At 35.6% G+C, this 72089-nt stretch overlaps 7 protein-coding genes across 8 annotated transcripts; 3 read left to right on the top strand and 4 right to left on the bottom strand.

Moving 5' to 3' along the window:
• Nucleotides 1–1376: 1376 nt before the first annotated feature.
• Nucleotides 1377–2465, top strand: LOC121216288 (uncharacterized PE-PGRS family protein PE_PGRS54-like). Its single transcript, XM_041091855.1, has 2 exons — nt 1377–1683; nt 1789–2465. Exons 1-2 carry the CDS (start codon nt 1377–1379, stop codon nt 2463–2465), a joined length of 984 nt encoding a protein of 327 aa, XP_040947789.1.
• Nucleotides 2462–4531, top strand: LOC107960481 (glycine-rich cell wall structural protein 1.8-like). The gene has a single exon (XM_041091850.1). The coding sequence runs from the start codon at nt 2462–2464 to the stop codon at nt 4529–4531; it is 2070 nt and encodes a 689-aa protein (XP_040947784.1).
• Nucleotides 4532–38037: 33506 nt separating this feature from the next.
• On the bottom strand, nt 38038–40803 carry LOC107960482 (glycine, alanine and asparagine-rich protein-like). Its single transcript, XM_016896823.2, has 2 exons — nt 40575–40803; nt 38038–40463 (listed from the first exon to the last, which is right to left on the bottom strand). Exons 1-2 carry the CDS (start codon nt 40801–40803, stop codon nt 38038–38040), a joined length of 2655 nt encoding a protein of 884 aa, XP_016752312.2.
• A 2604-nt stretch (nt 40804–43407) lies between these two features.
• Nucleotides 43408–46680, top strand: LOC107960483 (uncharacterized PE-PGRS family protein PE_PGRS54-like). Its single transcript, XM_016896824.2, has one exon. It carries the CDS (start codon nt 43408–43410, stop codon nt 46678–46680), a length of 3273 nt encoding a protein of 1090 aa, XP_016752313.2.
• A 3258-nt stretch (nt 46681–49938) lies between these two features.
• LOC107957088 (uncharacterized) lies at nt 49939–54134 on the bottom strand. 2 transcript variants are annotated; one of them, XR_001700364.2, is made up of 12 exons: nt 53843–53999; nt 53644–53727; nt 53321–53416; nt 53132–53207; nt 52934–53029; nt 52739–52812; nt 52531–52638; nt 52288–52425; nt 51764–51854; nt 51195–51403; nt 50325–50445; nt 49939–50221 (listed from the first exon to the last, which is right to left on the bottom strand). XR_001700364.2 is itself a non-coding variant. In XM_016892512.2 (11 exons), the coding sequence occupies exons 1-11, from the start codon at nt 53894–53896 to the stop codon at nt 50377–50379; spliced, it is 1095 nt and encodes a 364-aa protein (XP_016748001.1). In that variant the 5' UTR covers nt 53897–54134; the 3' UTR covers nt 49939–50376. The 2 variants fall into 2 exon arrangements, 1 of the variants encoding a protein (XP_016748001.1); XM_016892512.2 differs by having other exon boundaries at nt 49939–50445; nt 53843–54134.
• Nucleotides 54135–56093: 1959 nt separating this feature from the next.
• On the bottom strand, nt 56094–59022 carry LOC107961145 (leucine-rich repeat extensin-like protein 5). Its single transcript, XM_016897370.2, has 3 exons — nt 58486–59022; nt 56993–57685; nt 56094–56613 (listed from the first exon to the last, which is right to left on the bottom strand). The coding sequence occupies exons 1-3, from the start codon at nt 58550–58552 to the stop codon at nt 56579–56581; spliced, it is 795 nt and encodes a 264-aa protein (XP_016752859.1). The 5' UTR covers nt 58553–59022; the 3' UTR covers nt 56094–56578.
• Nucleotides 59023–67291: 8269 nt separating this feature from the next.
• LOC121216285 (uncharacterized) lies at nt 67292–68149 on the bottom strand. Its single transcript, XM_041091825.1, has one exon. It carries the CDS (start codon nt 68147–68149, stop codon nt 67292–67294), a length of 858 nt encoding a protein of 285 aa, XP_040947759.1.
• Nucleotides 68150–72089: the final 3940 nt, after the last annotated feature.

Below are 72089 nucleotides of genomic sequence, written 5' to 3'. Positions count from 1 at the left end.
GCAAGATATTGATAAAGCACAAATTATTATGATATTATACAGATATTCGATCAATAATATCAATGAAAGATATATGAATAAAGGAATAAGAAGAAGAGAATCATCATTAATATATCGATGGAAGTGCGGATCCAAAACAATCTCTACTCACAATTGTCTCAACTTTGGAATAGAAATCTCCGATTAAGTGAACATAAAATAAACCAAGTAAAACCTCAGACTAAAATAAAATCTGAATAATAATCTGTCTCCCCTAAATTTGTGTGTTTAATCTAGTTACAATGTCCTTTATATAGGCTAAATTCAAAGTATTAAAGTTCCTAAATTATCCTTGAAGTACTTAGAGTTCGACTAGGAAATGACCTATGATTGGCTGCCAAAAACGCAACTGATTTATCCAAGTTATTCATCACATCGTCGCGACATCCCTGTCCTCCACACCGCAATGTCGCCCTTACTTCGCACCTGATTTCTTTTGTCTTCCGTGTTACAAGACTAGTGGTCTTATGTCACAATATGGGCAACAGTTTCAGCCTGAGTTTACATCTTTAACTCCCAATTTGACCTACAAGACCATGTAACTTTAGTTAAGTATCTAAAGTATAATAAAAATGACTGAAAAGCATAAATTACGACTTCAAGTATGACAACATGAATATGTACTAAAATGACTTGATTTAACTATTAAACAAGCTAAAATTATGTGAAAAAGAGATGTAAATAATAGTGTGATTCATGGCAGATCAACTTCTCAAGTCACTACTCTGAAAACTTGCCTCAACACCATTAATAAAATAAAAATTAAATTCACAATTTAAATTTATTTTTTTCAAAATTGAACAAATAAATAAAAAAATATATTAATTAAATAAACAATGTAAATGTAATAAAATAAATATACAAAATATGTTTGGAAATATTATTGGGATGGAAGAGTAAATTAATTAAATAAAAAATATTAATGAAACATAAGCTAAATGTTGAATCCTTTAGCTATTATGGAATCCTCTAAACATACTTTTTGCTTATTTGCTTTTATATTTCTTGATAAAATCAAATTCAATATTAATGGAAAAGCATGTTACTATTTTTATATAGTTGGTTGAGGAAAACAATTAGAACAAATGTAGTTGAAAAGTTGAGTGGTTTACGATATGTTTAAAGTGAATGGTGCAACGATTTCTTACTACCTTACTTTCCGCTTGACCTTTTATTCATTTTCTATGTAGATTCAAGCTCGCACTATATATTCTTCATTTATTAATAAGGAAACCAACCAAAAACAAAGAAAATAAAAGAGTTTTAGATAGAAAATTTTCAAAATATTGAAATTATATTCACCTTAGAAATCAATTATTTTGAGTTAACTTTCAACTATGGCTTTAGATAAGATGGGTCATTTTACATATTTTGTTATAGTTATTATTTTGTGTGTTCTTTTTTTGAATGGTCCTGCAATTGCTAATGATCATGATGTTAATGAAAATGAACATCAGCATCCACATGTTTATAAAGAAAGGTTAAAAACTAAAGGGAATAGGAGGTCTTTAACACTTTTACCTATAGTAGTTGGAGGTGAGAAGGCTGCTACTGGTGCTGCTACAACTGATAAAACTATACATGGTGGTGGAGGAGCAAAGGCTGGAGTAGGAGGCGAATTCCAGAGTAGTGGAAACATTGTTGGTGCAGGAGGAGTAGGAAGAGGAGGAGGAGGAGGAGGAGGTGGTGGTGGTGGTAGTGGTGATGGTGGTGGTGGTGGGAGTGGTAGCAATGACAATGGAGGTACAGGTATAGGTGGCCATGCTGGTATGGCTGGTGGGGGTGGTTTTAAGTTTGGGTTTAGAGGCGGAATGAGAGCAGGACTTGGTGGAAGTGGCGCCGCTAGTGTTGGTGGAGAGGTAGGAGGCCGTGCCGGAGGTGTTAGTAACAGTGCAACTAGTACAAGTGCCAATCTTAACGGAGAAAAGAGTAGTGATGGAAAAGTTAGTAATACTAGTAAGATTGAGGGTAAAGCTGGTTTTGAAGGTAAAGTAGGAGGACAAGGAGAAGTTGGTGGAAATAGTGGTGGAAGTGGTAACACTAGTGATGCTAGTAAGGTGGGAGGGCATGGTGGAGGTGTTGGTAATGGTAATACTGATGCAAGTGGTACTTATAATGGTGAAAAAGGTCGTGATGGAAAAGCTAGTGCTACTAGTAAGGGTGAAACTAAAGTTGGTTTTGAAGGTAAAGTAGAAGGGAAAGGAGACAGTGGTGGAAAAAGTGGTGGAACTAGCAGCACTAATGTTGTTGGTGGAGATGTTGGAAGTGGTAGTACTGATGCAAGTAGAAGCATTGTTGGTGCAGGAGGAGAGGGAGGGGGAGGAGGTGATGGTGGTAGTGGTGGAAAGGGTGGAGGTGCAAGTGTAGGTGGACATGCTGGTATGGTTGGTGGGGTGGTTTTAAGTTTGGGTTTAGAGGTGGAATGAGAGTAGGATTTGGTGGAAGTGGTGGTGCTAGTGCTGGTGGAGGGGCAGGAGGCCATGCCAAAGGTGTTGGTAGTGGTGCAACTAGTACAAGTGGTAGTATTGGTGAAGCAAAGAGTAGTGATGCTAAAGCTAGTGGCAACTTTAGTGGTTCTAGTGGGGTAAAAGGACAAGGTGGAGGAGATGGTAGTGGTAATATAGATGCAAGTGGTAAAGATGAAACTAAAGCTAAAGTTGAAGGAAAATTTGGAGGACAGGGAAAGGTTGATAGAAATAGTGGTAGAAGTGATAGCTCTAGTTATTCTGGTAGGGTAAAAGGACAAGGTGGAGGAGATGGTAGTGGTAATACAGACGCCAGTGGTAAAGAAAAAGGACAAGGTAGAGGAGATGGTAGTGGTATTATAGATGCAAGTGATAGAGAAAAAGGACAAGGTAGAGGAGATGGTAGTGGTAATATAGATGCAAGTGGTAAAGATGAAGGAAAATTTGGAGGACAGAGAAAGGTCGATGGAAATAGTGGTGGAAGTGATAGCTCTAGTTATTCTGGTGAGGTAAAAGGACAAGGTGGAGGAGATGGTAGTGGTAATAAAGATGCCAGTGGTAGAGAAAAGAGACAAGGTGGAGGAGATGGTAGTGGTAATATAGATGCAATTGGTAAAGATGAAGCTAAAGCTAAAGCTGAAGCTGGAGTAAATTTTGGAGGACAGGGAAATGTCGATGGAAATATTGGTGGAAGTGACAGCTCTAGTGATTCTGGTGGGGTAAAAGGACAAGGTGGAGGAGATGGTAGTGGTAATACAGATGCAAGTGGTAAAGAAAAAGGACAAGGTGGAGGAGATGGTAATGGTAATACAAATGTAAGAGGTAAAGATGAAGCTAAAGATAAAGCTGAAGTTGAAGGAAAATTTGGAGGGCAGGGAAAGGTTGATGAAAATAATGGTGGAAATAACAGCTCTAATGATTCCGGTGGGGTAAAAGGACAAGGTGGAAGAGATGGTAGTGGTGATACAGATGCAAGTGGTAAAGAAAAAAGACAAGGTCGAGGAGATAGTAGTGGTAATACAAATGCAAGTGGTAAAGATGAAGCTAAAGATAAAGCTGAAGTTGAAGGAAAATTTGGGGGACAGGGAAAGGTTGATGGAAATAGTGGTGGAAGTGACGACTCTAATGATTCCGGTAGGGTAAAAGGACAAGGTGGAGGAGATGGTAGTGGTGATACAGATGTAAGTGGTAAAGAAAAAGGACAAGATGGAGGATATGGTAGTGGTAATACAAATGCAAGTGGTAAAGATGAAGCTAAAGATAAAGATGGAGTTGAAGGAAAATTTGGAGGACAGGGAAAGGTCGATGGAAATAGTGGTGGAACTGATAGCTCTAATGATTCCGGTGGGGTAAAAGGACAAGGTGGAGGAGATGGTAGTGGTAATACAAGTGCAAGTGGTAAAGATGAAGCTAAAGCTGAAGCTCAAGCTCAAGCTAAAGCTAAAAATGAAGTTAAAGCTGAAGATGAAGCTCAAGCTAAAGTTAAAGATGAAGCTAAAGCTGAATCTGAAGCTAAAGCTAAATCTAAAGAAGAAGCTAAAGTTGAAGCTAAAGCTAAAGCTGAAGCTAAAAGTGAAGCCGAAGATGAAGCTAAAGCTAAAGCTGAAGGAAAGGCTGAAGCTGAAGCTGAAACTGAAGCAAAAGCTGAAGCAAAGGCTGAAGCAAACACTGAAGCAAAAGCAAAAGCTGAAATAGGAGGACAAGGAAAAGTAGGTGGAAATGGTGGTGGTGGTGAAGCCGAAGCTGAAGCTAAAGCTAAAGCTGAAGGAAAGGCTAAAGCTGAAGCTGAAGCCAAAGCTGAAGCGGAAGCAAAAGCCGAAGCTGAAGCTGAAGCAAAAGCCGAAGCTGAAGCCGAAGCAAACACCGAAGCAAAAGCCAAAGCAAAGGCTGAAGCAAAGGCCGAAGCAAAAGCCGAAATAGGAGGAGAAGGAAAAGTAGGTGGAAATGGTGGTGGTGGTGATGGTGGTTTTAAATTTGGTCTTGGAGGAAAAGTAGAAAAAGGAGGAGGGTTTAGTGGAGGCCACTAAACCACAATCTAAATAGAGAAATTTTCTTTACATATTCTCACAAATAACATTATTCGGTTATTTGTGTTTCACTTTATTTTTTTATTTAGTTAAACCTTAAATAGAAGATCTTGTTAATCCTTGCATGCTATGTATAAGAAATTTTTACCATGTATCTTCTTAATATCAATGTCAAATTTTATTTTAGAGAATATATTTCTACTTTTCACTTATCCCTAAATTTATTACTATAAAAAGGAAATCCCAACGATTATTTCGTTATTATTTTCTTTGATATTTATTATTTTAATTATGTTTAAACATATTTTGTGTGCAAAGAAACTTTTACTATACTTTTATATAAGAATGAAGATGGAAAAATGGATGACAGAATTTAAACCCATTTAAGTGACTAACAAATGCTCTAATCATGGATCTATACAAGTCAAGGCTTGTTGCATCTATTATTATATTAGTTTAGAGAGATTATATTCTTTTGCCTTATTTACAATAGCCATGCATTATATATTCAATTAACCCATTATAGCTTTTTTGGAGGTAAAACTCTGATGTCCTTTGACCCTTTCCTCTTCTTTTGTTGATTATTTCAGCCCATCAACCCAATTCACTAAAAACAATCTTAACAAATTGGCATCCTCGGTGGGAACCTTAAGTAAAAGCTATATATGGATTCTTCGGCCAAGCAATTTAGCCAAACTATTACCGGTCCTCAAACCCTTGAACCAAGATTATCCTGTCAACCAACCATCTTCAGTTGTCCAATGTTTCTCGGGCTACAAATCCACCTCCCATACTCACAATTGTAGGAAATACTATAATCTACTTGTCTACCTATCTTGTGCCACAGTCCGTCTACTCAGAAATATCGTTAGCTTATTTCATTAGCTGGGTAAGACTTACCAAGGATACAGCATAACCATCAATCTACATCGCCAAGTCCATTCATCAGGTATCACCGTTGCTCAAACCTGCAGCAAGTAATCATCCTCAGCTGCAACCAATCTTGTAATCTTGAGAGCAGGCACTCTACTAGTCATATACAATCCTCCAGATGTTAGTCGTTTTTCATGGATATTCTAACAATCATTCATAGCTGGTACAATACCATCAGCTTCACAGCAACTCGATCCCACTTATAATATGCATCGCAGATCCTGCTCCTATCAAATGCATTCGAGGCGCAATAGAAATCACTAGATAAAATGCAAAAGAAATTAGAGCAACTCTTTCAAATCCACAAAAAGAAAAAAAAAAACAGAAAACCTCTACGCATCTCAAAAAACATGCTAGACCTAATGAAAGCTCGACTTCTACCATGGATCCTTCACATAGAAAACCCAGAGTGTATTACAACCATCATTCTAGCAAAGGACGAAATACTATTAGCTTAAAGTTGGTTATCTTGTAGAACAAGTTGCAGCCCTCAAGCAAGAGCTGAAGAACCTGAAACAACCAATGTGGAATGAGTCTAAAAGGTTAGATGCAGCGCATAATCTATTGTCACTTGTTATTTGACAAATACTAGTACCAACCAAAATAGAATTTTCATTAGATATTTGCAATAGCTCCTTTAATCCAATCAATGACCTGAATCACTTTCTAGCGATCCACAACCTTAGGAACGTTCCAGACTCCATTCAGCACCAAATATTCCCTACTGCACTTAAGGGACCAGCAAGTTAGTTACGGTACTCCGTAGCACTAGGGTCGAACATGAACTCTGATCAATTTAGCAGAAATTTCATGGTGCACTTCAGCAGTTGCAGAGTTGTCTCAGAGCATCAGCAAGATTGATGTGAGTTACAAAAAATAAGAGGAACGACTACGAGTATTGTCGAAACCGTTTTTTCGAAAGGTCGACTTTTTATTTTGAAAATGAAAATGGGAGTCGCCACCCATCCTTATGAGGTGTAATTGGATCACCTCGTAATTTGATGGTTTTAATAAAATGTTTTAATTTACTAAAATAACGATTTACTAAAACAGGTTCGGGAGTCGGTTACGTGCGAAGAAGGATTAGCACCCTCGTCACGCCCAAAATTGGTACCTAATTGATTAATTAATGTCTTAATGTCAAAAATTTGAAAACTTGAAAGAATTTACAGTACGATCTCTCTTTTTATTAATGTTAATTTAAAAAAAAATCGCTTGAATGAATTGAAAAGAATGTCAAAGACCCTCTCGTCTCGAGATAACAAATGTCACATCCCGTAAGTTAGGACATGGCATTTTGAACCCTCGAGAATAAGCTTGCCGTTAAATTTTTTATTTAAAACTTGTGTATTTTAATTTTAAAGGATATTCGACCATTTAGGCTCAACAAGAAAATCGAAACCCCGTAAGTTAGGGTACGACTTCTCGAAGCTCCAGACACGTAATATTGCCTTTATTTTCAAAATTTTCCTTTTTTACGAATTTTGGTAAAAATTAATGTAATATTTAAAACAATGTATGAATAAAAGGTTACGTTGATGAATGACAACAATATGAAAATACAAAGAAACAATTCATAGTACATATAATAATAATAATCACATAATACATATCACTTTAATACCAATATTAACAATCAATGAAAAAATGAAATATATAATAAAATATACAACAATGATAATAATAATAATGACAAACCGTGCACATAAAAGAAAATACCAATTTGAATATAATAAGGATGAAAAAAAACATAAATAAATACATAAAATAATATTGAGGGAAATAATTTATAAAATATTTAAAATAGTGGACCAAATTAAAATATAAATGAAATTTGGGGTGCAATTTGTAAGAAAGTACATAATAATAATAATAATAATAATAATAATAATAATAATAATAATAATAATAATAATGATAATAATAATAAATGAAATAAATGGAAAAATGACCGAAAAAAATAAAATAAAAAAACAAAATAAAAATATAAACAAAAATAAAGAAATAATAACAGCAACTAAATGAATAAATAAATAAATAAAATTAAATGAGGGACTAAATTGATGTTTAAACTAAACTACAAGTATAAAATATAATAAAATAAGTTAATCGGATGGCAAAACAATAAAAGGGACCAATTTGGCATGCGCAGAAAAGGCAAAGGATTAATAGGGAAACTATCCCAAATCCACCTAGTGCACCATTCCCTTCGGCTAATCGGGGGACTAAATTAAAAGCAAAATAAAATTAACAGGTCAAATCTTAAAAGAGGATAAATAAAAGAATTTGGATTGAATTGAAAATGACTTCAAAAGTGGAGGGATTAGGGACATAAATATCCCAAAAATTGAAAACACGCGGATCCTCCAGGAGCGAGTCGGGTCGCGGCGGGTCAAGGCTAAACGACGCTGTTTGGCATAACCTATATAAGTAAAAAAAAAGGGTAATCTACAAAAAATAGTCACTTTTGTTTGCCTCAGGTTACATTTTAGTCACTTATGTTTGAAATATTACGTTTTAGTCACTTATGTTATTATTTTGTTATGAAGTGATCACTCTACTGTTAAGTTTCGTCATCTCTCTAACGGTAATCCTACGTGGCAGTCCAACTAGATTTTAGGTGCCAACTTGGATTTCTAAATGGGATGAAAATAGATTTTTAATTAAAAAATTAATTAATTAAAATATTTAAACCTAAACCTTAACTAAAAAAACTGTTCATCTCCTCTTTTTAATTTTTCTTCCATCTCTTCTTTTGTTCAGTGGTTTTTTTTTCATTTGACTAGAAACTAATATTAAGATCAAAATAGTTGAAATCAAATTGACTGTTTCATAAAGATGGATTCAATTGAGGATTCAGGTATGTCTTCTTTGCATTCCTCTATCTCTTTTATTTAATACTGAAAAACAAAAGATTAAATTTTTTATTGTTTAATGAAAACCCTAAATTAAAATTCTTGATATTTTCTTCTACTTTTTGAAATTGTTTGTGAACATGTATTTTATGAACTTACGGAAACGATTTAATGATATGAAATATCGACTCGACCATGATGGATTTCCTTGGGATGAGAAGCGACAGATGATAATTGCTTATGACCATCTCCGGGCCATTTATCTGAAGGTGCTGCTTGACCAAATTTTCTTCCACACAAAATTTGCAATGCCACTAATCTTAGCTTACATTTGTCTTCTGCAGGAACATCGTGATGCTCGATTATATCGGACCAGAAGACATACCTAAACCATCCATTGAATCCATATTTATGAAGTAGTCAATTTGATTTCAACTATTTTGATCTTAATAATCGTTTTTCTAGTCAAATGAAAAAAAAACCTACTGAACCAAAGAAGAGACGAAAAAAAATTAAAAAGAGGAGATGAACAGTTTTTTTAGTTAAGGTTTAGATTTAAAAATTTTAATTAATTAATTAAAAGTCTATTTTTATCCCGTTTAGAAATCCAAGTTTGCACCTAAAATCTTGTTGGACTGCTACGTAGGATTATCGTTAGAGAGATAACGGAACTTAACGGTAGAGTGATCACTTTGTAACAAAATAATAACATAAGTGACTAAAACGTAACATTTCAAACATAAGTAACTAAAATGTAACCTGAAGCAAACAAAAGTGACTATTTTTGTATACCCTCCACCCTCCACCCTCTACCCTCTCCTTGGGCTGATTTCGACGCCGGAGGAGGAGCTTCCAACGAAGAGAACGTGGAATCACTCCGGCGAGTTTTCCTTTCCTTTTTTATGTTTTCGTATGTAAAATAAATAAGAAAAAAGAAGAAGAAAAAATTAAAAGTAAAATAACATAAAATAAAAATTAAAGAAATCACCTTTAGAAAATGTTTATATTTGATCTTTTTTGTATTCAATATACAAATTTTTTGATTACTTGTTTGTTCGAAAAAATACAAAGAAACTGTTTGTGGCCTTTATAAGCAGATTCCAAACTGTTAGTTTCTATTTTTCTGTCCGTTTCTATGTTGTTTCTTTTGCTTGGTGCATTTTGCTGTTGCGTGTTCATCTTTCCTTGCAGGTGGTGGTGGTAGGGGTGTCAGACACGTGCGAGGCGGTGGCTGGCGTACAGCGACGACTAGGGTTTCTTCCTTTCTTTTTTTGGCTGAAAATTAGTTTAGTTTTGGGCCATTTTGGGCTGCTAGGGTTTTAATTTATTTAGGCTATAATTAGGTTTGCAATTTTGGGCCTATAATTTTGTTGTAAATAGACTGAGACTTTATTTATTTGGTTTAAATTTGTTTTATTTTTATAGTCTGGGCCAGGGCCAAAATTGGCTTATTACAAGTAAATCAAGTGATTTTATGCAGCCACGCTAGATTTAAAGTATTTAAATAATGAAAGCATTTATTTTGAGAGTTAGGCAGGGGCCCTTTGTCTTTGCCCTTATGGAGACACAACCAACTGGGCTCTATCATATGAAAATGGTATATGCTAATCTCAAGATGAGGAAGTTGAGCTTGCCAAATGAAGAAGTAAGAATGTAGACTAAAGCCAAAAGAAAGATAATACCATTCAATTTTGAGTCATGGGGTAATATTCTTCCCTAGTTTCTCCATATTTGCTCAATGAATAGCCAAAACAACTCGTTCCTTCTCAGCTTCTCTTACCAAATTGTTAAAAAAACCCTATAAGACAACAGGTGCATTAAAGATCCCTACACCAACATAAGGCAGGTACTACTGCAAATGCTTAGTTCTTGATCAATAATGTGTGCCAAAATATAAATATACACTTACTTTCTTAACGAACTTCGTGGGCGATCTAGGAGTAACCCTTCAAATCTAACTTAAACAATAGTTGCAAACTTGGAAAGGATTAATTTCACAAGAATGGGAGTGATCAAGAAAGTAAGTGACTTGATGTGTTTCCTCACCAGAAAAAAGCAACTTCACATTGCATTTTTTATTCCAGCATGTACTAACACCCCACTCCACACGAGAAGACTTTTTAATAGAGAAATTTACGAACTTGTCCATTCAATAATAGTCTTTCAGACCTACAAACATACCTAGCTAGACTTCATATTATAAGAAATTAAATGGGAGATTAACCTAATGGAAGGATTCCACCCCATCTTGCAACAACAAATAAAGTAGATCAGTAGTATGTCTTAACCCTTCGGCAAAAGTTTTTTTCGATTCGTACTATACAAGTTCGGTGCATCATATTAGAATGGGTGAGGTGGAAAATGGAACCCCTTCGAAAATATGTAGAAAAAAAAAAGAGATTATTGTCTCTCTTAAAAATCCTTCTGCAGTTTCCACCCTCAGCAATAAAGTCCCCAACAAGGTTTGGATCATGTCCCAAGTTCTTTAAATAAAACCTAACAGATTCCAAGTTTATGGAACAAGGAATAACATCGACGACCATGGAAGGAGACATGTCCTGATAAGCTTCAAAATATGAAGTAGGGAAAAAAAGAAATAGAGAGAGAGAGAGAGAGGATACGAGAAAGAAAGAGACAAATTTCATATTTTTCATATTTTGCTTTGCTGTTTACTAACACTTGTTTAGAAGGACAAAGGAAGAAAACAAAGAAATAAACAAAAAAATGGTTCCAAAGTTGGTTATTACATAAGCTGACTCGACTAAACGCTCCGTTTCAATAAGTTCCAAAACTCTCCGTTTAAACTAGAACTCCAATGCGCCCCGTTTCACTTATAGCCAAAACACACCATTTCTACTATTTAACTTTTAAGCTCATAACAATTACTTCCCCTCTGAAACAATCATTGTCCTCAAGGATCAAAATTTGGAAACTTACCTTTGATATGCACGAGAGATAAACAGGTGGTATCATCAGGAAATGTATTGACCCATTCTACCAAAACATCAATAGCTGCTTGATGCCCCTTTCGTACCATATGACGGTCCTGTTGCGGAAGCGACGATAATATTAATAACAATATTATCAGAAATATTTAGATAATTATTATGCCAACAATTATACTAAGAAAATTCTCAGTTAAATTGGAGGGGTCACAATGGTCCCGCTTAAAACCCAACAACTAGACAGAACTCACTTAGATATTTATAGCAATAATAACTAAATAAATATAACCAACATAAAGCTATTAAATAAAAGCAAACAAATAAGAAATAAAATACCAGAGTTTTAACGAGGTTCGGCCAATTTAGCTTACGTCCTCGGACACTACCAAATTAATATTTCCTCTAGAAATATTACAAAGGAGAAGATTTTGGGATGATACAACCAAAGGGGGAGGGGTTCTATATATAACAAACCAAACCCCCTCCCTTTCTATCTTTTCCTAATGTGGGATATTGCCAATATTCAACAAATCTCCACCTTGGCGATATTCCACATCTTCGAACATCTTCTCATAACACTAACTTCAATAGTGTCTTCAAATTTGCAACCAATCGCCTTCTTCCCTTTTGGTAGTTGTGCCAGCTTCCACGTCTTGTTTTTCTCTAGAGATTGCATTTCCTCTTCCATTGCACCTAACCATCTATTATTCTCTAAACTCTGAATGGCTTTGGTGTAAGTGGATGGAATATTATCAACAACTGGAAGTGCATAAGCTACCATGTCAGTGAAACGAGCTGGTTTCTGAATTTCTCGTCTCTGCCTTCTGACTGCAATTGGCTCTGATTGCTGTTGAGGTTCTTGGGTAGAAACCTCTTCCTCATCTGACTCTGCATCTGCCAATGAAGAATCACTAGTGGTACCTTCTGCTGGAATTACCACACTCTGCTCAAACTCCACCTGCTGCGGAGTACACTCCACCTGCTGCGAAGTACTACTCACTCCTTCTGGATTTACCTTATTCAACATGGCAGATTCATGAAAGGTAACATCCCTACTGATTATCGTCTTCTTTGCCTCTAGACACCACAAACGATATCCCTTAACACCAGCATTGAAGCCCATGAATAGAGCCTTCTTTGCTCTTGGATCTAACTTTGATTCTTTCACATGATAATATGCAATAGAACCAAAAATGCGCAAGGTGTCATAATCAGTAGCAGGTTTTCCATACCATTTCTCCAAAGGAGTCTTGCCATTTATAGCAGATGATGGCAAATGATTGATGAGATGTTGAGCGTACGTCACAGCCTCAGTCCAAAACTTTCTATCTAATCCAGCATTAGATAACATACATCGAACTTTCTCCACAAGCGTTCGATTCATACGCTCTGCCACCCCATTCTGTTGCGGTGTTCCACCTACGGTGAAGTGCCTTACTATGCCACAATCTTGGCATATATTTAGGAATGGATCGCTTTTATATTCTCCACCGTTGTCTGATCGGAGAACCTTAATCTTCCTTCCTGTCTGATTTTCAACTTTAGTTTTCCACTTAAGGAAAACTTCAAGCACCTCATCTTTGTTCTTCATAGGAAACACCCAAACTCGTCTGGAAAAATCATCAATAAAGGTGACAAAATAACGTCTTCCTCCAAGTGATGGAGTCTTGGACGGTCCCCATACATCAGAATGCACATAATCCAGAATACCTTTAGTATTGTGAATCCCAGTGCCAAATTTCACCCTTCGTTGTTTTCCCAGAACACAATGCTCGCAAAATTCAAGTTTGCAAGTCTTTGTACCTTTCAATAATCCTTGCTTGGCTAGAGTTTGCAAGGATTTTTCACCAGCATGGCCCAAACGCATATGCCACAGCTGTGTTGCCTCAGCGTCCTTCTTGGTACTCGTAATTGCTGCTGCTGTTGTCCCGACCACTGTACTACCTTGGTAGTAATACAGATTGTTCTTTCTTATGCCTTTCAACATCACCAATGCTCCTGAAGTTGCTTTAAGAACTCCATCTCGTATTGTCACAACTAGGCCTTTAGATTCTAACGACCCCAAAGAGATGAGATTCTTCTTCAACTTTGGGACATATCGTACATCCCGCAAAATTCTAGTAGATCCATCATGACTCCTCAGTTTAATTGAACCTATCCCGGCTATTTTACACGTGTTATCATTACCCATGTAAACAACCCCTTCATCTAGTTTTTGAAATTCAAAGAACCATTCCCAAATGGGACACATATGATAGGAACAACCAGAATCCATGATCCACTCATCTGCATGTAATGTTGAAGATGTCATACTAAGAGAAAAGTCTGACTCTGCTTCACTATTGCATTCTGCAACATTTGCATCTTGCGGAGTCTTCCCTTTTTTCTTCAATTTTGGACAATCTTTCTTCCAATGTCCTTTTTCTTTGCGAAAGGAACATTCATCTTTGGCAACAACTCGACCTTTGGACTTTCTTCTCTTCCCCTTAGACTGACTTTTCTGACGATCTCTTGTTACCAATGCTTCCACTGCTGCTTCACTTGAACCTTTCAACTTATCCTTTCGGCGTAGTTCATAGCTATACAATGCAGCAGTTACTTCATTGAAAGTTACTTCCGACTTTCCATGAAGTAAAGTAGTTTCAAGGTACTCAAACTCCTCTGGAAGCGATCCCAACAACATTAACGCCAAGTCTTCGTCTTCAAAAGTCACATCCAAATTGAACAAATCAGCCACCAGCTGATTAAAATTGGTAATGTGCTCGTTCATTGTGGTACCAGGAACATAACTGAAACGAAACAGTCTTTTCTTTATATGCAACTTATTTTGACTGTTCTTCTTCAGGAATTTCTCCTCCAATGCTTTCCACAATTTACTTGCAGAAGTCTCTTTACTGAATATATACTTCTGCTCTCTGGAAAGACATGATCGAATTGTACCACATGCCAATCGGTTGATGGTCTTCCATTCTTTATCATCAACCCCTTCTGGTTTTTCTTCCTCAATGGCAATATCTAGACCCTGTTGAAATAGGGCATCTAGAAGCTCACTTTGCCACATGCCGAAATGACCTGTTCCATCAAAAATTTCCACTACAAATCTCGTATTTGCAGTTCCAATCCTCGGCAAAATGTACGAAGTGGAAGTTGTTGATATGGATGGTTTTTCTTCTGTCATTTTTGCCATAGCTTCTACTTAATAGCCACCAAATGCAGAATACCCACAAGCTTTAGGAAATGTTTCTGATGTGTAAGATCAGACTAAGCTGCAAACACAGAGCATACTACAAAACCTTGGCTCGGATACCAATTGTTGCGGAAGCGACGATAATATTAATAACAATATTATCAGAAATATTTAGATAATTATTATGCCAACAATTATACTAAGAAAATTCTCAGTTAAATTGGAGGGGTCACAATGGTCCCGCTTAAAACCCAACAACTAGACAGAACTCACTTAGATATTTATAGCAATAATAACTAAATAAATATAACCAACATAAAGCTATTAAATAAAAGCAAACAAATAAGAAATAAAATACCAGAGTTTTAACGAGGTTCGGCCAATTTAGCTTACGTCCTCGGACACTACCAAATTAATATTTCCTCTAGAAATATTACAAAGGAGAAGATTTTGGGATGATACAACCAAAGGGGGAGGGGTTCTATATATAACAAACCAAACCCCCTCCCTTTCTATCTTTTCCTAATGTGGGATATTGCCAATATTCAACAGGTCCAAGATCCGAGCTAGTTCTTTAATTCATGCACCACTAGCATCCACAACAGGCAACACATTTTGCACAGGAGTTGTTCCTATATGCTTTTTAAGTTGGGAGACATGAAAGGTGGGATGCAATTTAGAACCAGGAGGAAGCTGTAGCTTGTAAGCAACTTTTTCCACCCGAGCTATTACTGGAAAAGGTCCAAAATACTTGGGAGATAGCTTCTAGTTCCATCTTCTTTTAACCGAGTGTTGCCTATATGGTTGTAGTCTTAGGTAGACAAAATCACATTCCTCAAATTGTCTTTCAGTTTTATGTTTATCTCCCTATTGTTTCATTCGATCCTGGGCTCTCTTTAAATGGAATTACACCATTTTCCAACCAGCTCCCTTTGTTGCAAAGTCCTGTCCACATAATTACAGGAGAAACTCCTGCCAAATAGGGTACTGCCAAATAGGGTATATAATTTGGAGGAGGTTGACCATAGAGTGCTTCATATGGGGTGGTATGAATGGCCAAATGATGAGTGGAGTTGTACCACCATTCTGCTAAAGGAAGCCAACAGAGCCAATCACCAAGACTCTCTCCAGTCATACATCTCAAATATCCCTACAAGCATTTGTTTAGCACTTCTGTTTGCCCATCAGTTTCAGGGTGATATACAGTAGAGAGATGCAAGTTCCCACCCTCTTAAAAAGGTCCCGCCAAAAATTGCTGACAAATATTCTATATCTGTCTAAGATTATGGAGTCAAGAAGGCTATACAACTTGAAGATGTGATTCAAGTATTTCTGAGCCACAGTCATGGCTATATAGTGATGAGCTAAGGCTAAGAAGTGTTCGAATTTAGTAAGGCGATCAATTACAATCAAAATCATAGATTTCCTTTTGGTGTTTGGGAGTCCCTCGATGAAATCCATGCTAATAGAAGACTAGGCCATGTTTGGTATTGGTAGTGGCTATAGCAATCTTGGTTCGGCTAGAGTCTTATATTTTCATTTTGGCATGTGGAGCATTATTTAATCCATGCCTTAACATCTTTAGACATCTCCTTCTAGTACAGTAGAGAAGCCATTCGATTTCTGGAAGCAACAACACCAGAATAACGTCCAATAGCACTAGCATAAAAATGTTGGAAGATGGCCCTCCTAATTTCCTCATTATTGCCTACCATTACTGTAATGACTTATATTTCACGGGCACCAAAAAAGTGAATTTAGGGCCTTCGGCTTAGGAAAACGAGTCCGTAAATATTTATTAAAAATATTTACAAAGTTAATTATGGGTTGAATTAGATTTTAATTAGGTGAATTTATTTTTAATTAGAAGTAATTAGTAGACATGACTACATTGAGTAGAGCATAAAAGCTTAATCATAGAATAGAGAAAGGGATAAAGGATTAAATTAGTAATTAAACCAAATTAGTGACATGTGTATGCTAGAGAATGAGTACATGTGTATTCAAATTATTAGTACAAATGTATGTTATATATATATTTACTTATTTATTAAGTAAAAGATATTTACTTATTATTATTATTATTATTATTATCATCTATTAATTGAGATAATGATAAATGTATGGTGTGTACATGTGTGTATCAATACACATGTAATATTTTTATTTGTATTAATTAGATATTTTATTAATTATTAATTAAGTAAATAAGGTAAGAAAATAAAGAATGAATAAAAGAAATAAAAACAAGAAAAAGTTATAGGGAACCAAACGAAATAGAAAGAAAGAAAAGAAAAAGGAGAAATTAGGATTTGAAACCTTGAAAGTTAAATTGGTAAGTCAATTAAGTCCCTTTCTTTGTGATTTTGATGTTTTTGGCGTCTTAGAGTAAAGTACTCTTGAATTTGTGTGGGAATATTGAAAGTTGATAGACTTTTGATTAGGGTTTATGTTGAATAAATGATGAAATTAGGGATCAAATTGATAGAATTGTTGATTACAATTGATTAGAGGACTAAATTGTAAACTAGGCTATAAGTTTTGAGTTTATGGGCTAAATTGAAAGAAGTTTGAAATTATGGTAAAATAATGAAAATTTGATGGTTATATTGAAGTTTTGATGGAAATTGAATAAGAAAATGATGTGAATTGTAAAAAGGAAGAAGATGAAAATGGTTAGGATAAATTTGGCATTTAGGTAAAAGTTGCATGAAAAGTTATTATTTTATATAAAATATGTGTGTTATTAATTAATTGTACTTATGCTACTTTTCGTAGCAAACAAGGAAACGGAGATGTCGAACACGAAGGGAAAAGAAAAAGTGATCGAGGAATAGCTCGAGAAAAAAATATCGGTTTGTATTATTATAATTCAAGTTATTTCTTATTAAATGTTTAATTTTAGTATATGTGTATGGAATTTGAATGTGAGGTAAATATTGATATTTAAGTTGAATGTGAATTATATTTATTTGATGAATAAATATATGTATGTGAAATTGAATTGTATGATTGAATTGAGTAATGTTGGTATGCATATGAATTTGAATTGAGAAATATGTGAAAAAATGTGGTTAAAGTGAAATTGATGTGAATTGATTGAAATAGAGAAAGTAATCTGATACCCCATTAACTAGTTAGGCTTAGTGGATATAGTTGGCATGTCATAGGATTGGAAAGGTTCAGGGATACTTCGACTTCGATTCGATAAGACACTTGGTGTGTCATTATTGCTTCGGATAGATTCGATGAGGCGTTGGTCGCCACTTTACTTTGGCTTAGCCGATGAGATGTTGGTCGTCACTTATTTGCTTCAAACTATCCGATGAGGCGTTGGTCACTATTCTGGTGTGTTTGGTTGGATCTATGTATCCGCCAAAGTCCAAGTCATGTTAATAGGGGAAAATAAGTGAAATAATAAAATCAAATGAATTTGATTAATTTAGCTATTGAATGAAATGACAATGTGATATTGTAAGATGGAATGTGAGATGAAATTTGTAAAGAGATTGAAGGCATGAACCAAAGGTTTATGAAGTGTTTATATTTGAAATGTGAATTGAATAATTATATGTGGTTGAGAGATGAATCAAAGGTTCAGGAGTTATTTGAAATCTCATTGATGATTTATTGGATCTATCATTGGAAATGATATAATGGAAATATGATAGTTTGGTATGAATTTATATATATGATTTGTATGTATGATTTGCTAATTATCTATGTATGTTATGATATTTTATTGTTGTTATAATTTGAATTATGATAATACCACTGAGTATTTCCAATACTCAGTGTACGGTTGTTTCCCGTGCACAGGTTAGGTAAAATTGAAATTCAGTTAAGCATTCGAGTCAATCTCGACCTCAGCTCAATTTTGGTGATGCATCTATCTTTTAGAAATGTGGCATGTATTAGGTTTGGTGTTTATCACTTGTAAATGTTTTGTATTTTGAATGTAAATGTGGTGCATAATCCTTAAGAGGTAATGAAATGAATGAATGAAATTTTGCTAAGTTTGAAAGGTTTGATGAATGTTATTTGATCAAGATTTATAAGTAAATGTTTTGGGCATGAATTAGGTGTGTTTAGTATGTGAAAATAGCTTTAAAATGGTGAAAAATCATGTTTTCACACGGCCAAGTCACATGGGCGTGTGCCCAGGCCGTGTGGCAAAGTCAGATTTGCCCACAGGTTAGTCCCGCGGTCGTGTGAGTAAGTCAGATCTGCCCGCAGGCAGGCCACACGGGCATGTTCCAGGCCACACGGGCTTGTGCCCCTATTCTCAAGGAAAAGTTTCCAAAGTTTCCAGTTTAATCCCAAAACACTTCCTAATTATATTTTGGGCCTCGTAGGTCCATATTAGGGTCTTAAAGATGGGATTTAAGAAATTTTAAATTGAAATAAAGATTTTGTAACACCCCGTACCCAAGACCGTCGCCGGAGTCGAACACGAGGTGTTAACAGACTTAATTCATTACTTAAACAGCTCAAACAATTTATTTTTAAAATTTCCAGTCAAGCTAGCAATCTGCATCACAGTAGCTTAAAAATTCATATCTCGAGTTCCAAAACTCAAAATCCAATTCCGTAAATTTTTCCTGAAACTAGACTCATATATCTATTTACTAATTTTTTTCTAGAATTTTTTGTCAAGCCAATTAGTACATTTTATTAGTTAAATTCTCCCCTGTTTCAGGGTTCGACTGCTCTGACCTCTGTATATTACGAATCAGATATCTCTTTGTACAGAATTTCAATGACTATGAAGTTTGTTTCTCTTAAAACTAGACTCAATATTGAATCTGGACATATAAAGCATGACTTCTAATTATTTTTTTAAAATTTATTATTAATTTTTAAATTCAGAATAGGGGATCCAGAAATCACTCTGGCCCTGTTTCACAAAAATTCAAATATCTCATAAAATATAATTTATATACCTTTTTTGTTTAATCCATATGAAAATAGACTAATCAAGCTTCAATTTCAAAACTTACTCATCATTTAATTCCATTTCTACTATTTTTAGTGATTTTTCAAATTTACATCACTGCTGCTGTCAGATTCTATTTTATGGCAAATTTCACTTTACTAAGGATTTTCATGGACTAAATAGCATTTTAAACATACATAACATCAAATATGACTTAGATTGGTCATTCCAATGGCTAATCATTTACAAACCCTTTTCTTACCAAACCATAGCCATATCATAAGATCAATTACACAAAGTGAGTGTTTTGCCATACATGCCACATTCAAAATACACAAGCCATTTTACCAATTTAAGTCTTCGGATAGTGTGAACGAGTCTTCGACCTATCCCAATTCTCAAGCCGGCTTGTCAAAACTACAATGAAAGAAAAGGAGGGAGTAAGCACAAATGCTTAGTAAGTTCACATGCAAATAGCAAGTAACATAATCACACAATCTCACATAAAACATCATTTGCATAAACAACACCAAGACATTCATGTTTCATTTACATTTAATATCTTTCTACGATTTCATCATACCAAGTTTTCAACCCGATGGTTTAAGCACATACCTGTCAAATTCTCTCATTTACCACACTTACCAACATGTCACCTTCGTTTTAGGCCTTCTTCTTATTCACTTAAGATTCACCCGTTGAACACATCGGAATATAATTTGAATACGCGGATCTCATGAACATAAGAGCCATACCCGCAGCTAGACAAACTCAATAGCCTGCGGAACTTATGTAGCCAAGCTACCATGTAACCCACCCATAAGTGAACTCGGACTCAACTCAACGAGCTCGGGCGTTCGCATCCATAAGTGAACTCGCACTCAACTCAACGAGCTCGGATGCCTAGTTACATCTCACGAACTCGGACTCAACTCAACGAGTTCGGAACTCAACCATCCTAGTGACATGTCACTTGTATTCTAATCTATTCCCAAGGTTCAAACGGGCTTTTTCCTCGATTACACATCTTTTCCGTCTTCCACGGAATATCGAAATCGATACTTCGGTGATAGTTCATACTTATCAAGTAATTCACATAATTACATATTATTCAACAATAACCACAAAACATAACATTTCATGATAATAATAAGCATCATATCATATAAACAACATTAAATTGCTTAAAAATACAATTATGTTACTACATTTACACATGAACTTACCTCGGTACAAAATTATTAGCAATCGAGCCTATTCTTCGTAAATTTTGTTTTTCCCTCGATCGCGACTTGAATCTCGTTTCTCTTGATCTATAATGCCAAATTAATCTTATTTAATACATACATTCATCAAAACAGCATTTAAAACGAACTTTGGAAAAATTACATTTTTGCCCCTAAACTTTTGCATAATTACACTTTTGCCCCTAGGCTCGAGAATTAAACTTCATCCCTTATTCTTATGTTTTATAACATGCTGATCATTTTTCCCTTCTATGGCAACATCAAATTCACACTCTAACATGTACTTATGACTATTAGGTATTTTTACCGATTAAGCCCTTTTACTCGTTTTCGCTTAAAACCGAGAAGTACAAGTTGTCTAACATAATTTAAAACCTCATATTCTATAATAAAACACCAAAATACACAAATTTTACCTATGGGTATTTTTCCAAATATGAACCCTAGGTTGAATTATTGCTAGCATAAGCTTAATCGAGCTACTGGATTTCAAAAACGTAAAGAACATTAAAAACGAGGCTTGGAATCACTTACTATGGAGCTTGAAAGGTTGAAACAAACCCTAACCATGGAGAACCCTTGAAATTTTTGCCTAATGAAGAAGATGGACAAAAATTGGCTTTTAATTTTGTTTTTAATTCATTTTAATAACTAAATGACCAAAATGCCCTTACTACTAAACTTTCCAAAAATTCCATCCATGTCCAATTTTTGTCCATAGACTTAGAAATTGGTCAAATTTCTATTTAAGACCTCCTCATTAATATTCCAAAACAATTTCATACTAAAAACTCCTAGAATGCAAGTTTTGCAAATTATTCGATTTAGTCCCTAATTTCAATTTAAGCACTTTAGGCATAGGATTTCATCACGAAATTTTCACACAATCATGCAATCATATCATAAAAATCAAAATAATTATAAAATAATTATTTCTATCTCGGATTTGTGGTCACAAAACCACTATTATGATTAGGCCCTAATTCGGGATATTACAAATTTATGACTCAGTGTTGTTCGTTATTAATGTTTAATTTTGGTAATGCCTCGTAACCTTGTTTCGGTGACGGGTTGGGGTTAAGGGGTGTTACAATTATCTTCTATTTTCTTCTTAAGAACTTCCCATCTCATACATACTTGGGGTATGGTGATGACTGATTCTGGACTTCTGCACACAATTTATGTAGTTTAGGATCAGAAAGATAGAGGGCTTGTACCTTGCTTAGTAGCTCAGAAACCATAGCAACTCCTGTCAATTGCCACAGTTGACCAATAGTGATAGAATTTACTATGGAGAGTACATCAATTGCAGCATTGTTTGACCCTTTTCTGTAAACAATTTCGTAATCGTATCCCAACATTTTTGCCACCCATCTTTGTTGAAAAGGGGTGATGGCTTGTTGGTCTTAAAAAAACCTCAAGCTTTGATGACTATTTTGATTTTGAAGTGTCTCCCTACCAAGTAGGCATGTCATTTCCTGACTGCCAACAACACAACCAACATTTCCTTCTTATAAATTGATAAATATTAGTGCCTTACCTCCAACCTTTTGCTGAAAAAGGTTATGGGTTTGCGCTGTTGTTGAAGCACAACTCCTACCCTTAGACTTGAAGCATCTGTATTGATAATTCGTAATTTATACATATTTTATCCCATGCTTAAGCACATTTTTGAATGAATTATCATTAGATTTATGGAATTTGATTAATTTCATGTTTTATACTTAAGCGAGCATAGGAGAGTAAAAAGAGCGAGAAACGGGCCAAAAATAGAGAAAATAGGCCAACGTGGGAAATCAACACGGCCTGGACTTCCTCACACGGGTATACCACACGCCCATACCTACTTAACAGACTTTAACACGGTTTGAAGCACTGACACACGGGCGTGGCACACGGCCGTGTCCCTGTTGAGTCCAAGTTTAGTTCTATTCAGAAAAGGGCACTTCAGAGGGTTTTTAGGCATTCTAAAGCCTATATAAACACCCGACAGGAGGATTAAAGGGACACACGGAGTAGAAGGTAAGGAATTACTTGAAGAAAGCCGATTGATCCATCTGAGAAGCTGGATTCTCCTTCAAAACTTAAGATCTCCCTTCAATTTTCTTTAGGGGTTTTTAGGTTTTATTTATGTTTTGTTATCATTATTCTTCTGAGATGTTTTCTTTTACATATATGAACTAAATCCCCTAAATACCTAAGGGGGATGAAACCTAAGTCGGATCTTGTTATTATTTTCTGAATTATATGATAAATACTTGATTTGTTCTTAATTATGTGTTCTTAATTCTAGATTTAATATTCTAGGATATTGATTCAAGTATTGATGTGCTTATTCAGAGGAGCAAAAGTCCCTGTCTAAAAGTAGATCTAGCATAATTAAGCGGAGTTGATTGCACCCCTAGACATAGGGTGACATAAATTTGCCAGATTAGGGTCAAACCTAATAAGGGAATCCATAGATCGAGTTAATGTAACACTAAGGGTTTTAATTAGAAAGATATTTCAATTAATCAACCTAGGGTTAGACGTTGTTAGTCTCGAGAGAGATAATAATATAAATTAGGGATTTCTACAGATCAAGTTAAGTGAATAAATCGTTTAGTTCAGTGTCAAATAACAAGTGAAGTCTAGGTGGATTCTTCCTTGGTATTGTCTAAATCAATCAGTTTTCCTAAAAGTATTTCCCCAATTTACTTCCTGTGTATTCTTAGTTTAGTTAATTAGTTTAGATAAAACAAATCCCCTTACTTTTAGGCTAAATAATAAAAAGAAGGTTAATACTAGTACTTTTAGTTTCTGTGGGTTCGACATTCCGGTCTTGCAATAAACTATACTACTGTTCGATAGGTGCGCTTGCCTTTATCGTGATAATAGTTAGTTTTCAAGTACGATCAATCATAAATATAAAACTTATCACGCACATCATGTATCCATTAAGATTTCCATTTGAAAATTGGGAAAAGTAAGTACAAGGGTTGGAAAGCTAAGGTGGTTTGCTCATCCCACTTCCATGCATTCTTTTTGAGAAGATTTATGAGTGGCCTAGCTAGGAGACCATAATTCCTAATAAAACACCTATAATAGCTTGTAAGACCTAAGAAACTCCTTAAGCCCTTGATACAAGTAGTGCTGGCTAGTTTGTTACATATTCTACCTTGTCTTTGTCCATAGCCATAGTTCCATTAGCTATTACATGCCCTAAATACTCCACTTGCTCGGTGCCAAAACAAAACTTGCTTTTCTTGACATAGAGTTGATGTTGTCTTAGTATATTAAAAACTGCTCTAAAATGCTCTAAATGATCATTCAAATTTTTAGAGAACACTAAAATATCATCAAAGAAAACCAACACTATTTTTTACAAGAGCTGCTTGAAAATAGTATTCATGAGTGCTTGGGAAGTTGAGGGAGCATTAGTGAGGCCAAAGGGCATTATTAGAACCTCATACTGCCCTTCATGAGTTTTGAAGGCAGTTTTGTGGATATCAACTTCATGTATTCTTACTTGGTGATATCCTAATTGAAGATTCAATTTTGACAAAATTTGAGCACGGTTTAACTCATCCAATAGTTCTTTCATGATGGGAATGGGGAACCTATTTTTAATAGTCAGCTAATTTAGCAACCTATAATCCATGCAAAGCCTCCAGCTTCCACCTTTTTTCTTCACCATCACTATTGGAGAAGCAAAAGAACTTGTGCTGTCCCTAATCACCCGAGTGTGCAACATCTCATGGAAGATCTTTTCTATCTCTGACTTTTGTACGGTAAGATATATGTAGGGTTTAATTTTAACCAATGCACTCTCATCCTACAAAATAATTCTATGATTTTGGGTCCTTGGTGGTGGTAAGCCAGTAAGAGTGCTAAAAATATCAACAAATTCTTTTAGAATCTTTTGTAAATCTCAATGTATAGGTGGAAATGTGGTTATGTAAGTTGAATTGTGGAAACCATGAGTTTAGTGTAACGGCATAAAAGCTGATTAGCCATAAGAAGATCCTTATTAGATTGACTTGCTGACATTATTTGTATACTGTTAGGTAGAATTCCCTTTAGAATGCACAAAAGAATTCCCTTTAGAATACACAAACCTTCACCTTGACCAAAATGCATTGTCAAAAAGCCAAAATTCCAAATGATGGATCCTAAAGAGAGTAACCATTGTTTCCTTAGTACCATATCGCAACCTTTAAGTTGCAACAACATGAAGTCTATGACAAACTTGAACCCTTGAGATTTAAATTGAATATTCCTACAAGTTTTCCTGGTCATTAAGCTCCTTCCGTCGGCCACTATCACTTTGAACTACTCCTGCTGACAGATAGGTAATGATAACTTACTCACCAACTTGAAATCCATAAAATTATGAGTACTGCCAGAATCCACCAAAACAATGGCCTTAGCAATTCATACTAGAGCTTTAAACCTCATAGTGTGTAGTCCTTGGGATCCCTTTATGGCATGAAAGGATATCACCAAGTATTGAGGTTGTTCATCAAGGGGAGGATCATCCAAATATCTAGTGAATTCTTGGAATTCTTTATAATCTCTATCAGATTGTGTGTCAATCAATACTTGATATAGCTACTGTTTTACTCACTTGTGGCAAATTTGACACTTGGCACCACACCAAAAACACAACCCCTTTTGTTTCCTCTCATTCATCAAGGCAGGATTGATCCCTTTGGAGGACCCCTTTGTGGCACTAAGGCCATTGGCAGAAACAATATTATTAGGCATTGAAACGGGTTTGCTATGAGTGATTGTTGTGGTGGTTGGTGAAACATACCAAGAAATAGAGTTTGGACTAGCAAGGAAACCCTGTTTAGAGAAAGTATGCAGTATGCATTCAACTTACCTAGCTAAATGGAAGACCTCAACCAAGGTCAAGTCTAAGCAACTCCATGTACTAATTTATATCTTATTTTAAGTTACTGGTAAAAATGCATGAAGCAAAAAACTCAAGTAAGCTCAGTTGATTCAAGAGACTTACAAGTGTATCACGGTATTGCTCCACTAAGCCTTGCTGTTTGAGAGTGACCAACTCTAATATGGGTTTTGCAAACATACTTGAACCAAACAGTTCTCTCAAGCTAATGGCATATTCTGGCCACTTAAGCATTTGTAGGCTTTTATGCTTCTGAGTATGAAAATAATGCCAATCTAGAGCTCTTCCTTCCATGTTAAGCATTATTGTTCAAACCTTGTCATTATTAGAAATTCCCTCGACTTCAAAAAATTGTTCAAGTTTAGACCACCAAGCTCGGAAATCAGACCCATCAAATCATGTGCAGCCCCATCTGACACTTTTTTCTTGATTTTCTGAATTAAAGAGACTCACAACTACAAGTGATTTGGGAAATTCAAAGGGGCGGTCTGTTTCCCATTACTCTTTTTTCTCGGTCCTGTGCAGCAATGCTTGATAAGCCATAAAAGTAACATGTTTTTAATCTCATTCTTGATGTATTTTTGGATGATTTATTATATGAATTAGTGAATTTGATGCTCCTAATCTTTTAAATTCATGTTTCTATACTTAGGTGAGCATAGGGGAGCGAAAGGAGCGAAAAACGAGCCAAAATCAAGTAAAAAGAGTTGTTTTCAGGACCCACACGGCCTGGGCATTTCCACACGGCTGGCCATACGCCCATGTGCCAGCCTGTGTTAATTTTGCACCCTGCTTCCCTGTTACGCGAAAAAACCCAATTTTTAGGGTTTCTAAGCATTCTAAAGTCTATAAATACACACTAGAAGAGGACCTAAGAGGGGCACGCAGAGTAAAATGCAGAAATTACTTGAAGAACGCTGACAGACTCAACTCAGAAGCAGGATCTCCTTCAAGACTGAAGATCTCCATTCAATTTCTTTAGAAGCTTTTGCGTATCTTTATATTTTGTTGTTTTCCTATTTTTGAGATGTTTTTCTTTCCAAGTATGAACTAAATTCCCTAAATACCTAGAGAAAATGAAACCAATGACAAATCTTATTTTTTGATTTTTCTGAATTACATGATAAATATTTGTTCTTGATCTCAATTATGTTTACTTACCTTCATGTTTAATGTTTTCTAGATATTAATTCGTGATTGATGTGCTTATTCAGTGGAGCAAAAGTCCTTGTTTAAGAGTAGATCTAACATAATTGAGTGGAGTTACATGCAATCCTAGAAATAGATGACATAAATTTACTGGATTAGAGTCAAATCTAATAGGGGAATTCATAGATCGAGTTAATGCGACGATAGAGATTTTAATTAGAAAGAGATTTTTAATTAATTAACCTAGAGTCAGTTATTTTTACTCTTGAAAGAGTATTAATATAATTTAGGGATTTTTACGGATCAAGTCAAGTGAATAAAACGTTTACTTCAGATTTAGAATAATAAGTGAAGTCTAGATGGATTCTTTCCTGGGTATTGTCTGTCTCATCGGTTTTCTTCAATATTTTCCTACTTTATTCTATGTTTCGTCTTAGTAATTAGGTTAGTTAATATTAGGTAAAATTAAATTCCTTCAATTTATTCGGCTAAATAATAAAAAGATAGTAACTATTAGTACTTTTAGTCCTCGTGGATACGATATTCCAGACTCACGATAACTATACTACCGTTTGATAAGTGCGCTTGCCTTTGTTGTATTTTAGTTAGTTTGTGACGTCATCAATGCTACTAGAGAAAATTGGGCTACCAAAATACTGCTCAAATAATCCATGAAGTTTAGATCTGAGAGTATTGAGTTCAGATCTGATTTCTCCCTTAAAGTCATCTTTAAAACCTTGCAAACGAGCCTTTAACCTTATGTTGATTTTCACATGTAACTGCAAGAACTCTCCTTGCATTTTCTGAAACTCTTGCTGCAAAATAGTGACATCCTTTTTTAACCTTGTCTTAACACCATCTCCAGCCATAGGAACGGAATCTCTGATACCTTTGATAAGTTTTAAAATATAAAGTAGGGAAAAGAATAAATAGAGAGAAAGATTAGATAAGACGAGAGAGAGGGTGTATGTGTGTATGACAAATTTCATAATTTTCATATTCTGCTTCGCTGTTTACAGACATTGGTTTAAAAGGACAAAAGAAGAAAACATGGAAACAAACAAACAAAATAATGGTTCCAAAGTTGGTTATTACATAAGCTGACTCAGACTAAGCGCTCCATTTGATTAAGTCCCAAAACGCTCCTTTTAAACTAAAACTCTAATGCGTCCCTTTTCACTTATAGCCAAAACGCACCATTTCTGTTGTTTAGCTTTTAAGCTCATAACATGTCCCTAATGGTACCTCTCCTTGCTGTGCTCGACATTCTTAACTTAAGAAAGAATAAATTGCGAAAAAGAAGAAATAATATGGAATAAAACAAAGAAAAGTGAAAAGTAGAAAAAATAAATAAAGAAAGTACGGCAAAAGAAAATTAATGGAACTTTAAACTAATGTTTCAAACAAGACGATTTTACTCTAGCTCTGATGACCGCTCGATCATCTTGGTTTTCTAGTATTCCTCAATCCTTGTCAATGATTCTTTTGAGACTGTTGGTATCCTTAAATGAAGACCCCAATTGGCTTTCATAAAGTCTTAGCCGAAACTGGTGGCTTCTTTCTCTCCAGGCTTCTTTTTTCTTCCTTAGCTACTAAATTTGGTTATTTTATTCTTCTCTTCCTTTGCTACAGGTTTGGGTTCCAAGGGTTTTGTACGTTATACGAGTCTCGATTGTAAATGCTTTCTGTTGTTGGTCTGGGTGATTTAGTGACTCAAGGTAGAGTGGTGTTATTGATGTCGATGAATGGTGATTGAGCTCTAGTGATGATGGTTGTGTGTGTAATGGAGATGATAATAAAGGCTACGGGTAAGGGAATTAAGGGTTCACTAGTGAGTATTTCATGAGTTGAATGCTTGTGGATTCAGGTAATAATGAGGGGTTAAAGGTGAAGGGTTTGGTCACAAGATGAGCTTAGAGATCGTGGTGTATAGATGATAAGGGTTATTGAGGGGATTTTAGGGTGTAGCGGTGATGGCTATGCGAATACTGAAAGGTTGATATTGATGAGGGTGAAAGTGACAATGGATACAGATGATTGTTCTAAGCAGTGGAAGAGTTAGAAAATTTGAGATCAAAATTAAATTGTATATTTTTACGATAATAAAAATATAATTTCATCATTTTAATATTCGATATTTTTATAATTTTTAAAAAATTAAATAAATTTTTAAAGCAGTAATTAAAGTGTAATTTTATTATTACTAATTTAAAATTTTATAAATTATAAAGAGCCTAAATAAAAAAATTTTCATTTTAGGGGAAGTTAGTCCACCTGCTAGTGTCACGGACTTAAGATTCTTGCCTCACAATCCGTGCGGCCTTAGGCAGTTTCTTACTCCAAAAACGCCTAAGTCAGCCTAACTTCCACAAAAGAAGGATTCAATAGAATTCTTCCCAAAACACAACTCAAGCGAAAGCAACTCAAAGCCAACAAGATGAAAGAAGAATGAGACAAGAGCAAGCCAGGGAAAATAAGAACACAAGAGAGAAAAGTTTGAGTGAATGCTCTCAAAGATTCTTATTACTCAAAACTCAAGTGCCTTACAATGAGGGGAGAGGCCTCTATTTATAGTTAAGCCTCTCCAAATCCAACTGTACAAAATCAAGTACATTAACGGCTATGATTAAAGGGTATCTACAATCAAATCTCTAAGAATATAAAATCATATCTTCTAAGATTACATATCTTATCTGAGATATGTAATCTTATAAAATAATATCTTATAAGATTACATATCATATCTAAGATCTCTAAGATTATAAAATCATATCTTTTAAGATCATGTTTCCATATTTGTCTAACTTGTAGATGGGCCTTCAATCTCTTCAAGCAATGGGCCAGTCCGATTGGGCCAAATGACCTCCTTCCTTATTGATGGATCGCACAGATGTGTCATGGTTGCGGGCTCCCATGCGCAACCCATGACATTCTCCCCCACCAAATCTAGCGACGCCCTCGTCGCGTCCTCTACATGGTATCGATCTATCTTGTCTTGGAATTGCCACAAGGCTTCAGCAGGTTCCCAACTCATCTCACTATCCGGGAATCCCTTCCATCGGACCAAGTATTCACGCCGCGGTTTGTAGTACTTACGTCTGACCACACGATCCGCTTCAATGTTCTCGACCTCTCGATCATAGGCGACTTTTACTCCCATTGGTGCTCGTTCAGACTTCTCCGATTTGGGTCTCCTCTATCTTCATGGAATGGCTTAAGCATACTCACATGGAATACTGGATGAACTTTGAGCTTCTCAGGCAACTCAAGCTTGTAGGCCACCTTGCCTACCTTCTTCACAATTCGAAATGGCCCGTCATACCGCCGAACGAGTCCTTTGTGTAACCCATCATGTCGCAAAATCCGGTGTAGTTTGGCAAGAACTGGGTCACCAACCTGAAATTGCACGTCTCTTCGATTTTGATCCGCCCACTTCTTGTTGCGCTTACTTGCCTTATGTAGACAAGCTCTAGCTAGATCGTTTTGCTCTTGCCAATCCCTCGCAAATCGATAAGCTGCTGGATTCGATCCCTCATAACGAGTTGCAACCACATTGGGTGTAAGCGGCTGTTGCCCGGTCACTATCTCAAACAGACTCTGATTCGTTGCCCCACTTCGTTGTAAGTTGTACGAAAATTGGGCCACGTCCAACAACTTTGGCCAATCCTTTTGTGTCGCACTTACATAGTGCCGAAGATACGTCTCCAATAATGCATTCACTCGTTCGGTTTGCCCATCAGTTTGGGGATGCATGCTAGTGGAAAAGTTTAAGTCTGAGCCCATTAACTTGAACAACTCTGTCCAAAACCGACCCGTAAATCGCTTATCTCGATCACTGATGATAGACTGTGGTACTCCTCAATACTTCACCACATGTTTAAGGAATAAACGAGCTGCCTCCTCAGCGGGACACTCCTTGGTTGCGGGGATGAAAGTTGCATACTTCGAAAACCTGTCCACCACAACAAAAATACTTGCAAATCCATCAGATTTAGGCAAGCCTGTGATAAAGTCCATGGACAAGCTCTCCCATGGGCGCTCCGGAATGGGCAACGGTTGTAACAAACCAGCAGGGGCTTTCAACTCAACCTTATCTTGTTGGCATATTAAACAAGTTTTCACATAGGTCTCCACATCATCACCCATGTAAGGCCAATAAAATCGATCCTCCAATAGAGCCAAGGTACGGTGTATTCTTGGATGGCCAGCCCATTTTGAATCATGACATTCCTTCATGATTTCCCTTCGTAAATTCCCATGTTGAGGCACATATAGACGTTGCCCATGAGTGTATAGCAATTCTCCCTCGAGCCAAAATCGCCTCGTCTTTCCATCTCTAGCAAGCTCCATCAGATTTTTGGTCGTGGGATCATGGGACAGTCCTTCTTGAATGCGCTCTAATAAGGGACTCTCAAGTTGGCTTATCGTTGTGAATTCTATTTTTCGGCTAAGTGCATCGGCCACAATGTTGGCACTCCCCGGCTTGTATTCCATGCTAAAATCAAACTCTGCTAGGAAAACCTGCCAACGAGCCTGCTTGGGGGACAACTTTTTTTGGGTTAAGAAATAGCTATTTGCAACATTATCAGTGAATACCACAAACCTGGAAACCAGCAAATAGCGTCTCCATGTGTGCATACAATGCACCACTACCGTCATCTCTTTTTCTTGGACCGTGTATCTCCGTTCCGTCTCATTAAGCTTTCGACTCTCGAAAGTAATCGGATGCCCATCTTGCATCAACACCCCTCCAATCGCATACTCTGAAGCATCTGTGCGTACCTTATACGCCTTTGAAAAATTTGGCAATGCGAGTACAGGCTCGCTCGTCATCGCTTGCTTCACTTGGTTGAAGGCTTTCTCACACTGAAGGTCCCAATCCCACACTTTACCCTTTTTCAACAGGTCCGTCAAGGGTGTAGTGATCTTGGAATAGCCTTCAATGAAGCGACGGTAGTAATTTGCTTATCCAAGGAAAGATCGCAACTCCATCACCTTAGTTGGTGATTCCCAATCGGCAATTGCTCAAACTTTACTTTCATCCATTCGAATCGTGCCACCTCCCACAATATGGCCTAGAAATGGCACTTCTCGTTGGGCAAAGGAGCATTTCTCCTTTTTGACATATAGTTCATTTTCTCGTAGAGTTTGGAACACCTCCCCCAAGTGTCCCACATGCTCTTCGAGCGTCTTACTATACACCACAATATCGTCAAGATAAACAACCACAAAACGATCCAAGAAAGGTTGTAATACCTTATTCATTAGGGTACAAAATGTGGCCGGAGCATTTGTCAACCCGAATGGCATCACCAAGAACTTAAAGGACCCATACCTAGTTACACAGGCTATCTTGGGTTCATCCCTTTTGGCTATTCTCACTTGGTGGTACCCCAATCGCAAATCCAACTTAGTAAACCATCTCGCGCTACCAAGTTGATCGAACAAATCTGCAATAAGAGGAATGGGATACCTGTTTTTTATAGTGATTTTGTTTAAGGCCCTGTAGTCGATGCACATTCTCAAAGTTCCATCATGCTTCTTTTGAAATAACACAGGTGCGCCGAACGGGGCTTTAGATGGTCTAATGAACCCGGTATCTAAAAGCTCTATCAACTGCTTCCGCAATTCCTCTAGTTCCGGTGGAGCCATCCGATATGGTGCCCTTGCTGGTGGTTCAGCATTGGGCAACAGCTCAATCTTGTGGTCCACCACCCTCTTAGGTGGCAATCTTTTGGGCAACTCTATGGACATTACATCTTGAAATGACTTTAGCAACCGTTCCATTTCCTTTTGAATTTTCACCTCGAATTTATCATCCATATTGTCTCTCAAGGTAGCTAGGTAGGAGACTTCATTTTGACGGACTCCTTTGGCAAATTGAATTGCCGACAAGGTTTTTCCCTCCATGCTTCCTTTCCTTTTCATTCTCACCATATATCGTTAATTTGCATCGGAGATTGTCATGTAATTCTCGGAAGGGTGAATATCCGCATTAAGCCTGTCAAATAAACTTAATCCAACTACAAAATCGTAATCATCAAATGGGATTACCTTAATGGTCGCTTTGCCCGTCCACTCGCCAAGTTTGAGTTCCACCCCTTTTGCCACACCCATTATGGGAATGCTTTCTGAATTCACCGTTTTAATTCGTCCCGAATCTTCCTCGATTCTAAGGCCAAGTTCCTTTGCCATTTCTTTAGATATGAATAAATCAGATGCACCAGTATCAACAAGTGCATTCAATCTTCTGCCAGCTACGATGATGTCCACAAACATCAACCCATTGCTTGACTTCTCTTCGACACCTCCTAAAATCGAATTGAGGCTTTTGGTGTCATCTTCGGCTTCCTCGCGTGCCTCTATGGCATGAAAAGCGGCTTTCTTTGGACAGACACTCATTCTATGTGGGCTTTGGCAAAGAAAGCACTTCATTGGTCATTTTCTATCCCAAAGCTTACCTTGACTAGACTTTGGGCCTTCGTCATTCTTTTCCCTTTGATCCTTGTTTCCCCCACCATTGTCTTTGGGTCTCGACTTGGGTTTGAAAGAATCATTATTATCAAACTTTCTTCCCCCAACATCATAGAAATTTTTTGCCTTGGCCATAGCTTCGGTCAATTCGGTGATATCTAGGCGACGTAACTCTTGCTTGGCCCACATTTTTAAACCATCCTCGAACCAATAGAATGCTTCTTTCTCATTCAAGTCTGAGATCTGAAGCATCAACTCGCTGAATTCCCGAACATAATCCCGAACAGTGCCTTATTGCGTAAGCCGACGCAACTTAGCACGAGCCTCCTTTTCGGCATGTTGTGGATAAAACTGCTTCTTCAACTCTCTTTGGAACTCCTCCCAAGTTCCAATAGTCGTTCCTCCATGTTTCTCATCCGTGGACCTACGTCTCCACCACAAGAGAGCAACATCAGAAAAGTAAATTGAAGCGGTGTTTACCTTGGTGGCATCATCCTCAATGCCAATTGCTCGAAAGTATTGCTCTAATTCCCACAGGAAGTTGTCCACTTCTCTTGCGGACCTGATCCCCTTGAACTTTTCGGGTTTTGGAACATCCACATGGCGTTGCTTCGGTCCCGAAGCCAACATCCCACTTCCCAGGGCAGCCTTACAGATTCTGAGCTCCCCCTTAAGCTCAGCAATATCTTCCTTCATGGCAGTCAGCAGGGCCTCAAGAGCTTCGTCCCTCCCTGTCAGTTTGTCCGAAGTGGATCTGAGGGAGTCCAACACAAACTCCTTGCTATCTTCCCTCAGTTCCTCCATACGGGTTAAGACCACTTCGAGTGTCTCCTTCATGTCACCAATGGACTCCTCGAGATTAACCACTCGAATTTCCAAGCTCGACAGCATATCCCTCGATTGACTAGCCTTTCTAGCCCTCCCACGGGTCTCCATTGGCTCATTCTGATCAACAACTTCTTTCGACATATCTCAAAAGTGCTTTCGAACTGGCTCTAGTACCAACTGTCACGGACTTAAGATTCTTGCCTCACAATCCGTGCGGCCTTAGGCAGTTTCTTACTCCAAAAACGCCTAAGTCAGCCTAACTTCCACAAAAGAAGGATTCAACAGAATTCTTCCCAAAACACAACTCAAGCGAAAGCAACTCAAAGCCAACAAGATGAAAGAAGAATGAGACAAGAACAAGCCAGGGAAAATAAGAACACAAGAGAGAAAAGTTTGAGTGAATGCTCTCAAAGATTCTTATTACTCAAAACTCAAGTGCCTTACAATGAGGGGAGAGGCCTCTATTTATAGTTGAGTCTCTCCAAATCCAACGGTACAAAATCAAGTACATTAACGGCTATGATTAAAGGGTATCTACAATCAAATCTCTAAGAATATAAAATCATATCTTCTAAGATTACATATCTTATCTAAGATATGTAATCTTATAAAATAATATCTTATAAGATTACATATCATATCTAAGATCTCTAAGATTATAAAATCATATCTTTTAAGATCATGTTTCCATATTTGTCTAACTTGTAGATGGACCTTCAATCTCTTCAAGTAATAGGCCAGTCCGATTGGGCCAAATGACCTCCTTCCTTCTTGATGGACCGCACAGATGTGTCATGGTTGCGGGCTCCCATGCGCAACCCATGACACTAGCGCCTGGTTCTGCCACTGGTTATAAGTATCTCACCTATTTAGGTTTTGCTACCTTTAGTTGTTCATGACAAGATTTCGTCGCCCGCGACCTCGCCAAGAGCAACGCTTCATCAAGGTTGGGCCTCATGGACATACGTATTTTTAACATTTGGAGCTATAGCACCTCAAATTTCCAGTACAGTAAATGGTACTGTTTTGAAACTTAATGTAGTGAAATTATGAGGGAATATGAAACTAAGTGCAGTAAATGAAGTCTTAATGAATTAATTTGATTTCTGAAAAAGAAAATTTATGAGAATAATTGTGAATATGAAATTTTGATTTAAGAGATCTAATTGTAAGATTTGAAAAGTATGGAGACTAAAATGTAATTTGACTAAATTGAGTAAATAGGAGTTAATAATTATTCTTGGTCGTGAGAATGACTTTATACTAGGAAATAGGAGTTAATAATTATTCTTGGTCGTGAGAATGACATTATACTATGTATTAATATGATGAATATCACTTTTAAAACTAAACTAGAAAAGATGGGAAAGTTTAGCGATTGAAAAGTAGTTTTTCAATTTTATTGAGAAATATCATAAATGCAAAATTTTGCATGAATAATTAGCGGTTATGGGTGATAAGTGTAAATTATGGAAAGCTTGATGTATTAAGTGCTATGAACGAAATAAAAATTGTAGGAAGTGGAAAAGGGACTAAAGCGCAATTTATCCGTACAAAAGGGTATTTTGATCCTTTCACATGTAATTTATGTTAGAATTATTATTTGATGAGGTGTTGACGTGTTGTATTTTTACATCGATTTTGAGTCATTGGATTTGATGTGGTCTTTGACTAGGTAAAATGTTTTAAAATAGATTAAAATAGGTTTTTTTTTCTCGTGCCATATACGAATTATTCTAATATTATATAAAATTGTTATTATTTAAATAACAATTGAATAAAAAAATTACAATGTATATTATAAACAATAAGATATAATTTAGTAGAAAAAATATATATAATTGTTACAAAATGTAAATTAAAATAATTATTTATTTATAATGTTCATTATAAACACTAAATAAAATTTAACAAACGTTTTAACAATATTGTAATTTTAAATATTTTATTAGTTTAAAAAACATATAATGTAAAAAGTATTAATTTCCATGAATATTAAACTATATATACATCAAATCATAAAATAAAATATATATGATAACAAACATAAACAATATTGATATTCTTAAGTTAACCGTAGTTAATGTATATGCATTTAAATTAATTTTATATCTAAATAAAAAATGTTAAATATAAAATTTTAATTTAGTTAAACTTGAAGATTAAAAAAAAAAAGAAAAACTTTGACGTACCTTAAATGATTGAAACATGTGCAATGTACGTCAGAAGAGTTGGCATTGTGATGAGATGACCACGACGTCTCGATGACACGAAAAACGGTGTATCGACGAGGAACATGCAACGTTGTAACGTGGTGACGTGTTTCTCCATTCAATCGAGTTTTTTCTCCTAGGTAAATTCTACTATTGTTTCTCAGTTATTCTCTAGTTAGTCTAGGTCATTTTAGTCATATTTAATATATGAATTTAGCCTATAAAAGGGGTTGTTTTAACCTAGAATAATACTAATCATTATCTTTGAGATTGAGAGAGTTTTGTGAGTTTTGAGGAATTTCGGGTTCTAGCCAGAGTAATTTGTTCTTTTGGGATTTGGGGTTGTTTGTTGAGATTATCTCCATCTTGTACTCTTTCAAGTTTTTTCTCATTTAGTGAAGTCTTTTTTGCCTGTGGTTTTTTTTTCCTCTTTTTTCGAAGGAATTTTTTCATGTAAATATTTATGTGTTTAATCTTCTCTACTTTTACTTTTATTTTCTCGTTGCATATATGGGTCGATCCCTAACAGATTGGTAACAAAGTTTGGTTTAGCTTTTGTAGATCGACACGTTCAAAGATGACAATGAGGTTTGATATCGAAAGGTTCAATGACTACACAAATTTTAGTTTATGGTAAGTTCAGGTGACGACAATTGTAGTTTAGAACGGCCTAAAAAATTAAATTTTGTCCGTAAATCCAACTTCTTTGCATCATTATCTAGTACATGTTTAGGACATCCGTATATCCTAAAATGGTTTAGGTTGAGCTTCTTGTTGTGCCACATGTTGTATGGAGTTTTAGGTGCTGACTTGGTTGGCACATCATTTAGAATATAGCAATTAAGTTGTTTGTAGATTATATCCCCAAAAGGATACTGACAGTTATGAATAACTTAACACTGAACGAACAATGTCAAGTAATGTTTTGCTCCTTCTCTTTATCATTCCATTCAATTGTGGAGTTCTAGATGTAGTCAACGGGATTAGAGGTGTGCATGGGTCGGGCCGGGTCCATAAAAAAATTTCGGCCCGTTTTCAAGGCCCAGGCCCGGCCTGGCCCGAAATATGGGCCTAAAATTTTGTCCAAGCCCGGCCCGAGAAAAAAATGATAGGCCCAAGCCCGGCCCGGCCCGGCCCGGCCATATCAATTAGATCTAAGTGTCTTAATTGATAAACCAAATTGTTTCTCCACTTCTGCAGAAAACTCTTTAATTTTTCAAAAGTTCCACTTTTTGCGGTGCAATAGGTAAACATATCCAAATCTGGAATAATTATCTATGAAAGTTATGTAACAATGATAAACTCGTTGCGCACTATGTTTTGTATATTTAAAAATATAAAAAGAACATGTGAAATAAAACAAAGGTTTATAAATTTTAAAAATACATTTTTACATGTTTTAAATATATATTTCGCTGTATTTAAAAAAATATTATGCTTTTAATTAAAGAATTATATATTTCAAAATATTAGAAAAAAAATGCAATAATAAGTTAATTGAATATATAATCTCTCTGAGTTAATATAATAGAAATGTAATGGAAAATTCTGTGGACATAAAATATGTATAGACATAATTAAAACAAAAAACATGAAACAAAGTAACAATGAAAAGAATGAGGTTTTTTTATAATATATAATAAGTTTAGGACTAAGTGAAAAGTACAAAATATATTCTATGTAATAAATATTGACTTTGATATTAGGAAGATATGTATTACAAATTTTTCACACATGATGTAGGATTAAAATTCTTTTTTACTGAAAAAAAAATAACAAATAACCAATCCTCTTTTTTTATAAGGATATATTTAGTAATTAAAATTTCTTTGTTTGGATTGGGGATTAGTGGCTTCCACCTAACCCTCCTCGCCCTTCTACTTTTCCTCCAAAACCAAATTTAAAACCGCCGCCACTAGCAAAATGCATATGACCACCACCACCGCCTCCACCATGCCCTTTAGCCCCACCATCAACAGTATTGCTACCACTTCCACCACCACCACCAGCAAAATGCATGTGACCACCACCACCACCACCAAACTGCATGTGACCACCACCACTTCCTCCACCATGCCTTTTAGCCCCACCATCAACACTACTGCTACCACTTCCACCACCACCACTAGCAAAACGCATGTGACCACCACCACCGCCACCAAAATGCATGTGACCACCACCACCACCTCCACTATACCCTTCAGCCCCACCATCAACACTATTGCTACCACTTACACCACCATTTCCACTAGCCTTTCCTTGCCCTTCTATTTTACTTTTAGCTTGAGCATTAACTTCAGCTTTGGCTTCAGCCTCACTAGAAGCACTAACTTTGCCGTTAACATTGTTGCTACTGCTTTCACCACTATTTCCACTTGCCTTTCCATGTCCTCCTATTCCAGCTTTAGCTTCAGCTTCAGCATTAGCTTTTGCTTTAGCTTCAGCTTTTCCTTCGGCTTCAGCTTTAGCTTTAGCTTTAGCTTCAGCACCAGCTTTTGCTTCGGCTTCAGCTTTAGCTTTAGCTTCGGCTTCAGCTTTAGCTTTATCTTCGGCTTCAGCTTTAGCTTCAGCTTCGGCTTTAGCTTCAGTTTCAGCCTCAGCTTTAGCTTCAGCCTTAGCTTTAGCTTCAGCTTCAGCATGAGATTTAGCTTCGGCTTCAGCCTTAGATTTAGCTTCAGCTTTAGCTTTAGCTTCAGCTTCAACTTTAGCTTCGGCTTCAGCCTTAGCTTTAGCTTCGGCTTCAGCCTTAGCTTTAGCTTCGGCTTCAGCCTTAGCTTTAGCTTCGGCTTCAGCTTTAACTTCATCTTTACTATTAGCACTAGCTTTGTCATCATTAATTTTTGTGCTACTATGAGCACCATTTGCATATGCATTAACACTAGCATCCCCTCTACCTTTTCCTTCTACCCCAGCAAAAGCACTAGAGTTGCCACTTCCACCACTATTTCCATCGACCTTTCCTTTTCCTCCAAAATTTCCTTCAAAAGTAGCTTTGTGTTCACTCTGATGAGATGATTTATTTTCATTATTTTGAGACGTACTAAATTTGCCACTATGACTAAATCTTCTACTTGCATCAGTAATACCACTTCCATCACCTCCACTAGTAACACTAGTGCTACCACTTCCACCACTCCCACCAACTATACCACCACCACCACCTGCACCTCCTTGTCCTTCTATGTTACCTTTAGACCCATCTTTAGCTTCACCCTTACTAGTAGCACTAGCTTCTTCATCACTACCTTTTTCACTGTTATAAGTACCACTTGCATCAGTACTACCACTGCCAACACCTTCACCTTGCTCTCCTACTTTGCCAGCAACACTAGTGCTACCACTTCCACCACTCTTTCCACCCACCTCTCCTTGTCCTCCTACTTTACCTTCAAAACCTGTTTTGGCCTCACTCTTACTAGTATCACTAGCTTTGTCATCACTACTCTTTGCTCCATTAATACTACCACTTGTACTAGTTGCACCACTACCAACACCTTCGGCATGGCTTGCAGCCCCTCCACCAACATTAGTGCCACCACTTCCACCACTATTTCCACCAAAGCCTGCTCTCATTCCGCCTCTAAACCCAAACTTAAAACCACCCCCACCAGCTACACCACCGCTACCACCACCTCCTTGCCCTCCTACTTTAGCTTCATCCTTACTAGTAGCACTAGTTTTTCCATCATTATCTTTTTCACTGCTATGAGTACCACTTGTATCAATACTACCACTGCCAACACCTCCACCTTGCCCTCCTACCTTACCAGCAACACTAGTGCTACCACTTCCACCACTATTTCCACCAACCTCTCCTTGTCCTCCTACTATACCTTTAGCAGCCATACCACCACCGCCACTTGCACTTGCTCCTCCACCACCTCTACCATCACCGCCACCACCACTACCACCTCCTCTTCCTCTTCCTCTTCCTCCTCCTCCTCTTCTTCCTCCACCTCTTACGCCAGCAATGTTTTCATTACCTTGAAATCCGCCCCCTACTCCTGTGTTTGCACCTATTTTACCTTCAAAACCAGCTTTAGCCTCACTCTTACTAGTATCACTAGCTTTTCCATCACTACTCCTTGCTCCACCAAGACTACCACTTGTACTAGTTGCATCACTACCAACACCTTCGACATGGCCTCCTGCCCCTCCACCAACATTCGTGCCACCACTTTCACCCCTGTTTCCCCCAAATCCTGCTCTTATTCCACCTCTAAACCCAAAATTAAAACCACCCCCAGCAGCCATACCACCACCACCGCCACCTACACCGTTATGTCCATTACCACCACCACCACCACCTCCTCCACCACCACCTCCTCCTCCTCCTCCTTCTTCTCCTCCTCCTCTTCCTCCGCCAACAATGTTTCCACTACTCTGAAATCCACCTCCTACTCCTGCTTTTTCTCCTCCACCACTATGCCAATCTTTACCAGCACCACTAGAGGCCTTCGCACGTCGATGTAAAGCATGTGCACCAATTATTAAAGGTAAAAGTGTTAGAGACCTCCTATTTCCTTTAGCTTTTAGCCTTTCTTCGAAAACATGCAGATGATTGTCATTTTCATTAACATCATGATTATCAGCAATTGCAAGACCATTCATAAAATAAATGCACAAAACAATAACCATAACAAAATATGTAAAATGACCCGTCTTATCTAAAGGCATAGCCGAAAGTTAACTAACAAAGATCTTACTTCTAATGTGAATATAGTGTCAATATTTTGGAAAATTTTAATCTAAAACTATTTTTCTTCTATTCTCTGGGTTGGTTTCCTTATTAAGAAATGAAGTTTATATAGAGAGAGGTTTAATCTACATAGAAAACGAATAAAAGGTCGAGCTTAAAGCAAGGGTGTAAGAAATTATCAACTACATTTGTTCCCATTGTTTTGCTCAACCAATAATCGAATTTGATTTTATCAAAAAGAAAAAAAAAGGAAAAAAAAAGAAGTATATTAGGTGGATTGAAGCACCTTATCTTTTATATACACTATTACCTTGGTCTTATGTAATAATCTATCTAACGATTTATATTAATCTATAATAATTTATAAAAAAAATACTCTTAACTTTTTGTATTATTAAATCAATATTAAAAATAATTTATTAATATATCGCTAATTATTATGTGAAAACTGTATAAAATGTTTATTATGCAACAATAACAAAAATAATATTAATTAATTATTAATTAAAATACTAATATATTAATGAGATGTTAATTTAGTTGTACCTTTTAAAAGTTCTAAAAAACAACATCATCAAATTATGTTTATATATATATATATATTATTGGCTTTATCTTTTAGAATTATTATTGGTTTTTATTTTAGTCTATATAATTGATAAAAATTAAGAATAGGTAAACTCGGTCCAATTGTGATGCTCCATATCCAAATCTGGCGGACGGGTCAAGTTAGGGGTGTTACACTATCTATCTTACGGCATGTCAATTATATCTAACTCTACTTGAACAATTAATAATGTAACAACCGTTCAATTTTACAATTTATCATATTCAATCTATCAACCAAATAGTCATTCCATATATATAATTGCGTGAATCAATACAATTCAAAATCAATTTCGTATTTCCATCAATTTACACTATCTTTAATTTTATTCAATTTAGACCCTTATCTCAAAAATAGAACATTTTCATGCCAACTCAATTAAAATAACCGATAAACTTACCTCAATATCTTACCATGCTATGTAATGCAATTTAATAAAATCAATAATAATAAACACATGCTTATGCCGTCCACTATATAATAAGAAATCATGGTCTAATTGCTAGTTTAGATCTTTGGTTAATTTCAATTTAAGTCCTTGATCCTTTTACTAAATAAAAACCTATAACAATTGAACTTTATAATTTAGTCCTTAAACTTTAATTAATCACTAATTCTGTAAAATTAACAATCCAAAATTCAATTAACCTATACAATAACTCTATAAATATTTTATTAAAATAATTACAAGCTTGATTTATGGAAATGAGGTCCAAAATCGTGTTTTTCGAAACAACTGACTTTCGAGGTCGTTACAAATCCTGACCAAATCTTCACAAAACAAGGGTTGTCTTGATTCATTCGAACGCAATCCAATCTTCACTAGCCACAGATTGGTTCTCATGGACGAGCTATAGTATCTTCATAGTATCAACACAATAAGTAGTCCAAATATTTTGTTTCATTAAGCTGTCAACTTAAATATGAGAAGTATCTTCACTACCTCAGTAGCAGTTTGCAGTGGGCACTGCCAAAATCACACAACTTGCCTCAACATCAAGTATAATTCAATATTGGTCCAAAGTCTAATTAGTTGACAATAACCTATAATACTAATAATGAAAAAAATATTTATAAAATAAATATATTAAATTTTATTTTATTTTTTATAAAAAAATTATTAATAAAATATATTTTTTAATTTTTATTTTTATTTTAGATTAAGAAAATTTTATCATATTTAAGATTTGAATCTCATTTATGTAAGGGTCTTTATTCTTTTTCATTTACTCAATGGTTTTATAGACTTAAAAGTTTCATTAATTAACGGTATATATATATATGAAATGATGATATTTTTTTGGTAGAACTTTTTAAAGATAGGATTAAGTTAATTAATTAATTTCACATTTATATATTATTATGTTAAGTAATTTTTAATTATTATTTTTTTGTTATTATCGTAATTATAATAAATTATTTTTATAATGTGAAATTACTTTTATTTTTCCTTTTAGCCTACTCATTTAAGATATTCCCTTGGCAGGAAAAGGGTAGTAACTTAAAAAGACCAAATAATTAAAGCTTAATTGATATACTTATTCTCAATTTTGTTTTATATGACTAGATAATGTATTTAACTTAATATATTTTAACATGCCAAACCCACTTTATCTTTCTTTCCCTTTTCTTCTTTTTGATAAAATCAAATCCAATTATTGGTTGAGCAAAAGAATGGGAACAAATGTAGTTGATAATTTCTTATACCCTTGCTTTAAGCTTGGCCTTTTATTCGTTTTCTATGTAGATTCAACTTCTCTCTATATAAACTTCATTTCTTAATAAGGAAACCAACCCAATAAATAGAAGAAAAAGAGTTTTAGATTGAATATTTCCAAAATATTGAAACTATATTCACATTAGAAGTCAGATTTTTGTGAGTTAACTTCCAGTTATGCTTTTAGATAAGATGGGTCCTTTTACATCTTTTGTTATGGTTATTATTTTGTGTGTTCATTTAATGAATGGTCTTGTAATTGCTGATGATCATAATGTTAATGAAAATGACAATCATTTGTATGTTTCCGAAGAAACGCTAAAAGCTAAAGGAAATAGGAGGTCTCTAACACTTTTACCTTTAATAATTGGTGCACATGCATTACATCGACGTGCGAGGGCTACTGGTAAAACTTGGCATAGTGGTGAAGGAGCAAACGCAGGAGTAAGAGGCGAATTTCAAAATAGTGGAAACATTGCTGGCACAGGAGGAGGAGGAGGGGGAGGAGAAGGTAGTGGTGGTGGTGGTGGTGGTGATGCAGGTGGCGGTGGCAGTGGCGGTGGTATAGCTGCTGGGGGTGGTTTTGGTTTTGGGTTTAGAGGAGGAATAAGAGCAGGATTTGGTGGAAACAGGGTTGGAAGTGGTAGCACTAATGTTGGTGGAGGGGCAGGAGGCCAAGTCGAAGGTGTTGGTAGTGGTGCAACTAGTACAAGTGGTAGTCTTAGCAGAACAAAGAGTAATGATGGCAAAGCTAGTGATATTAATAAGAGTGAGGCTAAAGCTGGTTTTGAAGGTAAAGTAGGAGCAAACGCAAGAGTAGGAGGTGGATTTCAGAGTAGTGGAAACATTACTGGCACAGGAGGAGGAGGAGGAGGAAGAGGAGGAGGTGGTGGTGGTATGGCTGCTGAAGGTAAAGTTGGAGGACAAAAAGAGGTTGGTGGAAATAGTGGTAGAAGTGGTAGCACTAGTGTTTCTGGTAAGGTAGGAGGGCAAGGTGGAGGAGTTGGTAGTGGTAGTATTGATGTAAGTGGTACTCGTAGCAATGAAAAAGATAATGATGGAAAAATTAGTGCTACTAGTAAGGGTGAAGCTAAAGATCGGTTTGGAGGTAAAGTAGGAGGACAAGGAGGTGGTGGTGGTGGTGGTATAGCTGGTGGGGGTGGTTTTAAGTTTGGGTTTAGAGGCGGAATGCGAACAGGATTTAGTGGAAATGGTGGTGGAAGTGGTGACACTAATGTTGGTGGAGGGGCTGCAAGCCATGCTGAAGGTGTTGGTAGTGGTGCAACTAGTACAAGTGGTAGCCTTAGCGGAGCAAAGAGTAGTGATGAAAAAGCTAGTGATACTCGTAAGAATGAGGCTAAAGTTGGTTTTGAAGGTAAAGTAGGAGGACAAGGTGAGGTTGGTGGAAATAATGGCAGAAGTGGTAGCACTAGTGTTGCTGGCAAGGTAGGAGGGCAAGGTGGAGCTATTGGCAGTGGTAGTACTGATGCAAGTGGTACTTATAGCGATGAAAAGGATAATGATGGAAAAATTAGTGCTACTAGTAAGGGTGAAGCTAAAGATAGGTTTAAAGGTAAAGTAGGAGGGCAAGGAGGTGGTGGGGGTGGTTTTAAGTTTGGGTTTAAAGGCGGAATAAGAGCAGGCTTTGGTGGAAATAGTGGTGGAAGTGGTGGCACTAATGTTGGTGGAGAGGCTGGAGATCAAGCCGAAAGTGTTGGTAATGGTGCAACTAGTACAAGCAGTGATCTTAACGGATCAAAGAGTAGTGATAACAAATCTAGTGACACTAGTAAGAGTGAGGGTAAAACAGGTTTTGAAGGTAAAATAAGAGGACAAAGAGAGGTTGGTAGAAACAGTGGTGGAAGCGGTAGCACTAGTGTTGCTGGTAAGGTAGGAGGGCAAGGTGGAGGTGTTGGCAGTGGTAGTTCTGATGCAAGTGGTATTCATAGCAATGAAAAAGGTAGTGATGAAAAAGCTAGTTTCACTAGTAAGGGTGAAGCTAAAAACGGGTTTGAAGGTAAAATAGGAGGACAAGGAGGTGCAGCCAGTGGTGGTGAAAGTGGTAGCACTAGTGTTACTAGTGGAGGTGTTGGAAGTGGTACTATCGGTGCGAATGGAAAATTTAGTCATAGTGGAAAATTTAGTGCTTCTCATAATAGTGAAACTAAATCATCTCATAAAAGTGAAACTAAATCATATCATAAGAGTGAACACAAAGCTACTTTTGAAGGAAATTTTGGAGGAAAAGGAAATGTCGATGGAAATAATGGTGGAAGTGGTAGGTCTAGTGCTTTTGCTGGGGTAGAAGGAAAAGGTAGAGGGGATGCTAGTGTTAATGCATATGTAAATGGTGCTCATAGTAGCACAAAAAATAGCGATGGGAAAGCTAGTGCTAATAGTAAAGATAAAGTTAAAGCTAAAGCTGAAGCTAATGCTGAAGCTAATGCTAAAGCTAATGCTGAAGCTAATTCTAAAGCTAAAGCTAATACTGAAGCTATAGCTAAAGCCGAAACTAATGTTAAAGCTAATGTTGAAGCTAAAGTTAAAGCCGAAGCTAATGCTAAAGCTAATACTGAAGCTAAAGCTAAAGCCGAAGCTAATGCTAAAGCTATGGCTGAAGCTAAAGCTATGGCTGAAGCCGGAGCTAAAGCTGAAGCTAAAGCTAAGGCTGAAGCCGAAGTTAAAGCTAAAGCAGAAGTCGAAGCTAAAGCTGAGGCTGAATCCGAAGCTAAATCAGAAGCTAAAGCTAAAGCTGAGGCTGAAGCCGAAGCTAAAGATGAAGCTGAAGCTAAAGCTAAAGCTGAAGCCGAAGCTAAAGCTGAAGCCGTGGCTAAAGCTAAAGCTAAAGTCGAAGGAAAAAATAAAAGTGAAGCTAAAGTTGGAATAGTAGGACATGGAAAAGCAAGTGGAAATAATGGTGAAAGCGGTAGCAATAATGTTAATGGCAAAGTTAGTGCTTCTAGTAAGGCTGAAGCCAAAGCTGAAGTTAATGCTCAAGCTAAAGGTAAAATAGAAGGACAAGGAAACGCTAGTGGAGATGGTGGTAGAAGTGGTAGTAATAATGTTGATGGTGGGACTGAAGGACATGGTAGAGGTGGCGGTGGTGGTCACATGCATTTTGGTGGTGGTGGTGGTGGCCACATGCATTTTGGCGGCGGCGGTGGTAGTCACATGCATTTTGCTGCTGGTGGTGGTGGAAGTGGTAGCAGTAGTGTTGATGGTGGGGCTAAAGGGCATGGTGTAGGTGGTGGTGGTGGTGGTGGTAGTCACATGCAGTTTGGTGGTGGTGGTGGTGGTCATATGCATTTTGGTGGTGGTGGCGGTGGAAGTGGTAGCAGTAATGTTGATGGTGGGGCTAAAGGGCATGGTGAAGGTGGTGGTCAAATGCATTTTGCTGGTGGTGGCGGTTTTAAATTTGGTTTTGGAGGAAAAGTAGGAGGAGGAGGGTTTGGTGGAGGCCACTAATCCACAATCCAAAGAAAAGAAATTTTAATTACTAAATATATCATTATAAATAAGTACAATTGATTATTTGTTGTTGGTTTTTTCTGTAAAAGAGAATTTTAATCCCACATCATGTGTAAGAAATTTGTAATACGTATCTTACTAATATCAAAGGCAATATTTATTATGTGGAATATATTTTGTACTTTTCACTTAAATCCTAAACTTATTATATATTATAAAACAAACTAAAATATGTAGAAATGTATTTTTAAAATTTATAAACCTTTGCTTATTCCACGTGTTCTTTTTATGTTTTTCTTTCTTTTCTCCCTTCCAACACCATATTGATGATTGAATATCACCTGCCACATCAATTATCTTCAATATTCATGTGCCAAATAATGAAGATATAGGTTAAAAGCATCCCAAATTTTGATTAAATTCACCAAAAAAAAACATCTAAACTAAAGTTGATCATGAGTCGAGTTGGGCTTAATAGAATTTTTGGCCCGTTTTCTAGACTCAAGCTTGACTCAACCTAAAAATTGGGATTAAAATTTTATCTGAACCTGACCTGACCTAGGTCAAAAAAATATTACATAAGGCTCGATCTCTTTAGAAAATGTTTTCATTTTTTGTCTAAACATATTTTTCGAACCTATATTTTTTTCCAAACCCTCTCACTTTCCAGACTGACTTTTGAACCTGGACAGGTAACCCGACCCATAATCAAATCAAATCTAAATTGAGTAGTGAGACCATCTCTCTCACATTACACCATTATTAAAATCCACTAAATACTAAATTATGTTAGTAAAGTAAAAGAATGTCAAAATTTTAAAAATATAATTAATCAAATAATATGTTTTTTTAAAAATGTTCAATATAAAATGCATTTTTCTATCATGGATCAAAGAAAAGCGTTAACTACTTATTACTCCTCAATTTTAGATTATTTATTTTAAAAAATATCAAATAAATTAACTAAAAAATGCATTATTTTACTAGTAAAGTAAAATACTATGTAGCAAAGAATAAAAAAAATACAAGTAAACTTTATAAGGATGATTTAGGGTGGGTTTCGATGGACGATGCGTCTATTTGCGATTAGTGTAAAAACAGCCGTGGTGGTGAGATTAAATATTATAGCAATATTTAACTTAAGACAAAAAGTAAGATAAACGCATCGTACTGCACTCTGCTGCCCATCCAAACCCACTCTTAGTAAAATATGTTTTTAGGTAAGCTTACATTCTATCTATCAAACAACACAATTTTAAATTCTAATCAAATTATCTAAAAAAGGAAACCAAATGAACCAAACAAAATACTGTAATATATTCAATAATGTGCAAAGTAATTTTATATTCACGCAATCTTATTACCATAAGTAATCTTACAAAATACCAAACGATCCCTGAATTTTATTAATTCTCAAATTATATTCAACATACAAAGCATATCCTATATATATACTTCAGTTACTTGGCCTCCAAACAATTTGCTTAGTCATAATCTTATTCTATAAGTTTAAGTAACCATAATATAATTAAAAGGGAAAATGTCATATTTCGTACTTGCATTTTTATAAAATATCCAATGTGGTACTTTTATTTTGAAAATATCTAATGTGGTGCTTGAACTATCAATTTGTGTATTATTTGGTACCTATACTTTTTTAAAACATCTAATGTGGTACCTATACTTTGAAAATGTCCAATGTAGTATCTATACTTTGAAAAAATCCAATGTAATACTTGAAACTATCAATTTATGTCTTATTGTGGCACTTGGAGTTAACACTGTCAATTAATGCCTAACCAATCAATTAAATTTTAATATGTGGAAAATTTTGTTTTTCCAAAAATCATCAATTCCACATAAATAATATATCATTGTTTGAAAAACTGTATAAAACAAAAGGATTAAACTAAGTTAATTTTTTTGTAAAAATAACTAAACTAAACCACATATAGGAATAAAAAAGTAAATACTAAATTTACATAAGCAAAAACATCATTTTCTCCATTAAAGTAAATATTAGAGTCATATTCTTCAAAGAGTTTCCTATTTGAAATTAAGTTTCCTCTGTATGGAATCGATATTGCAAAATTTTTATCTTGATTTTCACCAATTTTTTTTTCAAAAACTTCACCTTCTTAGTCTAAGCTAAATCTAAACATTTCAAAGTAAAATTTGGATAATATCATCATGGCAATCAAAATTAAGTTATTCAACCTTTCATTCAAGCTAATAAATCAAGTATATAAGTTTCACAAAAATTTAGGGTTTTAAAAAATTAGAGAAATTTTAAATTAAAAATTACAAGCTAAAATCTATTACTACTTTGCTCTTCAAATCTCCTTGAAGAAAACTCCCAAGCAATGGCATTGATGTTTTTTTAGGTTAAACTCGTTCTCTTTAGGTTTAGTTATTTGTTTTTCATTTAATTTAATTCTATTTTATTTTTTTGGTTTTACTTAATTTTTATATTACCTATGCGGAATTGATAATTTAGAAAAAGATCCACATGTCAAATTTTTATTGGTTGATTTAACAATTCTTAAGAGAGTTAATTTTAAGTACCGTAATAATACACAAATTGATAGTTTAAGCATCACATTGAACATTTTTAAAATATAAATACTACATCAGACATTTTACAAAAATATAAATACCAAATAACACATAAATTAATAGTTTAAGTATCACATGAATATTTTCAAAACATAAATACCACAATTGACATTTTATAGAAATATAAATACCAAATATGACATTATCCCTAATTAAAATAAATAATTCAAATCTTAAAATATCATAAATTAAAGTTCAAACTTATTCCAAAATTGATCTAGATCTTCAAAACTCATAATTCACATATTCAAACACACTACAAAAAAATTTTGCTTGCACATGCTCAAATAAAATTATGATAACTTAAACTCTCCAACTTAGATATGACACATTTCAAAATACATTGGAAAGCTAAAAGACAAAATCGATCCGTAAGTAGACAACTCAATTAAAAAATGTCCAAATCCTATCCAAAAATACATTACAAATTGGTTAATATTCCAAACCTGAAAAACAACCCCTTGAACATCCAAATGAACTGATTTTACCCCATCCAAACATGTATAAAAATGTGAAATAGACATTTGTAGAAAATAAAAATAGGAAATATTATTAAACATACCAAAAAAAAATCCTTAACAAATCTTATTTTTATTTCTTTGAAATGACTACTTCTAACCCTGAATATCTCTCAACTTCTTTAATGAAACTCTCTTAATATATGATTGTATAGATTGTACAACAATGTTCCTTATTGATGAGTAATTTTTATTACATGGAATTTCAAAGTACATTATAATTAACGAATTTAAAAAAAAAAAACATAACATTAACAACTTAGTACGTAAAGGTGCAATATTCTAAAAATCAAATGGATAAGGCATAACCTTAGTGCTTCAATCTTTCTCTCTCTCAATTGCACTCCCTTAGCCAAATGGTATCCCATATGGCCCAATTTGTACTGATGCAGCTTTTTGGGTAGCTAGTTTAACCAATCAAACATCATTGAATAACCAATGAATGAAACAGGTTTATAGATGATAAGATATCCCTAAAATTTCCCTCCATTAAAAGATAAATCATACCAGGCCGCTTCTGAGAATTCAAAAGTTCATTGTACTTTGCCTTATATCAGCTTTAGTCTAGCTTGACATTCGAGTACAAAAGTGTGTCCCTCGTCAGTGGCATATTGAGAAGGAAGTAAACCTGCAGTGGTAAAGAAAACACCTATGAATGTCATGTTTATGAACAAGAAAAGATAATCGATTGAGTAAACAGTCTTAGAGCCACAGACAATAATGTAAAGAACAGTTTCATGAGAACTCCTAAATCACTCAACAGAATAGATAATGTGAATTTCTTGGACAATGAGAACATAGACCATAACCGTCACCACTGATGATCTAGAAAGTTTTTTTTTTTTTTTTGAATCTTCTCCCAAAGGGCTCTGTTGCTTTCTCTTGGATACTACCATCTTGTTGGCAATCAGTCTTCCAACCCACCAAGTCCTAAGATCTTTTTTAAAACCAGAGTCCAAAGAAACAATGAAAACCAGAACCATCAAATCTATACATATCTTAAAGGAAAAGGAAAATCCTACTCTTCGGTTGGTGCATCAGACTAAAGAATACAAAGTTCAGTAATACATGCAATGCTTTCCGGATATTGGAAGGATGAAAAGGATATTTGATAGAGACAACTCCGAGGGGAAAACATAAAAAGTAAATGTGTAAATCCAGACAAAACTTTGTCTAACATTTTCTATTGCTGGAAAAACTGGGATAGAGGAAATTTCAATGTTCCTCAAAAGGTTAAGGGCTGTTTAGTCTTATGCCATGGGATTCTAAAAATTTCACCGAACTTCAATATTACAGTTAACGCTAAAAAAGCACGCTAGAGGTCGTACCACGTAGTGCTTGGCATCCAATTTAATTAATATATAAAATGGATCTTACCCCCAAGAGAGTTGCAATGAGAAGAACAACCCCAGTTATCCAAGCAAGGGTCCTTCTAACCAGCATTTGTGCTGCAAGAGTGGTATTAGGAGAGCTTTTTGTTTCTTCCAACCAGCGCGCAGATGGACGAGAGTTGTACATCATGTTCATCAATGTTTTGGATTCTGGTTGAGGTACCCCATTAAAGAGAATAACCCCCACAATATGACCTGCCCAATCATTGTTTAGATTTATTAAATAAACTGGAAGCCAGGATTGAGAAGAATGGTGATAGAAAGACAAATGCTTTCAACAACTCAGGAGATAGGCATTCACCACAAGTTTTGAGAATACTGTCATCAGCAAAAATGCATGCAGACTTCCACATTGGCATGTTCAGTTTCATTGTTGCAACATATGTATATATGCTTTCTTTATAAGAAGTTTCAGTGTTTCACAGTGTCCTTTGCATTTGTATACAGAAAGCATGTAAATAGGGGACACAAACTGGAATAGCTGCATATTACTCTTAATTTAGTAAAATGAAGGTCTTTTTCCAACTACAACGGAGTCTTAAACATAATACCAACCTTCATAAGTTGTCTGCAGTGAATCAAATATCCTGTTAAGTGTCGCAAGCAGAAGCCTTATTCCTTGTTTATCAAAACCATCAGTGTCATGCTGCACAAACAAAGAAATTTATTTTTTGGAAAAATTAGAAGGATTTGCAAGGAAGTAACTGATTAAGAAGCAAAGATAAACAAAGGCAGTACAGACATTAACAATGCATGAAAATACATAACTATATAGACATATTAAAAGGTTATAGCTAATCTAATAATGTAAGTTCAGCAAAGTCAAGCAAGCATGGCAGGTAAGAATGTCATTAACATGAATTAACGTGTCAGAGGGTAGTTACACATCAGTTTTAACCTAAAAGAACTGCCTTCTCTTCCTCATTAATGGATTAACGAATTTTACACATGGAAAGTGGGCTGAAATAATCTACTTGAAACAGCCACCAATATATATTCAGGCAAGACATTAATCAATAGAAACAAAATACTAATAGTTAGTATTTGCCAAATCCAAATTAAGTGTGTAGGTTTAGTACCTTAATTCCATCAAATGAACCCATTATTAACTCAGCAGGTCTACGCAAAGTCTGTGACAAATCTTCATGCCTCTCCATTGCTTTCCTTATATTGCGGTACAGAGCAAACAGTTTTGATGCAAATTCCCTGTGCACTTTCTGCAACCAATCAAAACATAAAGCTCTCAATGATGTAAATAAGAATTCAAGACAAAATACTACCAATAGTGGTATAACAGTGTCAGTCAAAAACAATGCATAAACCTTTGACATATGAAGATTCATGTTATCACCATTTGCCAAGGGAATACTCAATACTCCATCCAAGGGTTTTGTAACATCAGTAGCATATGATCCACCCAACCAAGATGCCTACACATAGATATAAAACCACTGTCACATGTGTATAAAAAAAACAATCTGGAAGAAAAACAACACAAATATCAAATAGAGCCTAGAATAAAAAACTAACAAATTCATTGATCTCTTCTTCACAGTAGTCTCCTAGAGGGTGGTCCAAAGAGATCGTGGATAACTCCTCCTCATCTGCAAGAAAATCAATATAATGAACTGCTAATGAACAGATACACTAGAGAAGAAATATAAAACGCAACAAAAGTTGTGATTACAATCTGCTAGTTTTACATCTTAACAAAAGGTCAGACACCTGGAAACAATATGTCCGCTTTACTTGAACCAAGATCAACACTATTCTTCAAGGCTTTGCAGAAGAGAGCATTCTTGGGTTCGACAACAAGAGGATCTGAAGACAAAAGAGCATTCGTTTAATCAAAAAGCAGAGGAGGGAGTAGGGAAAGAACTAATAAGAAAAAAGAGAAAAATATACGGGAAAAAGTGAAGGTACCATCAATTCCTCCGACTTCAAACATAAAAACGGCTCGAGGTCTATCAAATGGATTAGGAATGAGAACCTCATTCAGCTGCAAAAAGCATGAATATCTTTAAACCAAGTCTTCTACAATATATACACACACATATATATATATGGAATATTAAAAAAGAACTATCCGGAACTGATAACTAAAAGAGTGACCTTAGATGAACCAGAAGCTGAAAGCGTTACAGTTGGGGCAACACCAAGCAAGACTGATACGGCTGCACCAACTTCCGGTAATAGCATTAACTCCGACTGTTAAAAAGTTATCAGTACAATCTTTATTATTAACTAATTCAGAAAATAATAATAACAAAAACAAAAAAAGATGTCATACATAGTATTAAGACAGAAGATTCTATACAAATTTAAAAAATTTCTGGTCAAATTAAACTAAACCATCCATAATCCCCTTGATTCTTAAAATTCGCCATAAAATTACAAATTAATGAATTGAATTAGAGGGAAACGTTTTTAAAAACCTGAGCGAGATCGTTGGTGGATTGTGCGCGAAGGAATTGATGATTTGAACTATCAATGAAGAAAACGGATCCATTAGATTCAGCCTGCAGCAACAAATCAGCAAAAGAAAAAATTCAAATCAATTAAAAAGAATTTATTACTATTAGATCTAAATTGTGAGCGGAATAAATTGAGAGCGAAAGGAAAAATAGAGAAAACCTTAGAAAATGAGAAGAGAAGTGAGGAAATTAGGAAAAGATGGAAAATCTTCATTATAAGAGGATAGATTGTTGAGAGAGTGAAAAAGAGTGTTTCGCGATCAGAAGATGAAACGAAGCAGACGAGCTCGAAGGGAGTGTTTTTTTTTTTTTAATCGTTCAAAGCGACGCCGTTTGTTTAAGGAGATAAACCGGCGTCGTTATCATATTGGGCTGAGCGGCTGGGCTTTTCTCCGGCATTTAGAGGTCTAGAGATGACTTGGTCTCCATGACGATGCCCCGAGTTATTGCCTAAATCTTTGTCCCTGGCCTTGTCAAAAGTACTTAAGTCGTATCTGAATTTTTTTTAAATCAAGTTGATACTTAATAGTAGGTTTAGATAGACGGTACGTTTTACATGTAATTAGTGTAAAAAATAACGGTGACGGTAAAATTAAATATTATAGCGATATTATAATGTGAGATAAAGAGTAAACTAAACGTACCGTACCGCACTGCACTCCACCCAAAATCACTTTCAATTTGCATTCCATCACCCAAGATGGTAATTCCACATTAAGATCGTTAATTTTTACTGATGTGACACTGATAACTAATTCAATGGTTACACGTGATAACCTCTCAGTATGTCATGTGATGGACATGAATTAAAATTTTAAAAATATTTAAATGAATAAAACAATTATATTTTTTATTCAAATCAAGAATGAATAAAATACTTCTTTGAGATTTGTTGAAAAAAATTCAGATGGAAATTTCAAGAGAATGTGAGATGGCTAGAAAAGGAAGAAAAATAATTTTGTATATTCCTGGAACCATTGAATAGTTATTCATTAGAGATAGTACTGAATTGCTATTCAGTGGTTTTAAGGAATTAACTTGTAATGGCTATTTAATGGAATAAGTTTTAAGACAACCAAACACTTGAATGGTTTTGCTATTGAACACGGAACGAATGGCAAAATGCTGTAATTGATACTTGACTTTGAAAATAGTAAGTTAAAAAGGGTATCTTTTTAGGTACCTACCATTAAAATTTTTATCTTATCTAATTGGATTGTGCCAAGTGTATTAATGAACCACTAATATTGCAGCATGTGTATTAAAAAGAAAAAAAATCATTTAATTTAAATTATTTTTCAATTTCCTTTTAATATTTATCAATTAAAAAATAATTAATCAATTCAGTTTTTCAATTTTCTTTTTCTTAGTTTTTTTTAGTGATTGAAACGAAATAAGCTTTCGATTTTGATTGAAATCTTGATTCAAAATTAAGAAATTGCTAAGAAATTAATGGAAATTTAGTTTTTCTTTTTTAGAAATTATTATGAATTTTGTGTTAGTGTTTATATTGTGTTTAGCATATTATTTGTGGGTGTGCTTCGTATCTATCGAACTCTTTGCAGACACTTAGAACGACGAATGATGAACTGAAGAGGGCCCAAAACAGACCTGACATCACAATGAGGAGCGTCAGGACAAAGCGACAACATTGAAACGATGAAGTAGAGACGACATTACGATAAAGCGATTCTCGACGTCACAACATATTAAACTCTGCTATCTTTTCTCAATTAAACTTTGATTAGTGTAGGAATATTTTAGTCATATTAGTACTTTAATATTAGTCTATTTAAAGGGTCTTTATAACCCTGTTTAAAAGGTTGATAGAATATCTCTTACATAAGATTTAATAGAGAGTTTTTGGGTTTTGCTCATTAAGGTTACTTTATTCATCTTGTACTTTTCGTTTATTTTTTTATTAAGTGAAATTTCCTTTACTTGTGGTTTTTATTATCTTCGAAGGAGTTTTTTACGTAAAATTTATATTTAATCTTCTCTATTTTACTTGTCCATTACTTCTATGGATCGATTCCCAACACTATATTTTCATGACAACGAAAAGCACAAGTGAGTTTTTATTTTTTATGAAAAAATTTATATTTTATCGTTTAACCATCAGAAGAATTACAAATTCAAATTTTTTTTAAAGCAAGAGATGAAAATGGTATGGAAAGAATTTTCATAAAAATGTTTAACTGTTAATATTATACATTAACTTATCAACTACTAATATTACATATTAGTTTATACAAAAATTTTAAACTTTTTTATTTTTCAAAAATTGACTCACAATAAAAATTTTCTCTCCAACTCAACCTCCTCATATATGTAATTATAAAAAAAAATAGTCTTAAATTCAAGTGAAAGGATAACAAAAATATAGCACACAAACTAATACACAAGCAAATAAATCACTGTAATCCCCCTTTTTATTGATTATTTATGTATATTTCCAAGAGTTTACAACAAATAGGATCTCATTTACAAAACAAAAATTCCAAAGGCAAGAACTATATAATTATACCCCCCAAAAAAAAATTGAAATTTTATTTTATTTTTAAAAAAATAAACTTTATGATTTTTTCTACATAAATTTATATACTTTTATTATACTTAAACAAGTCTTAGTGTTTATTTTGTTTGAAAAAGAAAACATTTGACTACAATAAAACAACAAAAGACTAATTTAACTATAATAATTTAGTTTAAAAATAGAACAATTTGAAGGGCTTTTTTTATAGTTAAGCTTTACAAAATTTATGTTTGGGTGATGGGAACATGAAGGAAAATAAACATTGTTTATTTGAGGGAAAAGCAAAGAAAAAATGAAGAGGGAAAGAGAAATCAATCTTCTAGCTTAGCTGCCATTAGAAGGGCATGTATCTTCCACCAATCAATACTGATACTCAAAATGGCAGCCATTATAGCCTGCTTGGCACACCAAAAAAAAGAAAAACAAGGAGAATTAGTTAATATGATTACATGGAAGATTTCAAGCAATTGAAATTTCATGAGATAAAAGAAATTATTATGAAAAGAATAATGATATTAAAAATAAATAATACATATATGTGTGAAAAAGAATATGCAATATGGGTTTTATTTAATTTGTAAATCTATATAAATATCAGTAATAATATAAATATTAAAATATATAATTAGATTTAAAATTTATCATATATTTTAAATGAAAGAAAATTTTGACGAAATTTAAAAAACTATTATTTTGACGTTATTAATAAATCATTTCAACCCGTAAATGATGTAGTTGCAAGTTTAAAACTCGAATTTGAATTAAGAAACTGACTTGGATCAATTGCAACAAGTATGGCAGTGCCTCCAAATTCACATGTACCACCATCAAGCTTAGATTTTTGCCAATAACTATTGAAGGCATAGGAGGCATGTGCAAACAAGCTATCAGGCTGAAAGCACGACCCACTAGGCTGAATCGAATCACAATCTGCTCCAGCCGCACAGGCATAGTTCATAGCTTCTTGAATGATTGGGTCAGGTACCGAGGGCTTAGCCACGCACCACAAGGCTGTGGTTGGAGCCATGTTCGGAGGTGGTGGAACCGTTGGTGGAGGGTAGACAATGGGAGGAAAAAACACTGTTGGACTTGGATTCGACCCTATTGGAGATGGTGGGCTCAAAATGGGCCCCGATGGGCTCGTTGGTGTCGGTATTGTTTGTGGTGGGCTTGGAAGTACTCCCGGTGGGTTCGGGGTGGATGAAAATTGAGGCGGGCTCGGAACTGTCCCGGATGTGCTCGGTGGAGGGGGAAAGTATGGAGGAGAATTTAGAGGAGGGAGAGAATCAAAAGGTGGCAAAGAAAATGGTGAACTCACACCATAAGGTTGAGTATTGGAATTATCAGTTGGTTGTTCCATCACTAAACTCATAAGTTTACTCATTAGCTGCAATTTATTTGTGTGCTTTATGACTGAACTTTTTCCATGTTTTGGATCTTTCATCATTCCCATTGATGTTCTTGCATCTGCTCCCAAAAAAAAAAATTACAATGGAATTAATCAACCTCACATATTTTCATTTAGAAAGATAAATTTTATTGTTTAAGGTTAAAATATGCTCTAAGTTCAATCCCTTTTCATACATTTTAGATTTAGTCTTTTTACTTTTCATATTTTAAAGTTGAGGTTCACTTGTCAATATAATTTTCGAAATAAAAAGAATACTTAATAGCTATTTAAAAAAAATGAAGTTGTTATCAAAGGTGAAGCCAAAAAATTTGTTTTGAGGAGTTGAGATAAAATTATAAAATTTAAGGAAACTAAAAATTTATATTTGAAAAGGCTTAAATTAAATTATTAACTTCTCAAAAGAGATAAGTTTTCAAATTCTCATTTAATCAAAGGTTAAAAGGATTAAATAAAAGCTCTTAAATTTTAGGAAGGACTAAAGAATAATTTACCCCTTTGGCCAAGGGGGCCGCCCGTGCCCTGACTATGCCCTTAGTTATTATGAATTTGAATTTAACAAAAAAAAATTAATTATAATAACATGATTGAATTACTTAAAATAAAAGTAAAATGATTAAGTTTCAAATATACTAAAAATATAATGAGTAAGAGCATATGTTAATAATGCATAGAGCTAAGTCGCTAACTAATACAGATAGAATTTTATTTCTATTTAAAAATATAATCTGACATGACTTCGTATTCAGTTAGAACTCAATATATCTATAGAATATTAAAGGGGTATGAGACAAAAATAAAAGAGGAGGAGGAAAGAATCAAATCTAATATAATCTGTAAGTAACAAAACTAAGGTTACCGCAATGTGTTAACAGAGTGGCCGCCATTGTTGAATAGAGAAGGAGCATGCAAATCTTGCTTCCCATAACTCAGTTTTCAGCAATGCCAAATGACAAAATAAAAAGCCTGAAAACAAAGCAGTTTTAACTTGGTTCAAATTCCGAGTCACTAAAGAAAATTACCGAAAGAGTAGAAGACTGACAAAGAGACATATATAGAAGCAGCCCCTAGTGGAGAGAAGTGTAGAGTTTACAAGCCAAGGCAAGGAAGGGGACAAGTGGCTTGTTTGCCCATTAAAGATTTTATTCTTCACCATCTTTTTAGAAAAGAAGTTGATTAATTGAACCAAGCTTCAAGCAAATTTATTAATTTAGGTTAAATTCTGCTATTAGTACTTATACTTTACGAAAGTTGTCGATTTAATTATTGTACTTTAGTTTTCTTCTTTAGTCCATGTATTTTTTTAATTTTATAATTTCAGTCTTCACCTAACAAATAACTATTAAATTCATTGAGTTAAGTTATGCTATTTTCAAAATCTGATGCAATAAACATATTATCGTATATGTAATGCCATGTCAACTTATTATTTCCACATATTACTCGCTAAAAATCCAATTAATGGATTGACGAATGTCATTTGCATCAAGACTAAAATTGAAGAATATAAACTAAATCTACAATTGTACACATGATTAAAATTTGAAAAGTAGAAGATAAAAATTAATCAATTCAAAAAGTACATAGACTAAAAATGACCAAATTTGAAGTATAGAGACTAAATTTTCGTAATTTATAGGAACTAATAGCAACATACAATAAGATTACATGATACTAATACATGAATATGTCAAAATGTAAATATGAAGAACACTAAAAAAAGGGATTAAAAAGTCGATTGACATTGATATTATTGTCAATGTAGGAGGACATAGGTTCGAGTGTATTGAAACGCATTATCCTCCTATTTATATGTTGAGGAGGGGCTAATAATAGTTTTAGGCATTATATATAAAAAAAAGTTAAAAAGGATTAAAATTCCTCTTTGATGTCTCTTGAAATTTCAAGTGTTTCATTAGATGTTGGTGTTGGGGCATGCAAATTTGGCATATATGCTTGCCTTCACATCTCAAAAAATTCAAAGTTGAGGTTTTTATTTGCTCTTTTTTGTCTTGCTTGCTTTCTACTCAAAGCTCCCACTTTCTCTCCATCCTTCTTTCTAATTCACACTCACTTGTTTGTGTTGGAATATGTTGGGGAAATTACTTTATAGAGTCATTAAACAAACACAAAGTTAAAAAGATTTTGATGTGTGTTGTGTTTTATAATTTACTTATTTTGCGATATTTTTTATAATTTTTGTATGATTGATATTTTAATAATTTAGTCGTCATATTTCATGTTTCATTCATGTAAATCATACATATCCAGTTTGGAGTTAACTATTTGTTTTATGTAAAAAAAAATTCTACTATTAAATATATATTAATGTAAACTATATTTTAGATAGATATGATAGAGATATCATATCGATTCGAAATTTTACATGTATGACAAGTATACTTATATTAATAAATTCAACGGTTAAAAAATGTTAAAATATCAAATAATAAAAAAATTATATTTTTTTGTGAAAGAAGAAAAACGTATAAAATAATACTAAAAGTTGATTTTTTTTTTAATTCTTTAGATGTTACTTGAATGAAAATCTTAGTTTTAATCAATATACAATTATTATACTAACTAAGTGATAAATTATTCTAAAATAATAAGTGTAATTTAATATGAATCTAATGTCTAATTAAGTGATAATAACTATAACACTAATAATTAAAATATTATTAATAAAATATGAAAAAGCCTTCAGTTTGCACTTCGTTCCAACTTAATGTTCAAAACAGTTTTGTTCTATCTTTTGTTGGAACAGAAATTGGGACAGAACTGAAAAGTTTGCATAACAAGTCCAAAACATAAGTGAGGGAAAGAGATAAATAAGAATAGAATCAACACACTATATTTGTTAACGCAATTTGGATTCACCAATCCTATATGGACGAAACCTCGCTCAGAGAATGATTTTATTCAACAATTCATATGGTACAACCATTGGTTAAAACTCAATCTACCATCTCCCAATAGATAATTGCAGCCCCAAAATTAAACCCAAATTGTGACAAATCACCTTCTCCCCAAATATCTCACTTATATGCAATATCTCTCCATAAAAATCCCTAACAATGGGTGTTTAAACATACCCCTAAAACGGCTAAAGAAGAAGTCAATCATAAGTCATTATTACATGTTTAAATGCTAATATTATCTCGAAAATTATTCAAATAAAACTCCTACAAAACAGCTTTCCATCAACTTCAAAACTCTCAAAAGATAAGGATAAACATAACCTTTTCAAGTATTTCAAACTTCTCTACCTCTTCTCCAAGTTACATAAGTAGATGATGATGATTATAGAATGTTGGGCCACGAACTATCTCCACATCTATTGCTTTAACGAGATTTAATCAAAAGTTAAACATGCAAAAACAAAGACTTTGATTGTTCTAAACTAGCTTGTTCTAACTTTATTCAAACATGAAATAGGACAAGCAGTCAAAGTTTCCAAAAATTGCAAATAAAGTGAATTAAATCAAAACTCCTCCTAAGAGTATGCATCACCAATTGTCTTGCTTAAACTCCTCATATTACCTTGAGTCATCAAATCATCACCATGCACCATAAGGCAGTTTATTGTTGCCATTATTATTTCCGCTTTTTTTCAAAGATGTTAAAAAAAAGCTCTCCTTGCCTTACGATATTCTCTAAATAATCTTAACAAAATGCACAAACATCCAATAAAGTAACAGGGTTTAAGAACAAAACCAAGCACAACCACAACCAACTTCAAATTTGAAAATAAAATATGCAGAAAGTGAATTCATCACTATAACTAACCAACAAAAGCAGCAACCAACAACCAAATCAGTAGCATAATTGTTGATATAATCTTTTCCACATGCCAGTTCATAACATAGTCTTACTCTCTTTTTGAACGAGTCTCACTTTATCATTTATAGCCTTAAGAAAATCGATAAGAGCTTTACTTCTTCATCTATATGAAAGCTTGCACCATCAGTGTTGACACCATTTTTTGGATGAAAACGGGGTCGACTTGGATTTTGAAAAAAAAGAATGAAAACGGGAGTCGCCACCAATCCTTTTTTGACGAGGTGTGATTGGGTCACCTCAAAAGGTGGTTGTTTTTAATAAATGATTTAATTTTATTAAAACAACGATTTTGGTCTACGAAATTCAGAAAAATGAGTTCGGGAGTCGGTTACGCACGAGGAAGGATTAGCACCCTCGATACGCCCAAAATTGGTACCTAGTTGATTAATTAGTGTCTTAGTGTCGAAAATTTGAAAACTTGAAAGAATTTAAAATACGATCCCTCTTTGTAAAGAAAATGCTCAAATGTTAAGGACCTTCTCGTCTCACAATATAAAATGTCACATCCAGTAAGTTAGGACACGACATCTTGAATTTTCGAGAACGAGCTTGCCTTTTATATAAAAATTCGTGTATTTCAAAAGGTTATTCAGTTAGTTAAGGTGAACGAGGAAAATCGAAACCCAGTAAGTTAGGGCACGTTTCCTCGAATTCCCAAACACCGAATATTGCCTTTACTTGCAAAAATCTTATTTCGAGGTAACGAAATGCCATACCCAGTAAGTTAGGGAACAACACCTCGTATCTCCGAGAATAAGCATTTTTCAAAACTCATGTCACGATTTAAAAGAGTATTCCGTTATTTAGGTTAAAGGAGAAAAATCGAAACCCAATAAGTTAGGGCACGATTGTCTCGAATTACCAAATACGGAATATTACTTTTATGAAAGAATTATTATTGGGTTGGATATAATGATAATAAGAATAATATTAAAGTAAAGTAAACAATAATACTATATATAAATGTATATATATATGTATATAATAGAAATACACACTACTATATAATAATAATAAATATAGAAATACAAAAAAGCAAATATAATAAAAATATTAAATTAAAGTAATAAAAAATAATACTATATATAAAATATATATATACATAAAAATATACACTAATATATAATAGTAATAGTGATAGCAAAAATAATAAAAATATAAGTAATATTAATAATATATTAGAATACAAAAGTAAAGTAATAACAATAGGGGTGATAATAATAATAATACAAACAATAATACATATATATAATAATAGTAGTTAGAAATAAAAAATAATAAAAGTAACAATAATGATAGTAATAATATAAATAAATATGGAGAGTGCATATATAATATAATAATAATATAAAAAATAATATATACATGAGAAATAATAATAATAATATAAATAATAGTAAAAATAATAAAATAATAAAACAAAGCTCTCAACTCTCTTTCTCCCTCTTTTCTAAATCCGGCCGTTGGTCCGGCTTTGCTTCGGTCATGGACCCCCACGGGCCGCCATCGGCGCCACCGTACACGGCGGCCGGACCTCAAAAAAACCTTTTTCGATAATGAAAATATGGGTAAGCTTCTTACTTTTATTTTTACTTTCGTATAAAAAAACAAAATAAAATTGAAAGGAAAACAATAAACAAACAAAGAACTAAAGATAAGAATAGACAAAAGAAACCTCTTTTGCTTTGATCTTTGATTAATCTCCAAAAACTAGCCTTTCCAAGAAACAAAAATAACCTTTTTTACAAAAAAAAACACCTCCAAAAAACAAAAAAAAAAAAACCTCCTCCAAAACAAAGAACAATCCTTCTCCAAAAAACCAAAAACCCACCCCTAAAAACAAAGTCTTGAATGGCTTTTATAGCCAAATTTTACAAGTGGAGTGGTTGGGGTGGTTTAGGTGGCCAAGGGTGGTGGAGTTGGTGGCTAAGGTGGGTGGCCAACAAAGGTGGTGGAGTAGGTGGCCAAGGTTTTTATTTATTTATTTATTTTTTGTGTTTGGGTTGGGATTAGGTTGGTTTAAGTTGGGCCAAAATTGGGCCTTTACAGCTGCCCCTCTTTGCTCATTTTCGTGTAACGAGAATAGAGCAAAGACATCAAAAGGGCCAATTTTGCCCGGTCTTGCCGAGTCTTGACTTTTTGGTGCTCATCTTCTTCCAGTAGCCTTATTCCAGTCTGCTACGTCTTGTTGTTTCGATCCACTCTACTGCAACTTCAGATACGCATTGTAGCTTCAATCTACTCTGCTACGACTCCATGGGGATGAGATTTGTGTTTTTAGTCTGCTCCACTACTACTTAGGGAGATAAGACTTGATGCGATCTGCTTCACTATTGCTTAGGGAAATAAGATCTGTGGTTTTATCTGCTCCACTACTGCTTAGGGAGATAAGACTTAATGCGATATACTCCACTACTGCTTAGGCAGATAAGATTGTAATCTTCGATCTATTCCACTGTTGCCCAAGGAGATAGAACTACTGGCTTTAATGTACTCCACTGTAATCGGAGAGGTAAAATCCGCCATCTTCGACCTGCAATCTATTCCACTGCTAAATACAGGGAAATAGAGTCTGTTTTCAATCCACTTCCTACCAATATAGGAAGGCAGGATCTGCAATCTTCAATCTATTCCACTGCCAGATACAGGGAGATAGAGTTATCGGCTTCAATGTACTCCACTGTAGTCACAGGGAGGTAAAATCTGCCATCTTCGATCTGCTTCGCTGCCTAATACAGGAAGGCAAGATCTGCAATCTTCAATCTATTCCACTGCCAGATACAGTGAGATATAGTTATCGGCTTCAATGTACTCCACTGTGGTCAGGGAGGTAAAATCTGCCATCTTTGATCTGCTTCGCTGCCAAATACAGGAAGGCAAGATCTGCAATCTTCAATCTACTTCACCACCAGTATGGGAAGACAAGATCTGCATCTTGGATCCACTTCCTATCAATATAGGAAGATAGGACCTGCTATCTTCGATCTACTTCACGCCAATACATGAAGACAAGATCTGCTTTCTGCGATCTACTTCGCCACCAATATGGGAAGACAAGATCTGCATATTGGATCCACTTCCTATCAATATAGGAAGATAGGACCTGCTATCTTCGATCTACTTCACACCAATACATGAAGACAAGATCTGCTTTCTGCGATCTACTTCGCCACCAATATGGGAAGACAAGATCTGCATCTTCGATCCACTTCCTACCAATATAGAAAGATAGGATCTGCTACCTTCGATCTACTTCACGCCAATACATGAAGACAAGATCTGCTTTCTGCGATCTACTTCGCCACCAATATGGGAAGACAAGCTCTGCATCCTGGATCCACTTCCTATCAATATAGGAAGATAGGACCTGCTATCTTCGATCTGCTTCACGCTAATACATGAAGACAAGATCTACTTTAATGACTTCAATCCCTCCCATTGCAACTTCAAGGGTATAGGATCTGTTTCTTTGATCTGTTCTCTGGGGAATATGACCTGTAAAATCCATTTTATGGACCTATTTATGCCTAGTGTTTAGGATGGCATGATCAGAATGAATCAAATGCTTCTAACTAGATGTGTATGAATGAATGCAGAATGTCATGAGAATGATCTATTTTTAATGTTTGAGTTGTCATTGCTCATGTTTTATCACTGACGTGTTACAACGCCTTCTTGCTCGGCTGGCATATCCAAAGAAACACTTAGTCAGATTGCCCCCACTGCGAACGTCAAAGTTTAATCCACTGGGACATAAAATTTGTACCATCAATCTCCCACCGTAAACTAAGGGTAGAAGGATATGGCTTTTTCTCGATCCTCTGCTATCACAATTCAAGGATACATAATGTGAAACTCTTTGATCTCCTACACCATTCCCAAGGTGTCATACCAAATGTTTATGTACAAATGCAAAATTTCCTTCTCCGAGAAAACCTTTTCTTATTACTTGGTGAACATCGCTTGTTTGTTCATTGAAGCTTTGCCACCAACACGACATCTTGTCATTTTGTTCAATGTTTGGACAACAAAATTTGAAAGGATAGTCCCGACTTGGACTCTTCCTTTTTGGACACTTTGAATTTGGTGTGCTCTAAACAACAGTCCTGTTTCAGGCTCCTTCATTATTTAGAAATTTCTAGAGTAATATGCAAAACTCCAATTGCTTGAACATTCAGTTTATTAATAGTTATTCTAAATGTTTTTTGAGAAGGTTACCACAACGAACAAACAAATGTTATTGAGAACAAATCTCGAGATGAATGAGTTAATCGAGATAGCAAATTTTGCTAAGATAAAAAATGAAATAAGACAATGAACAAGAATGAAATTTTATTGGGGAGCAAAGCTTGAACTGAATACAATAATCAAGACAACAAAATTTGCCAAGATTCAAAGTATAAGATGACAACAGGTGCCCCAGATATCGCAGCACGAGCTTCCCTGCACAAGTTTTCTAAAGACCGTTTAATATGTGTTTGGAATCTACAGTATTTTGTCGATACCCCAAGATGTCACCTACTCTTTCTTGCGATTCAGGTGTAGTAAGACCACCACATGCTTCAGATCCTGCTCAAAAATTCGAGCCGTTCCGTTCACCTCACGCTTCAAAATTCGAGCCGCCTTTTTCAGGTTTTCAACTCAAATCCCCTTTGGTCTCAAGGTGCCTTTTGCGGGTTTTTACCTTGGCCTCTCCCTTTTTTTTTTTTTTTGAATGCCCCCTTTTTAAGTGAAATACTTCTTGACTGAGTCTGAATTTACAGGATTTGACAGGCTTTTACCATCCATTTCGCTCAGGATTAAAGCTCCTCCTGAAAAGGCCTTTTTTACCACATAAGGACCTTCCCAATTTGGCATCCACTTTCCTCTAAAATCCTTTTGTAGAGGAAGAATCTTTTTCAGCACCAGGTCCCCCTCGTAAAATTCTCTGGGACGAACTTTTTTGTTGTAAGCTCGCATCATTCGTTTCTGATACATCTGACCATGACGAATAGCTTTTAACCTCTTTTCTTCTACCAAGTTTAACCGGTCATATCTGGATTGAATCCATTCAGCCTCATCCAACTTTAGTTCAGTTAATACTCGGAGAGAAGGAATTTCAACTTCTATGGGTAAAACTGCTTCCATCCCATAGACTAAAGAAAATGGTGTTGCCCCGGTAGAGGTTCTAACAGAAGTGCGATATGCCAGGAGAGCAAAAGGTAATTTCTCGTGCCAATCTTTGTAGGTTTCAGTCATTTTTCCTATAATTTTCTTGATGTTTTTGTTAGCTGCTTCCACGGCACCATTCATTTTTGGACGGTACGGTGACGAATTGTGGTGTCTGATCTTGAACTGACTACAAACTTCCGCTATTGAGTTGTTGTTTAAGTTCAGCGCATTATCGGATATGATCCTTTCAGGCATCCCGTATCGACATATGATCTCTTTTTTCAGAAACTTGCTAACTGCCGACTTCGTGACATTTGCATATGAAGCCGCCTCCACCCATTTAGTGAAGTAATCAATAACCACAAAGATAAAACGATGCCCATTGGAAGCTTTTGGAGATATTGGCCCGATAACGTCCATTCCCCACATGGAGAAAGGCCATGGAGAAACCATAACATGAAGGGGTGAAGGTGGTGCGTGCATTTTGTCACCATAAATTTGACATTTATGGCACCTCTTGGCATAATTAATGCAATCCCCTTCCATGGTGGACCAATAGTACCCAAATCTCATAATTTGTCTGGCCATCGTGAAGCCATTGGCATGCGTTCCGCAGATACCTTCATGCACTTCTTCCAAAATTTCCTTTGCCTCAACAGCATCCACACACCTTAACAGTACTTGATCTTTTCCTTTTTATACAAAATTTCCCCATCAAGGACATAGTCAATGGCTAATCTCCTTAATGTCTTCTTATCATTTTCTGTCGCATGGTCAGGGTACTCGCGACTCTTCACATATCGCAATATGTCATGGTACCAAGGGTGATCATCCTTTCCCTCTTCATTGTCAATGTTGCAACAATGGGCTGGAGCCTCATAGATGCTGATCTGGATAGGCTTCATATCTTCTAATTTGTTCACTTTAAACATGGAGGCTAAAGTGGCCAAAGCATCTGCCATCTGGTTTTCATCTCGTGGGAGGTAACTAAAGGTGACACTATCAAATTCCTCGATCAATTCCATAACCAATTTTCGATAGCGAACCAACTTCGGGTCTCTTGTTTCCCATTCCCCCTTGAGCTGGTAAATTACTAATGCAGAGTCCCCGTATACCTCTAGCACCTTAATTTTCCGCTTTATGGCTGCCCGAATGCCCATAATGCAAGCTTCATACTCAGCCATATTATTTGTGCAGTCAAAGTCCAATTTGCTAGTGAAAGGATAATAATCTCCACTAGGGGACACGAGTACTGCCCCAATTCCGTTGCCTATAGCATTTGAAGCTCCGTCAAAACTCAACTTCCAAGGACCACCTTCTTGGAAATCTTTCTTTACGGTTGCGGCATACATCAAATCCTCATTTGGGAAATCGAAGTTCAATGGCTCATAATCATCGAGAGCCCTACTTGCTAGGAATTCCGCTATTGCACTCCCTTTGACCGCCTTCTGGTTCACATAGACTACGTCAAATTCAGATAGAAGAATTTGCCATCGAGCCATTCTTCCATTCAGAGCGGCTGACTCCATCAAGTATTTCAGAGGGTCTAATTTGGAGATTAACCAGGTCGTATGGTACAACATGTACTGTCTCAGTCTCCGAGTTGTCCAAATTAAAGCACAACATAATTTCTCGATTGGCGAATATCTTGTTTCGCATTCGGTGAACTTCTTACTGAGATAGTAGATCGCTCTTTCCTTTCGTCCTGATTCGTCATGTTGACCAAGCACGCATCCCATGGAATTTTCAAATACTGCCAAATACAGTATGAGCGGTTTGTCTGGGCAGGGTGGCATCAGTACTGGGGCGTTGGATAAGTAATGTTTGACTTTTTCAAAAGTTTTTTGACATTCCTCATCCCATACACCTGGATTATGTTTCTTGAGGAGGCGAAATATGGGGTCGCATTTCTCAGTTAGCTGTGAGATGAACCGAGCAATATAGTTCAGCCTTCCTAGAAAACCTCGAACCTCCTTTTGAGTACGCGGCGGGGGTAATTCTTGTATTGCTCTTACTTTGTCAGGATCAATCTCAATTCCTCTTTCACTGACCACGAATCCAAGCAATTTTCCTGATCTGACCCCGAATGTGCATTTTGCTGGATTTAGCTTTAGCTGAAATTTCCTCAATCTCGTAAATAATTTCTTAAGGACCTGCACATGTTCCTTTTCTGTTTTAGATTTTCAATCATGTCATCAACATAGACTTCTAACTCCTTATGCATATGTCATGGAACAGTGTTACCATGGCCCTCTGATACGTTGCCCCTGCATTTTTCAACCCAAATGGCATCACCTTATAACAAAAAGTTCCCCATAGGGTTATGAACGTAGTTTTCCTCATATCCTCGGGATGCATCTTAATTTGGTTATATCCCGAGAAGCCATCCATGAAAGAAAACAGCGAATGTCCTGCTGTATTGTCTACCAAGGGTCGATATGCGGCAAGGGAAAGTTATCTTTTGGGCTAGCCTTATTTAGATCTCTATAATCCACACACATTCGTACCTTCCCATCTTTCTTAGGGACAGGAACAATGTTAGCTACCCACTCGGAGTATTTGACCACCTTCAGGAACCCAGCGTCGAATTACTTTTGCACCTCTTCTTTTATTTTTAACACGATATCAGGCCTCATTCTTCGGAGTTTTTGCTGAACTGGTTTGCAATCCTCCTTTATAGGAAGCGGTGAACCACGATGTCAGTACTTAACCCCGGCATATCTTGGTATGACCATGCGAAGACATCTTTGAACTCTCGCAGCAATTCAATGAGGTCTTGTTTTACTTCTTCACTATGCGGGTACCAATCTTTAACACCTTTCCCTCTTCCAAGATCACTGTCTCTATCGTCTCTTCGTGGGGTAGAATCTGTTTCTCTTCCTGCTCTACCATTCTCAATAAGTCCGGAGATAGGTTGCAATCTGTGTTATCTTCAAAATCTTGAGATTCCTCTGGACACATATCTCGTTCAAAAAGATTTTCTAAGTCCATAGTAGAGTCACTCATATCATTGATATCTTGGGACCTGTTATAGGTATCAAAGAATGTACAGGGAATGTATGAATTTAAGGATTCTTATTTAGTATGACCATGAATGTATGAAAAAAAGAATTTGAAAAGAATATATACTCAAAATGCGAAGATATATTTCATTGAAATCACAATGTCCACATATAAGCCTATTTCAGTTCATAAAAGTTTTCATTTTCTCTAGGCTTAGAACAATTAATGTTTTAATATTACTCTGGAAAAGCTCTAAAAACTTCAGGCATTTCTTCCGCAGTCCAATTGTTTAAAACACTCCCAGGTTCAACGGGATAGATGCCTGACGTACTTCCTCCTTCAAATTCTTCTTCACATATGGCATTGATGCTTAAGTTTCTTAACATTTCCTCTGCGGTCTTCTTTCTTGGAGCCCTCAGTTCAGAATACATAGTTCCTCCCGACATGAATGTCCTGGATATGTGGGGGAAAGCCATAGGTTCCCAGTCGACTTCTTTTCCGTTCAAACGCGCATTCCTTCTATCTTGTCTCTTTTCTAACTCTTTCCTTCTCTGTTTGGTATTTGGTTTAAATCCTAAACCAAAACGATCTTGTTTGTATTTCACTACTGGTGCCCCCATCCTTCCCTGAAGGCATCTTCCAAGTCCTCTTCCAGGCACAGCTCCTTTCCCAACTGTCGCTTGTAATCCCATCCTTGTGGCTTTAGACATGCTGGGCGTCGGAATCTTCTTTCCCCCTATGACAAAGGTTGCATTTACGAACTCCAAAGATCGAAAAGAACATTCAACTGCCTCGTCGTCTATTCCCAAATATGGTGTATCATTGGTTACCAATGCAATGATATCTTCCTCGGCGTCAATTGTAATTAACCGGCCTTCTATTACCAATTTTAACTTCTGGTGCAATGATGAAGGCACCGCCCCTGCCGAATAAATCCAGGGTCTTCCTAATAAGCAATTATATGACGGCTTGATATCCATCACTAGGAAGTCCACATCGTATGTATTTGGGCCAATTAAAAGAGGTACTTCTATTCTTCCTATCACCTTTCTTTCGGTACCATCAAATGCTCTCACTATATTTTGGCATGATCTCATGTGAGAGTTATCCACCGGTAACCTACTTAAGGTAGATAGGGGTAAAACATTCAAGGCTGATCCATTGTCAATTAGCGCTCCAGCTAACATATACTCCCCGCAACGAGCAGTGATGTGTAATGCTTTGGTAGATCCTCTTCCCCCTGGCGGTATTTCATCATCATTAAAAAAGATAAATTATCGGCATTGATATTATTAACCAAGCGGTCCAACTTATTCACCGAGATATCTTTAGTGACATAAGTTTCATTTAGCACCTTAATCAACGCATTACGATGTATCTCTGAACTTATAAGCAACTCAAGTACGGAGATACGAGCCGGTTGCTTATGTAATTGTTCTACCACGCTGTACTCGCTATGTTTCAAGAATTTTAGAAATTCTTTGGCTTGATTTTCAGTTACCGGCTGATTGACACTCGATTCAATTTCGTCTGTTTTTTTTTTCCTAGCTCAACTGCTAAAGCTTTTTCTTTTCCAGATTCCACCATCGCGTCTGCCGGATCATAGCGCTTTCCACTTCGTGTATAGAATCCTTCCTTCTTTTCTGAAGCATTTACCGAGCTCTCTTTTCCTGGAATCGTCACATTGCAATCGTAACTCCAAGGAACCTTTTTGTTATCCTTGTAAGGAAAGGATACAGGTTTTTAGATTATAACTTTTGACCCTATTTGTATTCCAGATTCTTTGTTCATTGGCTTTGAAATGATAACCACTGGATGACGAAGCTCTTGGGTTCTCCTTGCAGATCCTTCTCCTGTAGCACAAACTTCTTCCTCTTTTAACCCTTTGATTTCTTCATAAAACTCCATTTCTTTGCTATCCATAAAGTTTTGCACCACGATTCTGAACTCGGTGCATTCCTGGATGTCATGATCTTCTTCTGCATGGAACTCACAAAATCTCTTTGCTTGTTCAGGCCTTTCTATCGAATCTTGCTTGATAAGACCTCTTTTTACCATTTGTTTCCAAACCCATCCAAGATGGGTTTTTATTTCTGCCACGTTGGCTTTGACTCTTCTTCCTTCATTCTCACTTATCGCGTTTACCCTATTATCGTCATGATTGGGCAATGGATTTTCTGCTACATTTGGCCCCGATGAGTCGCCAATCTTTACGATCCCCATATTTATAAGTTTCTCCACTAACTTCTTGAATGCAGTGCAGTTCTCAATCGAGTGCCCCTTAATCCCCGCGTGGTACTCGCATTGGGAGTTTGTGTCATACCATTTGGGGTACGGAGGTTGCATGGGTTTTAGGTAAAATGGAGATACCACATGTGCATCAAATAAATTCTGATACAATTCTTTATACATCACCGGGATGGGTGTGAATTGAGGTCTTTCTATATTTGGCCTTGAATTGGACTC

The sequence above is a fragment of the Gossypium hirsutum genome, chromosome A02 (genome assembly GCF_007990345.1).
Source record: "Gossypium hirsutum isolate 1008001.06 chromosome A02, Gossypium_hirsutum_v2.1, whole genome shotgun sequence".
Taxonomy (NCBI): domain Eukaryota; kingdom Viridiplantae; phylum Streptophyta; class Magnoliopsida; order Malvales; family Malvaceae; genus Gossypium; species Gossypium hirsutum.
The sequence above is the reverse complement of the archived record's forward strand: the minus strand, read 5'-3'. Positions and strand labels throughout refer to the sequence as shown.

Bases quoted from the DNA above. Each gene is read 5' to 3' on its own strand.
- LOC121216288 (XM_041091855.1), top strand. From the start codon at position 1,377: ATGGCTTTAGATAAGATGGGTCATTTTACATATTTTGTTATAGTTATT. The intron at 1,684-1,788 runs GTGCAGGAGGAG...ATGGAGGTACAG, and splicing joins GAGTAGTGGAAACATTGTTG to GTATAGGTGGCCATGCTGGT.
- LOC107960481 (XM_041091850.1), top strand. From the start codon at position 2,462: ATGAGAGTAGGATTTGGTGGAAGTGGTGGTGCTAGTGCTGGTGGAGGG.
- LOC107960482 (XM_016896823.2), bottom strand. From the start codon at position 40,803: ATGAATGGTCTTGCAATTGCTGATAATCATGATGTTAATGAAAATGAC. The intron at 40,464-40,574 runs GTAGTGGAAACA...ATAACGGTGTAG, and splicing joins AGTAGGAGGTGGATTTCAGA to GTGGCGGTGGTGGTGGTATG.
- LOC107960483 (XM_016896824.2), top strand. From the start codon at position 43,408: ATGGGTCCTTTTACATCTTTTGTTATGGTTATTATTTTGTGTGTTCAT.
- LOC107957088 (XM_016892512.2), bottom strand. From the start codon at position 53,896: ATGAAGATTTTCCATCTTTTCCTAATTTCCTCACTTCTCTTCTCATTT. The intron at 52,813-52,933 runs GTGTCTGACCTT...ATTTTCTTGCAG, and splicing joins AGCGGACATATTGTTTCCAG to ATGAGGAGGAGTTATCCACG. The intron at 52,639-52,738 runs GTTAGTTTTTTA...ATCTATGTGTAG, and splicing joins AAGAAGAGATCAATGAATTT to GCATCTTGGTTGGGTGGATC.
- LOC107961145 (XM_016897370.2), bottom strand. From the start codon at position 58,552: ATGGGAAGCAAGATTTGCATGCTCCTTCTCTATTCAACAATGGCGGCC. The intron at 57,686-58,485 runs GTAACCTTAGTT...TTTTGGGAGCAG, and splicing joins CACTCTGTTAACACATTGCG to ATGCAAGAACATCAATGGGA. The intron at 56,614-56,992 runs GTCAGTTTCTTA...TGTGCCAAGCAG, and splicing joins ACTTGTTGCAATTGATCCAA to GCTATAATGGCTGCCATTTT.
- LOC121216285 (XM_041091825.1), bottom strand. From the start codon at position 68,149: ATGGAGTCAGCCGCTCTGAATGGAAGAATGGCTCGATGGCAAATTCTT.